This window comes from Telmatherina bonti (genome assembly GCF_933228915.1).
Source record: "Telmatherina bonti genome assembly, chromosome: 20".
Classification (NCBI taxonomy): domain Eukaryota; kingdom Metazoa; phylum Chordata; class Actinopteri; order Atheriniformes; family Telmatherinidae; genus Telmatherina; species Telmatherina bonti.
The window spans coordinates 7,443,468-7,515,556 of record NC_136618.1 but is presented as its reverse complement, the minus strand read 5'-3'; the positions used below and the strand labels follow the sequence as shown (position 1 = coordinate 7,515,556).

The following is a 72,089-nucleotide window of genomic DNA, read 5'->3' as shown; positions in this document are numbered from 1 at the left end:
AACATTCCTTCTGTAAGAGAACAGAAAAAAAATCTGCAGTCCTTCCAATGGACCTCCTCAGGCATCATGTGTCAAATCCACTGGTGCTACTGGTTAAAACCCAGAATGTAGCTGGTCCAGAAGAAGAGAAGGCCTTTCCTCAACAGTTCTGCTGATTCTGGAAAAGAAAATACAGAAGCTGACATTTTCAATTTAAGTTATTTCCAACATGTCAATAACGTAAGTGGGTCTAAAAGAAGCATTTCAGAGAAGAAGAGTCTCTCAGATGGAAAGATAAACAGCGCTTCACCGATATGAGACAAACTGGGTCTAAAAGTTATCAAAATGTTCCGCAAATAAAGCTGTCAAGACTTTAAAGATCCCACCATATGCAGCGTCTAAAATCATTAAGATTTATAGAATCAGATGGAATCTCTGTGCACACAGGACAAGGCTGAAGGTCTAAGCTAGATGGTGGTGTACAGAAGGAGCACTGCAAAGAGGCAGAGCCTCTCAGCTTCTTTGCAGTGCTCCTTTTGTACTCAAACGTGTAACAGGCCTGTTGATGGTTGGTCTTATTTAAAAATCAGCTCACATTTTTCATTAAATGGCAAAATGTCTCAGTTTAAACATCGAATATATTGTTTCAGTTCTACAGGTAATAAAATGAGATTTATACTTCATTGTATTTTGTCATTTACACTGAAAACACAGGACCAAGTCTTCAGATGATAATAGATGATAAATAAATAATTAGTGCTTTACCAAAAAAGATTTAATGATTAAGAAATGTCATTGTGGTTTAAACATCCATATATATAAAAGATCAGTCATAGTGTAGTCTCAGCATCTGACATAAACATATATTCTATATTAATGTGTGATAACCATCCAGAGAAAAGCAATATTAATCTCTTTATTGTAATAAAAACACAAAGCAAAGTAAACAAGAATCAGCACAGAACAACAGACTGAATCAATTTCTTTATTTTATTCCCTGACTTTCATCCCAGATCTGTTCATCCTGGTCGGTTTGTGCCTGAAATGGCAGCTGGCGCATGTAAATCTAAAGCAGAAGCACATCAGGTTTGCACATTTCTCTTTATCTTAAATATTCCAGATATTTTCCACATGCGAATGACGACTGCCTGGAAGTTTTTGCAGACTTGTTGCAGCCCAGTCAGGTCACAAAGACGAAATCCAGCAGGTCCCACAAGACCACGTGTGAATTCGGCAGATCATACTCGGCTGATGTGGCCTCATCAGTTTTCCATAGAACAGCATGATATACATCATTGGAAAAGGACTTCTCATCCACATGCGGATGTCTTCATGAGGCTTTCAGGGAACCACCGAGTCAGTAACGGCTTGTAGCTCATTCTCTGCTCAGTCAATCAACAGCGTAATCCAGCCTTTACACAACAGGTAGATAAACAACGTGCACTTTCCTGATACAACTTTCCTGTGTAATATGACTGCAGATGTCTGCTGGTTTGGATCCGGATCAGGGTGGATCAAAGTGAATCTCTCCATTAACACAAAGCAGCTGTTCATACTGCAGGTTCAGAGGTGAGGAGGCTTTACATCATCCCCATGTGCTGCAAGTGGCCAGCGTGCCCAAAGCACAACAAAGTCCACACCCGGCTAAAGCACACAAAATCCTGGACCAGGGCTTCAGATCTCTTTGAGCAGAGGACCACCAGAAGGAGTTCAGAGTTCATGCTGTGAGGATTTACTTTGCTGTAGAGCTGCGTTTATATGTTTAAAGGAAGAGACTTTGTCCAAAGTGCTGCAATTTAAACGAAGCGATTAGAACGATTAGAAAAACACATCAAATACCAGAAAACAATACAAATAACAACACATGAGAGGCTCTGTCTGAGTTTAGAGGTTTTAACTGAGCTCTGCGTGCAGGGCAAACCGGTTTCAGCTTGCTTTAACCTGAACCTCCCGACAGCCAGATCCTGGGAGGATGGTTTCATCATTAAAGCCCACTCGTTCTCTTAATTTTCACCCCCACACTCACTTTCAGTCCCTGCTGCCCTGCAGGTTTTATCACCAGTACCTGCATTGGGTGTTCATACTGAAGGTGCTCCTTTGTTTCCTTACACAGGCTTTAAGATTCCCTCCAAGCAGCTGATTGTCTGGGTTGTTGCTGATTTTATCGCAATTTCTGTCAACAACCTGCTGTCATTCTTCATATTTAGCTTTTTGCGCCAACTGCTGTCAGGAGGTGGACTTCAAGCAGGTGGACCAGCTGTCAGGAGGTGGACTTCAAGCAGGTGGACCAGCTGTCAGGAGGTGGACTTCAAGCAGGTGGACCAGCTGTCAGGAGGTGGACTTCAAGCAGGTGGACCAGCTGTCAGGAGGTGGACTTCAAGCAGGTGGACCAGCTGTACACCACCAGATACGTACACCACCAGACATACACCACCACAGACATACACCACTAGAGACGTACACCACCAGATGTACACCACCAGACGTACACCACCAGACGTACACCACCAGACATACACCACCAGACATACACCACCAGACATACACCACCAGCAACGTACACCACCAGAGACGTACACCACCAGAGACGTACACCACCAGAGACGTACACCACCAGATGTACACCACCAGACGTACACCACCAGACATACACCACCAGACATACACCACCAGACATACACCACCAGCAACGTACACCACCAGAGACGTACACCACAAGAGACGTACACCACCAGACGTACACCACCAGACGTTCACCACCAGACGTACACCACCAGACGTTCACCACCAGACGTACACCACCAGAGACGTACACCACCAGACATACACCACCAGACGTTCACCACCAGACGTACACCACCAGACGTACACCACCAGACGTACACCACCAGACATACACCACCAGACGTACACCACCAGACGTACACCACCAGACGTACACCACCAGACGTACACCACCAGACGTACACCACCAGACATACACCACCAGACGTACACCACCAGATGTACGTCACCAGTCGTACACCACCAGCGACGTACACCACCAGCGACGTACACCACCAGCGACGTACACCACCAGCGACGTACACCACAAGAGACGTACACCACAAGAGACGTACACCACAAGAGACGTACACCACAAGAGACGTACACCACCAGCGACGTACACCACCAGCGACGTACACCACCAGCGACGTACACCACCAGAGACGTACACCACCAGAGACGTACACCAGACGTACACCACCAGAGACGTGCACTACCAGAGACGTGCACTACCAGAGACGTACACCACAAGAGACGTACACCACAAGAGACGTACACCACAAGAGACGTACACCACCAGAGACGTACACCACCAGAGACGTACACCACCAGAGACGTACACCACCAGAGACGTGCACCACCAGAGACGTGCACTACCAGAGACGTGCACTACCAGAGACGTGCACTACCAGAGACGTGCACTACCAGAGACGTACACCACCAGAGACGTACACCACCAGAGACGTACACCACAAGAGACGTACACCACCAGAGACGTACACCACCAGAGACGTACACCACCAGAGACGTACACCACCAAAGACGTACACCACAAGAGACGTACACCACCAGACGTACACCACCAGAGAAATACACCACAAGAGACGTACACAACCAGACGTACACCACCAGACGTACACCACCAGAGATGTACACCACCAGAGATGTACACCACCAGAGATGTACACCACCAGACGCACACCACCAGACGCACACCACCAGACGCACACCACCAGTGACGCACACCACCAGTGACGCACACCACCAGTGACGTACACCACTAGAGACGTACACCACCAGACGTACACCACCAGACGTACACCACCAGCGACGTACACCACCACCAGCGACGTACACCACCAGACGTACACCACCAGCGACGTACACCACCAGCGACGTACACCACCAGACGTACACCACCAGACGTACACCACCAGACGTTCACCACCAGACGTTCACCACCAGACGTTCACCACCAGACGTACACCACCAGCGACGTACACCACCAGCGACGTACACCACCAGCGACGTACACCACCAGCGACGTTCACCACCAGCGACGTTCACCACCAGCGACGTACACCACCAGAGATGTACACCACCAGAAACGTACACCACCAGAGACGTACACCACCAGACGTACACCACCAAAGACGTACACCACAAGAGACGTACACCACCAGACGTACACCACCAGAGAAATACACCACAAGAGACGTACACCACCAGACGTACACCACCAGAGAAATACACCACCAGAGATGTACACCACCAGACGCACACCACCAGACGTACACCACCAGTGACGTACACCACCAGATACGTACACCACCAGAGACGTACACCACCAGACGTACACCACCAGATGTACACCACCAGACATACACCACCAGACGTACACCACCAGACATACACCACCAGACGTACACCACCAGACGTACGTCACCAGTCGTACACCACCAGCAACGTACACCACAAGAGACGTTCACCACAAGAGACGTACACCACCAGAGACGTACACCACCAGAGACGTACACCACCAGAGACGTACACCACCAGAGACGTACACCACCAGAAACGTACACCACCAGAGACGTACACCACCAGACGTACACCACCAAAGACGTACACCACCAGAGAAATACACCACCAGAGACGTACACCACCAGACGTACACCACCAGAGATGTACACCACCAGACGCACACCACCAGACGTACACCACCAGTGACGTACACCACCAGATACGTACACCACCAGATACGTACACCACCAGAGACGTACACCACCAGAGACGTACACCACCAGATGTACACCACCAGACATACACCACCAGACGTACACCACCAGACATACACCACCAGACATACACCACCAGACGTACACCACCAGACGTACGTCACCAGTCGTACACCACCAGCAACGTACACCACCAGCAACGTACACCACCAGCGACGTACACCACCAGCGACGTACACCACCAGAGACGTACACCACCAGAGACGTAAACCACCAGACGTACACCACCAGAGACGTGCACCACCAGAGACGTGCACCACCAGAGACGTGCACCACCAGAGACGTACACCACCAGAGACGTACACCACCAGAGACGTTCACCACCAGAGACGTTCACCACCAGAGACGTACACCACCAGAGACGTACACCACCAGAGACGTACACCACCAGAGACGTACACCACCAGAGACGTACACCACCAGAGACGTACACCACCAGAGACGTACACCACCAGACGTACACCACCAGAGACGTACACCACCAGAGACGTACACCACCAGAGACGTACACCACCAGAGACGTACACCACCAGAGACGTACACCACCAGAGATGTACACCACCAGAGATGTACACCACCAGACGCACACCACCAGACGTACACCACCAGTGACGTACACCACCAGATACGTACACCGCCAGACGTACACCACCAGAGACATACACCACAAGAGACGTACACCACCAGACGTACACCACTAGAGACGTACACCACTAGAGACGTACACCACTAGAGACGTACACCACTAGAGACGTACACCACCAGACCTACATCACCAGACGTACACCACCAGAGACGTACACCACCAGAGACGTACACCACCAGAGACGTACACCACCAGAGACGTACACCACCAGAGACGTACACCACTACAGACGTACACCACTACAGACGTACACCACCAGAGACATACACCACAAGAGACGTACACCACCAGACATACACCACAAGAGACGTACACCACCAGACGTACACCACAAGAGACGTACACCACAAGAGACGTACACCACCAGACGTACACCACCAGAGACGTACACCACCAGAGACGTACACCACCAGAGACGTACACCACCAGACGTACACCACCAGACGTACACCACCAGACGTTCACCACCAGACGTTCACCACCAGACGTACACCACCAGATGTACACCACCAGCGACGTACACCACCAGCGACGTACACCACCATAGACGTACACCACCAGACGTACACCACCAGAGACGTACACCACCAGAGACGTACACCACCAGAGACGTACACCACCAGAGACGTACACCACCAGAGACGTACACCACCAGATACGTACACCACCAGAGACGTACACCACAAGAGACGTACACCACCAGACGTACACCACTAGAGACGTACACCACTAGAGACGTACACCACCAGACCTACATCACCAGACGTACACCACCAGAGACGTACACCACCAGAGACGTACACCACCAGAGACGTACACCACCAGAGACGTACACCACCAGAGACGTACACCACAAGAGACGTACACCACAAGAGACGTACACCACCAGAGACGTACACCACCAGACGTACACCACCAGAGACGTACACCACCAGAGACGTACACCACCAGAGACGTACACCACCAGAGACGTACACCACCAGAGACGTACACCACCAGACGTACACCACCAGAGACGTGCACCACCAGAGACGTGCACCACCAGAGACGTGCACCACCAGAGACGTGCACCACAAGAGACGTTCATCACAAGAGACGTAAACCACCAGACGTACACCACCAGACATACACCACCAGAGACGTGCACCACCAGAGACGTGCACCACCAGAGACGTGCACCACCAGAGACATACACCACAAGAGACGTTCATCACAAGAGACGTACACCACCAGAAACGTACACCACCAGAAACGTACACCACCAGAGACGTACACCACCAGAGACGTACACCACCAAAGACGTACACCACCAAAGACGTACACCACCAAAGACGTACACCACCAAAGACGTACACCACAAGAGACGTACACCACAAGAGACGTACACCACCAGACGTACACCACCAGACGTACACCACCAGACGTACACAACCAAAGACGTACACCACCAAAGACGTACACCACCAAAGACGTACACCACAAGAGACGTACACCACAAGAGACGTACACCACCAGACGTACACCACCAGACGTACACCACCAGACGTACACCACCAAAGACGTACACCACCAAAGACGTACACCACAAGAGACGTACACCACCAGACGTACACCACCAGAGAAATACACCACCAGACGTACACCACCAGACGTACACCACCAGACGTACACCACCAGACGTACACCACCAGACGTACACCACCAGACATACACCGCCAGATGTCCGTACTGCCATGCATTCCCCTCTGCAAAGAGACGTCTCCTGTTTCCATCATCTTCAGAAAATTTTGCAGTGGAAGATGGAAAATCATTCAGTTTTCCAGTTCATTGCTTCTTATTGTGGTTGTTGAAAACTGATGAAGCACTTTTAAGTCTGAGAGGTTTTTAAGGAAACATGTTGCTGGCTGGATTCCTGTCTTCCTCTTCAGCCAGCTGTGGGCCCACAGCCCGGAAAACTAAGAGCTTTCCCGAGGAAGAAACTGGAAAGATAAGATAGCAGCACTCACTTTCTCTCCCTCAGCTCAGAGGGCAGTTACATCCCAGTTTGACAGATGTCCAGCGTCGGACTGCAGACGTGGACGTGAAATGCAGCCTGGTGACACCTGGCCGGCGTTATGTGAAACGCTGAACGTGTTTCTCTGCTGGTGATTCATTCCGGGGAATGCTGATGGATAAGGATTGTGTTTGTTTTACTGTGGTGCCATTGTTTGGGTGCAGGTCAGCTCCTGCGGTTTTGCCAGAGCCATTCAGAGGATGCAGTGACCACTGGAGAATCTGGCATTCCTAAAATAACCCAAATTATAGGCCTCCAGATAGATTCTGATGGGAAATGGACAATTTCTGTCCAGGACTCCCACAAATATGCAGTTATTATGGCTGAGCCAAGTTTAGCACATTCTTTCTGCTGCAGTGTCCAACTTCTAAAGCCTTTCCTTTGACGGTGAGCCATGAAGTCGATGCTATATAAGCTTTTATTTCCCATTTAGCTTGAAAGTGTCCTGCAGTTTAGTTGTGAGGAGGAGAAAGTGAAAAAGCAGAAGTTAGCGACAGCAGCCATCATGGATTTCTGGCGCTTTCCGTCGGGGTCACGCCAGCTTTTAAGAGGCTGGCTGGATTGTAGCGTTGGACATGATGATGCCAACATTTTGACCTTAAAGCCAGAGCGTTTCTACAGTTATGGACTCTGAGCTCTGCCTGCTCTTGTGTTCTTTTTCAGGATGAGATAACTTTAGTTGCTCCTCCATAAAAATACACACAGTTACACACTGTTTCAACTCAGTTCATTAGGGAATAAAGACATTTTCACATATGTTCATTAATAATCTCTGATAATTCCATGTTATTTCAGTCAGATTTTAGTTAAATCTGCAGTTTTTGTTGAAATGAGTGAAAAACGTTTTCATGTTGAAGGTAAGACTGAAAGGACGACGCCGTCCTCATCAACAGATGGCTGGTTAGCAAAGCTTAGCCTGAAGACCAGGACAGAACTAAAACCACCTTCACCCAGTCCTCTCCAACACGCTCCAAGCACTGTGAAGCAACCGACAGATGATGGAGCAGCCTATCAGACGTCCCGGTTGAGGCGGTTCGGGCATCCAGGACCATCTGGCAGAGCTTGTTGGTGTGACGGTGCAGCCGATGCTGCCTGGAGGAAGTGTTACCACGCTTAACCTGTTACCATGGCAACCTGACCTTCCTGCAGAGCCAGAAGGATGGATGGTTGGAAGGTTATGTCACAAAACTTACTGGCTAGTTCATGTTAGCTCTGATCATATCTTTATACTAAGCTGCGTTAATCATCTTCTAGATGTTTATTTTAGGTTACTGGAAACGTTTATAATCATCTAACTCACAATGAGAATAGCAGTGCAGTCAGCCATAAACGGGCTCACAGCTCTAGCAAGAAGATCTTTATTTAAAAAAAAAAAAAAAAGACATATAAAAATAAAATACAAAAAAATAAATAAAATAGAATAAAATAATAAATAAACATTTAAAAAAATAAAAATAATTAATAAAGAATAAGATAAAATAAAAAATAATCATTAAAATAAGATCAAACAACAAATATCAAATAAATTAACATAAAATTAGAAAATGACAAATTTGAAATCAAATAAAACAATAAAAATGATAAAGATAAAAAAAATGATTGAAATCAAATTAAAATAATTAAATAAAAATAAAACAAATATAAAGAAACTGAGACCAGTAACTTTGTAAAAGTTTCACTAAAAAAATCCAAAAAGGGGCTAATAATTTACATCCTAGTGCAAAACATTCATAAAGCTCATAACAGCAAATATATATATATATATATATATATATATATATATATATATATATATATATATATATATATATATATGTATGTATGTATGTATGTATGTATGTATGTATGTATGTATGTATGTATGTATGTATGTATGTATGTATGTATGTATGTATGTATGTATGTATGTATGTATGTATGTATGTATGTATGTATGTGTGTGTGTGTGTGTGTGTGTGTGTGTGTGTGTGTGTGTGTGTGTATCTATCATCTGTTTTCCATGCTGAATCTGTGGGTTTAAGTATGTTGACAGAGAATGATTCATTCCAGAACACTGAAATAAGGTAAATAACTGTCTCCACCAATCAGCAGCCTGAGATGCTGTAGCAACTGAGTAATATGGTGATAACCACGCAAGTTCTGTGTCAAAACGGAAGAGTATATGACTGCATTCCCATCAACAATTTCCTGTTTAATTCCTTGTATTGATGATGAAATTATGACTTCTTCTCATGTAAACTGTTACATGAACATCTGCAACCAAGTTTATCCTGTCGCTGTCTGGAAGATTCTTGTAAAACTTTATCTAAACAAACATTTTTCTGCTTAAATGATATAAAAAAGGAAAAGCTGTGACAAGTAGAAAAAAATGCATGACTCAAACAAAAGACAATGAAGTCAAACAGAAGGTGGGAGTTTTTCCTCATGGACACAATTTAACCTCCTACATGGAGAGAAAAAGGGCAGAAGACAAGAAACACAAGGAGGCCCGAACACCTGCTGAGAGCTGGAAGGATGACCTTCTCCAGATGATCAGAAGCAGAAACAGGCTCAGATGTTTATCTGTTTACTGACAAGAAAACGTCTCACTGCACAAATCTGGAACTTTGGGGGACTTCCACTGACAAAACCTCCCTGTCATGCATCCAGAAGCTTCACAAAAACAGACACAAGTATCAACAACTCACCAGTTTTCAGCTGCATCAGACGCTTTGGCAGAAATCTCACAGCTACATCGTATTTCAACCATTTTCACCACCATGTTGGTGCAGTCTGCAGCAACCATTCTGTAGGACAGAAACGAGACATGCAGATCACATGCAGGTATCTCACAGCTCTAAGGTGGAATATGGGCATCACTCTGCATGTGTGTTTGGAGGAAAGAAAACAGCAGCAGAGCCTGATGACTGATGCTGTTCCAGCATTTCAGAGTCCCGCAGCGTAACATGGACTTGCAACAAACATAAAGACATGAAACCGCCTGTTTGCATCGGCTGAAAGATGGAGGTTCCTATGTCAACGCATCCCTTGTACTTTTCTGCTGTGACTCTTCTTGTTAAACTCTGATTTTTTTATTCTGTTCGGCTCAAACTGCTGCAACTCAGCTCTCAGCCGGGGAAACGCAGCTCTCAGTGAGTAGATGTCAACACAGAGCAGCGGTGCTGGAAGTTCTAAAAAACAACATACACACGTAAAAGTATAAATACTTTTCCAGTTCAGGGTCACGTGTAAACTGTCGGCTATCCAGTCCATCGCAGGCTAACGCAGAGACGCAACAACTCATGCTTACTCCTACGGAGGATTTTACTGTGACTGATTAAACTGACATACATGACTTTGGAGGTTTGGAGAACATGCAAACTCTGTTAAAAAAAGCTGTTAGAATAATTATAAAGACTGCAGTGCCCGAGGTGTCCACTAGGGGGCAGAAGACAAACATCAACAGGGTTTTGAGCAAAGTTTTTACCATAAAATGATGCAAAATGTCTCAGAAACTGTGTGCATCAGATGCGTGTGGCATTAAAGGGTTAAAGTACTGGAAGTGCTTGGTCAGTGTGGTGGTCTGTTATCATTAATGGCTGACTGTATGCATGAAAACACATTAATATTATGGGCTGGACCGTTTTAATTAACGGATGATTTAATTCGTCTCCTCACTGATTACAGAAATCCATATTCAGTTATTCTTTTTCCATGACGACCATCAGACGATAACTTATTAAAACCATGATGGAAACTTCCCACATTTTGCTTTAATGGTTTTACTGTACTGAACTTTAAAGTTGCCGCTGTTGCCTAGCAACATGTTAGGATGAGAGAACAGACGACTGGAAGATGATGTGAAGGCTTATAGCAGCATCATTAGAGGAAACATGGGATCATTTGTCTGCAGCGTTCGGAGGAACCAGAAGAAGCTTTAAAATCACACAAACGAACAATAAAACCCACAATGTGACACAGAACAAAGCACTTTGTAGAGACGCGAAGAAGAAAGTCAATATTTGCTGTTACAAAGTTAAAGTCAAAGGTTTCCAAAACTAAATTCAAGAAGAGAAACCTGCAAAACTTACTTAAGTACAATAACACAGTACTTTTTTAGATTCCAACTGACACTTTGGGTCCGCTCCATTTACAGCCCAGGCGACGGAGAGGCAAGTTAGGTGGGCGGAGTTTCCATGGCTCAGATCCAACAGCTTGTTCAGCGAAAATGGCTCTAAAAGACATGGGTGGAACAAACCAATCAGAGGGTTTGCAAATAAACTTAGGAAGCTTGAAAATAATCTTCATTTAAATTCAGATTAGCTGCATGAAAATGATCGATATTTCCTTTCTAATGAATCAGCTGCTCTGAGCAAGTTTATTCCTTTACACAGAAATTGTTTTATTGGTTAGGAAACCTCCAATGGACACTCTTAGCCTGAACAACAGTTACCACTTTGTTTTTCAACTTTTTATTCTCAGCTTTATGCTGGAAGATCCATGCCTGCGTTTGGTAACCCCTCCGCCTGCTTGTCGCCATGGTCCAGCGGACGTAAAAGGAGCGATTGAAAAACACAAATCAATTCGAAAGCAGTTTATCTCCTTTTTAATTCTGTTTTAAGAAACAAAAACCTGAAAAACAAGTAATTTTTCCATTTTTTTCTAACAGCTTGAAAGCCCTGGACACAGCCAAGAGCAACCCACGTTTCAGATTACTCCATTTATTTCTGACGCTGCCCTCTAGAGGCAGCAAGGCGCTACGACATGTGGACGTCTGCTTGCATCCCAGAGGCTTTAGAAGTACATTCAAAGTATTCATTTCTCTGTGGTTGATGCTGCAAGATGACTGGGGGAGCAGGGACATATCCACATAAGCCCTCTCCCACATCTTCAGTCAAGATGTGGAGCAGAGTTCCAGGGGGATTGGGGAGTGGCCTGTGCAACCACCCACAGTGGGCATCTCTGCTCCACAAGTTCCAAAATACTCCGAGTGAAAACCGCAGCTGGCAGAAGGAGCCATGACATCAGTGGCTGTGCACCACATTTCACTGCTCTGCATACGAGCTGCTGAAACGACGGCACAATGGAAAACAGACGTAGCTGTGGTGGTGGGGCGTTGGTTGCAGCGGGGGGGGGGGAGCACTGTAAAGTCTGAGACACGAAGCGCCGTAACCAGTTTCCAAATGGAAACACATCGATGATCCAGCTTCAAATGATGGAACAGCAGCTCTGTGCTTTAGCCATGTCCAACTGTCTCCGTTGCTTCTGTCTCCTCGTGGGACTCAGACACACAACTCCCAAAACCCAAATGCTTCATTCTGCAGCTTTTATTTGTACAAAGCAAAGAAGACAAAGTGGAATCATGTAAATAGTGTGTGTTGTGTGTGTGTTGCAGATGAGAAAAGACTTGGTCACTGCTGATCTGTGTGTTATTTCTACAAACTTCTGCTTGCTCTTTATGCGGCTTTATCTATTCATACATTCATTTTACATCATGTCAGCCTCAGAATCTGACAGCTGAGGCTGAAACGTCACGTCTGCACGTGAACGTCACGTCTGCACGTAAACGTCACTTCTCCACGTAAACGTTACTTCTCCACGTAAACGTCACGACTGCACTTAAACGTCACGTCCCCACGTAAACGTCACCTCTGCACGTAAACGTCACCTCTGCACGTAAACGTCACCTCTGCACGTGAACGTCACGTCTGCACGTAAACGTCACTTCTCCACGTAAACGTCACGACTGCACGTAAACGTCACGTCTGCACGTAAACGTCACTTCTCCACGTAAACGTCACGACTGCACGTAAACGTCACGTCTGCACGTAAACGTCACGACTGCACGTAAACGTCACGTCTGCACGTAAACGTCACGACTGCACGTAAACGTCACGTCTGCACGTAAACGTCACGTCTGCACGTAAACGTCACGACTGCACGTAAACGTCACGTCCCCACGTAAACGTCACCTCCCCACGTAAACGTCACCTCTGCACGTAAACGTCACCTCTGCACGTAAACGTCACGTCTGCACGTAAACGTCACTTCTCCACGTAAACGTCACGACTGCACCTAAACGTCACGACTGCACCTAAACGTCACGTCTCCACGGAAACGTCACGACTGCACGTGAACGTCACGTCTCCACGGAAACGTCACGTCTCCACGGAAACGTCACGACTGCACGTAAACGTCACGTCTGCACGTAAACGTCACTTCTCCACGTAAACGTCACGACTGCACGTAAACGTCACCTCTGCTCGTAAACGTCACCTCTGCACGTAAACGTCACCTCTGCACGTAAACGTCACGTCTGCACGTAAACGTCACTTCTCCACGTAAACGTCACGACTGCACGTAAACGTCACGTCTGCACGGAAACGTCACTTCTCCACGTAAACGTCACGACTGCACGTAAACGTCACGTCTGCACGGAAACGTCACGACTGCACGTAAACGTCACGTCTGCACGTAAACGTCACTTCTCCACGTAAACGTCACGACTGCACGTAAATGTCACCTCTGCACGTAAACGTCATGTCTGCACGTAAACGTCACGTCTGCACGTAAACGTCACGACTGCACGTAAACGTCACCTCTGCACGTAAACGTCACGTCTGCACGTAAACGTCACGTCTGCACGTAAACGTCACGACTGCACGTAAACGTCACGTCTGCACGGAAACGTCACTTCTCCACGTAAACGTCACGACTGCACGTAAACGTCACGTCTCCACGGAAACGTCACGTCTCCACGTAAACGTCACGTCTGCACGTAAACGTCACGTCTCCACGTAAACGTCACGTCTGCACGTAAACGTCACGTCTGCACGTAAACGTCACATCTGCACGTAAACGTCACGTCTGCACCGAAACGTCACGTCTGCACGTAAACGTCACGTCTCCACGGAGACGTCACGTCTCCATGGAAACGTCACAACTGCACGTAAACGTCACGACTGCCCGTAAACGTCACGTCTCCATGGAAACGTCACGACTGCACGTGAACGTCACGTCTCCACGGAAACGTCACAACTGCACATAAATGTCACATCTGCACGTAAATGTCACATCTGCACGTAAATGTCACGTCTCCACGGAAACATCACGACTGCACGTAAACGTCACGTCTCCACGGAATCGTCACGTCTCCACGGAAACGTCACAACTGCACATAAACGTCACAACTGCACATAAACGTCACGTATGCACGTAAACGTCACGTCTGCACGTAAACGTCACGTCCGCACGTAAACGTCACGTCTGCACGTAAACGTCACATCTGCACGTAAACGTCACGTCTGCACCGAAACGTCACGTCTGCACGTAAACGTCACGTCTCCACGGAGACGTCACGTCTCCATGGAAACGTCACAACTGCACGTAAACGTCACGACTGCCCGTAAACGTCACGTCTCCATGGAAACGTCACGACTGCACGTGAACGTCACGTCTCCACGGAAACGTCACAACTGCACATAAATGTCACATCTGCACGTAAATGTCACATCTGCACGTAAATGTCACGTCTCCACGGAAACATCACGACTGCACGTAAACGTCACGTCTCCACGGAATCGTCACGTCTCCACGGAAACGTCACAACTGCACATAAACGTCACAACTGCACATAAACGTCACGTATGCACGTAAACGTCACCTCTGCACGTAAACGTCACGTCTGCACGTAAACGTCACGACTGCACGTAAACGTCACGACTGCACGTAAACGTCACGTCCCCACGTAAACGTCACCTCCCCACGTAAACGTCACCTCTGCACGTAAACGTCACCTCTGCACGTAAACGTCACGTCTGGCGGCTGACTGGGGTTGAAAGTTCTAATCTCTACATGCCGTTTTACATTGTGATCATATATTTGAATTTAATCGACCTTCAGATAACGTTTTACATAAAGCGTATATTTGTGTAGAACAGAACCCTGCAAAGGCACCACAATAATTTCATTATGTTTTTATTGACAACAAAGATGTACTGGACTGAACTTAACTCTAATTTAACCAATTCTATCAGCTTGCAACAAGCTAAACAATCACAAACAGATTCTTTTTCCAGAGGATGATGATGGAAATGTAAACAACTGTGTGCACATTTTCCTTCAGGTTTCCATCAAACTTCTGCACTTCTTCTCCCTCAGTAGAATATTTTGTTTCATAAATCTTAGATTTTATTTCACTCAGTCACAAGATTTCCCAGATGAAGTTATGAACAACAACATGAAATAATCCTCTAACCTTGTGGTGCTCAGGCTGCAGGAGACTGATGGAGTGAACTTTATGTGTCCTTCTGACAGAAACGTGAGGACTAAAGCAGGAGGCGGGATGTTCTGCAGATGAGGAGGGAAGTGACCTTATTGCTGAGCAGACTCCAGCTGCCTGTCGGCTCCAGAAGGGGGGTGTTCCCAGCGCTGTGATGCAGGAGGAGGGGCCGTTTCCTCCGCGCAGCTCAGCTCAGTCCGTCCGGAGCCACCGCCGGGATGCGCGCGGGGGACTAGGCGGCGTCGCGAGCTCTCATCTCCAGGTAAGTCTGCAGGTCTGCTGCACGTGCAGGCAACGAGCTGCGCGTGCGTGCGCGTGTTTTTCAGCTGTCACGACGCGTGATGTGGAGCATGAGGGGGGGGGGGGGGTCGCATCTGTTCCAGCGGTTCCTCAACTTACAGCCGAGCCGAGCCGAGCCAAGCCGTGCCAGCTGCGTCGGCGCTCGCGAGCCCCGGCGGTCCGTCCGCGCGAGTTGCCGGATGGCCGTGCCACTTTCTGGACTGAAGGGGGGGGGGGTCCAGGTCTTCATCCTCCTACAGCCGCTGTTTGCTGACGCGTTTCTGAAGGTTAAAGATTGCTGCTGGAGCTAGCCGGCTATCGCTAACCCACCCCCCCCCCCCCCAGCACTGACCCCCCCCGCTCGCGCTGCCGGGGGAAAGAGGCCAAACTCCTTCAGAAATTACGCAGTTTCCACATTTCTTCTGCCTCAGCAGGAGGAAGAGGAGGAGGAGTGACATGATGAAGAGCAGGCTGGATTCCGGACAAACAAACAAACAAACAAACAAACAAACAACACTTATTTATATCCAGCTTGTTTAAATGCTCCACATGTCTGTAGCTCACGTGCTCATGTGGTCAAACAGCTGATGGGGATGCCATCATACACACACATTATACACACACTGTACACACATCATAAACACATTATTTACACATTAAATACAAATAATATTTACATGTAACACATATAATATACTTCTATATATTTCTATGTGCTCCTCGCGCCAGATGTGAGCAGATGCGCGCGCCCTGCTGCCTCTCCAGAACGTAAACATGAAGATGTTGTGATGGAATTTCACGATTTCCTCCCACATCGGTGAACTGCGCAGCTCGGGAGGAGGAGGGGTGTGTGTGGGGGGGGGGGGCAGCGACATGGCAGGGAACCCAGGCGGGCTGGCGTCACGCGCGAGCACGTCAATCATCCCCGGCGACGTGACGTCACGCTCCGGTTAAGCTCGGTTCTGCTCGGATGGAGACGCGTCACTTTGTCACACCTTGCATGGCGCCCCCCCCCCCCCCCCCATCAGGAAGCCTCCCGCTCTTCTCCCAGAACCACTGGGACCACATGAGTGTCTCCATCCCTGCTGCTGCTGTCTCTGAGGGACCTCTAGAGGTGGGTCAGCAACATGTTCTGGGCATGCTCAGCCTGATTCCTGCCTCCTGACTGACTCCAGATCTGCACAGTTCGGACCGAGCTGATGGCGGTGTGTGTGTGTGTGTGTGTGTGTGTGTGTGTGTGTGTGTGTGTAAAAAGGCCTCGTGCCAGGAAGCTCCCACCAGAAGCTGTTAGTGGATGTCAACAAAGTGATATTTTAAGACAGAGAGAGAAAGATTTGCAGACATGAGCTCCAACTGGCTTAAAAAGCAGATTAACCTCAAAGCCGCTGCGTGCATCAGCACTTTTTTTTTTACAGAAATGGGTAAAAATTGTGTCCACGTGCGCTACGAGGCTGGTTTTCCCACATGCCTGAGGCCAGGGGAATGTGAGAACCCAAGGTCGTGGCAGACCCCCCCCTGCCCGGGGGAAGGAGGGGGGGGGGAGCCTGGTGGGCCGGGGAGCAGCTCATTAATTCCTCCAGCAGCGAGAAGGAAGAGTCGGTCAGCAGAAGCAGAGTCATGTTGGATCAGCTCTCAGGAGGCTCCTTACTGGTTGTTGTGGGATCCAGTTTACCTTGCTGGTTTATTCTCTGACTGTGTCACCGTGCAGCTGCAGGTGCATCAAGTGTGATGTCATGCGGTGATGTCATAGCGAAGGTGACGTAGGAGGGAGGTGGTGACATCTGCAGGGACGGAGAGCGACACGGATGGAGGCTTTGTGTGTACACATCGTTAAATCCTGCAGCTCCATATGCTTTGCAGATGGTTTAAGCTACATTGTGATTTCTGTGTGTGTGTGTGTGTGTGTGTGTGTGTGTGTGTGTGTGTGTGTGATGCTAATGCAGCGATGGAGCCCTGCAGATAACCTGACTGCTTCTTCTCATGACGGCTTTTAGATCCTGCTGGAACAGGCTGCTTAGACACGTGTCAGCTAAACTCCAGCCGCTCCAACTCGCTTGATTTGTTGCAGTGACTTTGATGAGGCGGAGCAGGGATGTGTGTGTGTGTGTTGCTGCTGGATGGTTGCAGCTTGCCCTGCCGGTGCAGAGCAGGAGGCATGCAGAGTGATCAGCAGCAAGCCGAAGCGCCGCTGCCATCTCCAGCAAGCCCAGACCCCGACAGACTCTCATCACCAGGAAGCAGCTGAAAAACAACTCGGAGCCGGGAAGCTCAGCCTAGCATGTAGCTGAGCAGATTATCACGCTTATTAAAATCTATATTTTCATCAAGAGACGGTGATTACCCGTCCGCTTAGCACCGTTATGTTCCCACCTTTTTATAAGCAGCTAATTACTGTCAGCATGTTTGTTTTGCTGTTCATGTTCATGTTAGCAGGATGGGGGGGTTGGAGTGGGACACACTAATGCACCCCAGTCTAGCTGGTGAGGGACCAGTTTAACTGGGACCCTTTACTGGGCGAATGGGGCATAAAAAGTTCCTCTGCATGCCATGAAATCATGGAAACGCTCCGCCTGATCAGGCTGCAGCTCTTTGACCGACTGTTGCAACTCGTTCTGTTCTCCAGCAGGAGCAGAACTTTTCTACGGTTTGTGTGTGTGCCGTGGACCCCCCCCCCCCCCCCCCCCCCCCACCCCGTCTCGTCCCGCTCTCCTATTCTGGAGTACCGTCCTACCACAACCTGGATGAAGACGGAGGTTTACAGGATGGACATGACCTGCTCGCTGCCCCCACCAACCCCCCCATGTGGACCCAAACTGCTGCTGGAAGTGTGTGACCTTTACACACACACTCTTTAATTCTGACCCGTGAAAAATGTTTAAACATTCTGTTGTTTAGAAGATTCAACAATCTTCGTTTAATCAGGAGGAGCTGGTGTAAAACTTTAGTACCAAACTGGTTCAAACTGGTTTCATGTGTACGAAACGCTGCGTGGATGCAGCTGAACATAACCCACCCAGGCTCAGCAGTTTGGCAGCAGCTGACGGCCAACCCCCCCTCTCCTCCGCCCCATCCCGCCTTGCCGTCGGCGCCGGGTTCTGATCAGGTCAGCAATGAGGCAGGAATGTCGTCGGATCCCAGCAGAGCAAAGGCGGTCATGAAACGTACAACAAGGTTGTTTTTATGTCTCTTCTTTGCTGAAAGCTAACGAGCTAACGAGCCCACCAGGTCCTCCGCAGGCGTGTAGGGGTTGCCATGGTGATCAGGTAGAAACGCCCTCGCTTCAGCAGCTCCTGCTGTAAATCCAGTAACCGGGGGGACTTTCAACATGTTGCCCAGTTACAATCCTACTGGAAGTGGAAAAACATGCTGGTGAAATGTGGCTTCTGATGGTTTGTTCCTCTGCCAAACAACCAGCGTCTCTCTGGGTTCCCAGGGACGCGCCGGAGCTCAGGGAAGAGCCTTAGTGGAAACACTTGCGACACCATGGGCTCTCCTCCGTCCACACAATGACCCACTTCCTGAGGAAGAGACGGTGCCGTCGCTGGACGCTGTGATGTCAGATAAACAGTCTGCAGAGCTGTTCGCTGGCGTGTCACCCCCCCCGCAGGAAGCAGGAGGCTGCGAGCGATGCTGGACTGATGTGGATTTCTTTTGGAAAAGGCTCCTCGTCTCCTTGGTGTTTGGGACTTCCAGGACCTTTTGTACAGGAACCCATTAAATCCATTTGTTTTCACCATAATTTGCAGGTTAAGTGACTCTGAACACAAGCTGCACCTTCGTGGAGCTACAACAGGTCTGTTTCCTTCAACAGCAACATCCATCGCCTCCAACCGGAAGGCTGCATCACACGCATCCCTTCAGGTGTTTTCCATGATGAAGGTGTGTGTGCATGAAGCGCAGCGTGACTCGTTAGCAGGGAAAATCCGTAAACTAGCCGCAGGATTCGGATCGCTTGTATTGGTCAGAAATGACGGTATGTCTCCGTTTTCCAACACTAATGTTGGGAGAGTAGTATAAAACGTAAATAAAAACAGAAAGCCGGTATGTTATTCCCAGGAGAAGCTAAACTCAGACACTTTAACGTGTCACGTCTGTAAACAGCTGCAACTGGAGCAACAAAAGGCTGGAAAAGCAACAGCTGGAGGAGAATTTAACAATACACTTAAAACTAATCCCACCGTTTATAGAGTGTAATATCATCAGAAGATTAAGAGAACTAAAAGGAATCTCTGTATGCTGGGACCAGGCTGGGCAGATTCTCTCAGATGGACAGAGATTCACCAGTCTGAGACAAACTGGGTCTAAAAGTTGTGGAACAATTCCAGAAAATGTTCCTCTGACTTGGAAGATCCACCATCTACAGTGTGTACTATCATTAAAAGATTAAGAGAATCAGAAGGAATCTCTGTATTCTGGGACCAGGCTGGATGCCGGTGATCTTCTGCATTAACAGCAGACATGATTCTCTACTGGAAACCAGTGCATGGACTCAGGAAGCTTCCAGAAACCAGTGTGAACCCAGTTCAGGCTGAAATCCACACCTGCAGGTTAAAGCTCCATCATATGTGAAGAGGATCCAGAAACACGCCGTCTTCTCTGGACCAAAGCTCATTTAAAATGTTCTGAGGCAAAGTGGGAACGTCTTGGAATTGCAGTGTACATTTAACTTGCCGTTACGCGTCTCGTCCTGGCTGTTGAAACGCTCCGAAGCCTTCTCACCAGCATCCGGAGTCCAACTGGAAAGATCTGACTGGTATTCAGTCCTTCGTCTACGGACCGTATTAGAAGCTCAGCTCAAAGGGAATACTGCGTTCAGGGGGAAAAACATTCCAGCTCACATGAAAGTATGAGGACACAGCAACACCTGGAGAGTTCCGACAGCAACGCAAACACACTGAGCTTCTTCTCTTCATGTTAATGAAGGAGAAAATGAATTTTCAGAGGAAATGCCTCTGGGAAGAGGAACCATAAGAGCGCTACGTTTTAGCTTTCAGAGCCCTGATGATAAACACACTGCTACGTGCAGGACAAGCTTCAACAGCTTTGTTTCTGCAGAGATGCTCGTTTTTATTTCCTTTTAACTGAAAAAGCTACTCCTGGTGAAAAGGCTAAATGGGTTCGATGTGTCCTCCCCGAGGCCTGATTTAGGCCTCTATCTTGCAGCGTCTGCATCCATGCTGACCCTCCGCCTCCCCTTTCTCTCTCCCGTCTCAACCTGGTCATGAATAAAGAGCTGACACCAAACTGTCAACCTGCAGCAAGCTTTCATCCCCCCGCAGCATGTTGCTGGCGTTACCACCGTCCTGCCTCCACTATTATCCAGTTTCTCCTCTGCCAAGAAGAAAAACGAAGTGTTCTGGTATCACACAGCCGTTAAAGTGGCGGAGCAGCGAGTGTGTGGTCTGTGTTTACAGACACAGCTCCTGAATACGCCAGGATGCCGCATAAACGTTGGCGTTTACTGAAAGAACACAGAAAACTTTAGCTTTCATGTTCTTCACACAGTGAGAACTGGAGTGGATGTTTACTCAGAGATGGTTTGTGGTTCATGCACCGGTGGGGAAGGATGCCATACTTACACATTAGCTGCCTCGCTGGATAATTAGTGAGTCATCTCACACGCTGACCGGGAGAAAAAACATATTTAGATCTCATTAGAAGTAAAATATTGCATGTGAAATTTAATAATTATATATTAATGCATGAGTCTGTAATCAGGAGGATGGAGGATGATGTCAGAGGACGTGTGATGATGTCATGGCCAAACACCTTCTGCTCTGCTGTTCAGCTTGTCCTGCTTAAATAAGCAAGATGATGCTCTAAACCTCTCAGGACTGATGCTTTTCTCTGGAACTTTTTGCAGTTTTAAACGCACTGAAGCGTCCGCCTGTCAGCAGAGACGTGGAACAAGCTGGATGGAAGAGTTCAGGTAGTTGTCCGGATCTGGAACAGAACTGACTTTATAACCATGGCAACGTGAAAGATGCATGGAAGTTTGAGGACGACAACGTCTGAATATCCCCGTTTATGTACATGAGGAAGCAGAAATGGTCCTTATCGCTAGGCAGTTGCTAGGTGATGTTGCTAGGTAATGTTGCTAGGTACGTTGCTAGGTACGTTGCTAGGTGACATTGCTAGGTACGTTGCTAGGTACATTGCTAGGTGACATTGCTAGGTACGTTGCTAGGTACGTTGCTAGGTATGTTGCTAGGTACGTTGCTAGGTGACGTTGCTAGGTACGTTGCTAGGTGACGTTGCTAGGTACGTTGCTAGGTGACATTGCTAGGTATGTTGCTAGGTGTGTTTATGGTGTCCCTGCTGCATTAAAATCTGAAAGGACGCAGTAACGTTTCTATTGACGCGTCACCTCACTTTTCCCAGGAAAAACAACGCATTGTGTTTAAAATCGCAGTGACAAGCCAAAGAAACGGTTGTCAGCAGACCCGACAACGTATCAGCCTTCGTATAACGTATCACAACATGTTTGTTTGTTTAGCCACTAACAAAACAACTAGCCAGGCAAACAACCAAGAGACAAACTCACTCCATGAGCTTTTTCATGTCGATGTTGTAACGTTTACCGGACGGCCTGAAATAAAATAATTCAAACACACTCTGCTGGAGGTGATGAAAAATACTCTGCATGCTCTGACGGTGTGTCCTGCCTCCACTAGCATGAACATAACCGCGTTGTTCCACCATCAAATGAGTTTAAAGATGCATTATCTAACTTTACGACATTAAAACTCTGCGTTCGATGACATGGTGACATTTATCATGTGCATTCCTAGAGCTGCTGCTGCTGAGAAACCAACAACTGTTACGTCCGGGACGCGACGTGACATTTCGCTTTATGGTATAATAAAGAACTGGATGTTCTGAACATGCAACGTTGCTGATTCAGTAAAGAAACAAGAAGATTAGAGGAGAGAAAGAGACGAAACAAGAGTCATGGTGAGATGGTCTTCTGCTGGAGGGAGCTGACAGGTCAGGTAGGATGCAGGATGGAGGCTGGATTAGCCGTCAATAGGGGGCGCTGACGGGAAAAGTTCTGTCTTCTTCTGTCTTTAACACTTCTGCTGAATTTCCCAGGAACCCCCTCAAATCACCACCTGTGGCCCCGGCGACTCACCACACTGAAACCCTCTCAACATGAGCGGCATCATGTTACAGAAGCTTTGGTCCTTTCCATCCGATCATTCCTGCATTCCCGCCTCCCCAGCTTCCAGATAACCGGATCCTTTTCATGAAAAAGTCGTCTCAAAGCAACGAAACGTTTCCTATGTCGCATCATAACGTAGATATTTACGAGGTCATCTTGATTTGCGCGACACATCCTCTCAACCGCTTCGGAATCGGGGCGCATTCTTAGTTTATTCAGCAGCATTCATTATGCACAAAGCACATTGTTAGTGTTTCTGTTTCGTTTGCCATGTGGCTACAGACACAGGAGAAGTGCCTTTTCCTTTTCCCAGATACAGAAAGCCGGCAGTGTCTTCACACAAGTCGGCATTGTGGAGAAACACAATGCCGTTGTGTTGTCGCGGATCAAGCTGACCATTGTTGCAGACTGATGCTGGAATCGTAGTTTTTATGTGATATAAAATGGATAATTATGTTGCATAACAGCATTAGCAGCATTTCAACAGAGCTTGTCATGGGAAGGAAGGAGAGGGGGTGGAGTGGGGGGTGAATGAGAGCAATTCACCTTAAAGAGAAGGAAATCCTCACTTTTAGTGATGATGGCAGTAGTCCTTTGTTATAAGTGAAGAAAACAAGGGTAAATACCTCAGATTAGTGATTTAGGAAGATTAAAGAGCATATGGATGTTAAGGCGCATTAATATGTAAATATTATTATGTGTTGACATATTATCATCGACCTAAGGCCTAATTAAGCCTGGTTGGAGGCGCAGGCTGCATCTGCATCAGTGTGATTACGATCATAAAGGATGATATGCTTTCCAAGGCTGCAGGCAGGCCTGCTGGTGCTTCTTCATTTAAAGTTCAAAAGAAAAAGCTTCTCATGTTTTATGAGTGAGATGGCGTGAATAATCTATGACTACTAATAGGCACTAATATTATCATTTTAGATAACATTTAAAGTATTTCCACAACATGAGCTGATTTGTTGGAACTACGGGCTAACGCCAGAGTGTAATACTGTCTGACTCTCCTGACTGGAAGCGAAGCAGGCAAACGACAAGCTTGTTTGTTTCGCACTGACTTTGTTCGTAAGAAGCTCCTTGTAAACTCAGAACCAGCCGCTTCTGGAGGATGACTCCAACTCAGCTACTCGGTATTAACTGGAGAAGCACCAAGAGTCAATCCTCCAAAGCTAACAGGTTTAAGGTTTTAAATGAAAAAGATAATCGTATTAGCGAACCAGACACACAAAGAGAGCGGCATTTCATGGTCTTGGATCCTGTTAATCACCGAGTAGGCTTTCAGAGCGTTCAGGTACCAGGGGTCGTGACGCTACCCTCTGGGACGCATCTCCTCTTCCTGATTCTTTTCCATCTGCTTGGGACTGAAGCTAAACAAATGTTCATTAGTTTCCAGCTGAATATTTTCTGTCACCTGCTTTTTAACGAGGAAAAAAGGCCTGTAGGCCCTGCTGTTTAACTAAAACAACAAAAAAAGGTCATTATTAAGCAGGTTATATGGATCATACAAATAATTTATTGTTGAAAGCACGTTGCCTCAAATTTTGTGACTTTTTGTGACTTGGTTCAGTTTAAAATAGCTCAATTTATGTTCAAAGTTCAAAGTAAAAAGATGACATATAATATACAAAAGGTGTTTAAAGACAGAGTTGCTGTGTACAATCTGAGAGATAAAGTTATGTTACAGAAACCATACGCACGCACCGCCCTAAGCAGCAGATGTGTTCCCATTTATGGAGTAACTTTATGGAATGGAATAAGTATTAAATGATGATACATTTAAAATGATGTAAAAACATTATTCAGTTTAAAAAAATGTACAAGAATTTTTTCTGGGATAAATATAAAAAAGAAGAAACTTCATGATTTATTTTGCTGCTTTATATTTTGCCATCTGGCTGATGACTTTCAGGATGTAATCTGTGTATATAGCCATATAACTGTGCAAATTCAAGACTGTAAATAAGGAGTAGGATTTAAATAAGTCTTGGGCTTCCTTCTGCTCCTTCTCAAACAAGGTATAATGTTGCACAAATGTACATCCTTGTTTTGTGTTGTATATGTGTTTGAGAAAACAAACAAACAGAGGTTGGGCTTTAAAACATCAGCAGGACATTCGATCCTGGCAGTGTGTCTGCTCTTCTATGATAGTTCATCCCGAGCACTGCCAGACTTTTTAACAGCCTCTTTCCTGCTGACAGGGCAACAAATATCAGTTCATCAGCGGTATGACGTTATGAGAAGATGCACCTTGGCTGTACTCGAGTCAGTTTAGATTCATTCCTTGGTGCAGAGATAAGAAAAAAAGAGTGTGAAATAGAGAAAGTGAGGGTATGAAGCTTGTAAACTACTGATTGCTGGAACATTCGTCTGCAGAGTGCATCCAGACTGCTCCGGCAAACCTGCAGCTCCCTGTAGTAGCGTTTTACGGCCACATGGGGGCAGTGCTCAGTGCCCCGGAGGCGGAGGTTTAGTCACAGCTCTGACGAAACGTGAGCGTCGCTGCCAAAACTCAGTCACATGATCCAGGCTGCAAAAACAAATATACAAGGTGCATGCATGGATTTCACATGATGCACCACATGTACCCCACAAGGAAACTGTCATTAGACAGATCTGTTAGGACCACATCTGCACCACAAATAGGTGCCATAATCCAGGTCCAGTCCAGCAACTGGAGCACATGTGGCCCACAGCCAGGCTGGCAACTGACATCTGGCCCACTTCTGGCCCCCGCAAGGCTTGCCAGCTCTGTAACTGAGCCCTAAGGACCAAAAGTAGCTCAGATTCAACATGTCTGCTATCTGGGAAGAGAAAAGGAGTCTGGTGAAAACTGTATGACTCAACGTTATCTCCTCATTTCTAAACAAGATCAAACCAGTCGATGAGGGAAGATTAAACATTGTAAAGCACAAACTGCATGTCCAGTAGACATTAAAAACCTCTTCGTCAGTTGCTGTCTGAGCAGCAAATAACCAAATACACCCTATTTGTAGTTTTTGTATACATCGGTGACGCATGCTCGTAGCTAGCAAAGGTCTGCAGAAGTGTTTCTTTGCATGTATTTTTCTACTTAACACAAATTAGTTTACATTTCGGCGAACTGAACATGAAAGCAGATTTGAAGAAGATGAAGAGAATAGAATTATTAGAGATCACCAAAGGTTATTCTAACCTTCCCATTAAGCCTCTTAAACATCTCAGCTTTGTCGGCCAAACCAGCCTACCCTGCTGGTCTGTGGTCTTTTAAAATGTAGTGCAAACCCGGCAATAGACTTGCTCCTTTCTCCTACTTAGGCCACTGTCTCACATCTTTTCGCTCATGTTCACAGACGGGCGACAGTTGACGTCTTTGGAGACATCAGACGTCCAACTGTAGACGACATGAGCTGCATAACCGATGGTAGGACGTAGGCTTCCAGTTTACGTTGCAGCTGCATGAATGTAGGCTGCAAAAACAGACAAGCATCATGTTGATGAGTTGGCTTACTGTATGTTTATGTGACGGCTACTGATCACGTGTTTTCAGATGCATTTTTACATTTTTGTTTGGTTTTTAGGTGTATTCGTTACTGTTGCCACCCACACCTGGCAGGTGTTCGGCATTTCCTGGGTGAAGTAGCGATCATAGTGTTTAGATTTTCTACCAAAGTTGGCCGAGGAACTTGAGCACCGCCTGCTTCCATGTTGTAGCATTTGGAAAATGTTTTTCTTGAACCAGCTGGTGGAGAAGTGACAGTCAAGTATCATATTCTTATGCTAATGATCATCTACCTTGATGCTAAATTTGAGATTAGATGATTAACCAACAATTAACTTTTACACGCAGAACATTTTCCAATCACTGTATTCAGTTTTGCTTATCTTTTTAGCAGAGGTGGCAATTCCTGGTCCAGAAAGTAAAAGCCTCCGGCAGCTGTTCTGACCAGTCACCAAACGAGCCGAATTTAATGAGCAGAGTTTATTTGCCAGGTAAACGAGCCTGTTAGTGAAAACATCTGCTCTAAATATTCAGGTAGATCCAAAAACATGGCAGGACTTCTACTTTCTGGACCAGGAATTGCCACCTCTGCTTATTAGCATAAAATCCCTAGCCTGGCACACCAGACTGGAGACTCTGTATATTCAATACAGAGCGACTCAGTCTGGAGTCCCTCCCCTTCACGGAGAATTGTGTCGGTCTGAAACAAACCAGCCACTCTGATTGGTTGATCTGAGCAGACTCTTGCCTTGCGTCACCACGTATTCTTCAAAACATTCAAGATGGTGCACAAACGTAGTGGGAGTTTTTTTCTCTTTGCCGTAGTTTATGACTTCCGATTAGGTTAAAAAAAAAAAACAACACCGAGTTGCCAATAACGCCATGTAGCATAAACATGTCATTTATGTCTTCTGTACTGCATGCCATGTTTTTTTTCCTCTGTTGCGTTGGCTTTACTGAACACTTCCGGAGATTGAAGGCTGCCGCTTCACTGACGTCACGTCCGCCATTTTCTGATTGGTTTACTCCGTCCCCAGACTCTACGCTGGTACAGCGAGAGAGTCGGGCTTGCCAGGCCATCAAATCCCACCAAGCTGAGATATTTTAGTGGTTCAGAGAATCAGCTTGGTAAAGTAGTGCCCCCTTGTGATGGCAATGACACATCACTCCCAGGCTGCCATTAAAACAAGATGTCGCCTGCACTTATTAATTTCATACAAAGAAATGAATATTTGGGCTTCACTAGTTTGACTCTCGGCCGGGGGAGGCTCTAACGGTAATTTTTCTGTGTGGAGTTTACATGTTCTACCCGTGTATGTGTGGGTTCTCTCCAGGTACTCCGGCTTCCTCCCACCGTCCAAAGACGTGCATGTTAGGTTAATTGGTTACTCTAAATCAGGGGTGTCAAACTCCAGTGCTTGAGGGCCGGTATCCAGCAGGTTTTTCTTGTCTCCATGCTCTGACACACCTGACCGAAATCCATAAATATGTTGACAAGAAGCTGATGGATCTACTCGATTTGAATCAGCTGTGTTGGTAGAAAGAAACAATAAAAACCTGCTGGATACCGGCCCTTTAGGAGTGGAGTTTGACACCACTGCTCTAAATTGCCCATAGGAGCGAGTGTGAGCGCGAGTGGTTATTTGTGTCTTCGTGTTGGCCGTGCGATGGACTGGCGACCTGTCCATGGTGTACCCAGCCTCTCGCCTGAAGACTGCTTGGATAGGCTCCAGCTCCCCCGTGACCCTTAATCTGCTCAGCGGTATGGACAATGAATAAATGAATGAAGGTATGAGTTAATACAACTACCACAGGATTTCAGTTTTTAAAGCAGGAAGAACTGATAAATGAAACACATTAATAATTAATAAGCAGTCTCTGTAATTACATTCACTATCAGAATCTTTTATTGCTGATATGTTAAGTAGATGTGCCTTTTTGGGATGTTTTTTCCCAGTATAATAGACCCGAACTGGCATCATCCTCCGAGCTGAAGGAGATCTGCCTGACGCAGAGACGAGCAGAAGCACGGTCACCCGGCTGACTTTGACATATAACACTAGCATTTGAAGGCCGAAAGCAGCTACCTCACAGCCTTCGCATGAAGGTCTGCAGGGGCTCCTCTGCCAGCACTGACATTTCGAGTCTTTGGTGCAGAACCATCAGACCTTTAGAACGCCTCCTTTTGCGAACAATGCTGCTGTTGTGGATTATGTTTGTGGGTGTTTGTTTACGTCCTGGTCCTTATCAGAACTGGAATATGGACATATTTGATGCCAGTGAAGTCCAAGTAAAAGAGAAAAAGGGATATTTTCCAGGGCTGGAGTGTAGAGGAGGGCGTCCTCCCCCCTCTTTTAGACTCAAAAATGTTGAAAAACTGGACATAATGCTTTTATTGTTATTGTCTTGTTTTTCTGTTCTGCTCATGCCACCCCCCCTCTCTGGTTTTTTCCCCAGTGATGGCCTTGGCTACACAGCTGTGCCAGTGATCCTGCTGCTGCACGTCGGCAAGAAGCAGAGACGCCTCGACAATCCACGACCTTCCTCTCTCAACAACGACATCAAGAGAGGAAGAAAAGCCACATCAGAATAAACAAATGCCACCATGTACAGTGTGGAGGACCTCCTCATCTCTCATGGTTACAAGCTGCCCAAGCACACCATCTCCTCCACCCCTACCCCAGACCTGACATCCTCAGCCCGCCAGCCCCCCTCATCCTCCCCTCCGTCATACAGCAAACACCACGAACTTCTGGAGAACCGGCCCGGCCTGAGGACAGTGAATGGCTACGAAAGAAGATCTGTGGTGCCGTTTGGGAGCAGCGGTGGAACGAGGGAGCCCCGTGAGTACGGCAGCAGCTGTTCCAACAACAACAACGAAACCAGAGACAGAAATCAGCCAAAACGGGAGGGCGAGTGCCGAGGCCTGGCTGACGCCCACTTCGTCGGAGAGTCCGATGGCGGGTAAGATTCTCCAGACCCGAACACCGTACATGGACCACTGCTCATGGTTATTTTCATTTTCAGCCTTTTACTCTCTATAATTTAAGTATAGTCAGAAAAAAGAATAAATAAAACAGAAATGAGTACTTAGAAATCCTGTTTCAGTTTACTGGTGAGAAGCGGACCAGAATGATCGACTGGTTGTTGTGTGATGGGTCATCCCTCCTCTAAACATAAGGCTGGAAAACACTCAGAAACCTCACAAATAAGGACAATGAAGTTGTGTTCAGTATATTTGGTCCTCACCTGTAACAAGGTACCTACATGACCAAAATGTTCTCTCGCCGAGGTTGATGATAGTCAAGTTTTTTTTTAATATGGCATTAGAAATAAAAATGTGTTAAATCCACACATTGTCTTTTCACAGTGGTATCTGGTTCTATGCTATTAGAATATAATACCAAATACCTTCAGATGAACAAACAATATCAAATCAAATCTACTTTCTTCATCCCTGAGGGGATATGGGTTCCAAACTGAAATAAAATCAAATGCTGATTTCCTTTCCTTCCTTTCCTTTTTTAATATTTAGAGATTTTTTGGGGGGAAAAAACTACAAAGAAATATGAAATCTTTAAAAATATTAAAACATATCAGAAATACTTATAATTTATTTATGATTAATTATCGATTAATATGTCCAAATGAGTGTAGTGCAAAACGTGTCCACCAGGGGGCAGAAGACGACAATCCGATTGGAAGCAGGGTTTTGAGCGAAGTTTAAAATGGTGTGACTGGTATGATATATGTGGCATTAAAGGGTTAAACTGGTGACACAGTTCTTCGCTGTGAAGAAGCTTCATGGTTCATGGAATGAAATAATTCATCAAGGAGTTTTATTTGGGGATTTGACATCATATCCTTAATGAAAGTGCTGGCGTTGGTCCCTCCAACCATCTCTCTTCCTCTTGCTTCTCCCTCGGTGTTTAACTTCCTCTCATTTCTTTTCTCCCCCCTTCGCTCTTCTTCTCAATCAAGTCTCAAGCGGGGGAAGGATATTTTAATATTTCCGCGTGTCTTCGTCTGCCACATGGGACCATAAGTGTTATATCATTACAGCTTTAGTTGGAGTGTGCTCCGGTTTTTCAGAGTTCCTCTCTTCTCACATAAAACCGATATGCCTGACTGGCTTCACACACATTATAGCTACTTACATAATGCATAACCTCATCAATAATACAGGAGTCATATAGGGAATATTTAAATATGTATATGAAGGGAGCTAAATTTAGCCAGTCTGGAGTTATGTAATTGTGACCCTTGTGTGATATTTCCAGTTATTTGAGGAGGCTGTTTTTCCCAGTTTGCACCAGTTCCAGGGGTTAGTGTGCTGAAAGTGAGACAGTCTTCCAGCTGAGGCTTGTCAGGATTTTCCTAAATGTGCTGTTTGGACGGTATTCTGTCTGTGTCTCTGAACGGTTACCATGGCCAACAGCCAGCATCTCAAACAGGCAAATGACCTTCAGAAGTAGCTCTGCTTGTTTTCTCGTCCCTTCTACTCTTTACTCATCCTCTGCTGCTTGCTCACTCTTCAGATGAGTAATCAGCATGTTTAAGTGTCTGCTCTGCTGCTATCAAAGCTTTGTGTTGAGGACATGTTCAGTCATTCCAGTCTGTTGTTTGTTTGTCTGTCTTTTATTCCCCTTGTCCAAATTAATTTAGCCTGTTAGCTTTGCTTCAGATAAGGACTGTGCTTATCTTGGCTCTCCCATTAGACGAGGCTTCTTGGACTCAATTAGACTAATGATGGTAGCTCGTCTTACATGGAATGCTCTCAAATCTCTGCCACGATTGTGGCTAGCCGCCCTCCTCTCCCTCTGAAAACATTCCAGGCCAGTGACGATCCTGGAAATGATAAGGACGTTCGGTAGCCGAAGCCTCCGGCTGGAGAACACGTGTGCTTGCATCTTGTCGTCTGCTCTGAGACGATGAGGCTGCTCGGAGGGATTCCCTGTGTCTCCTCGTATGCTGGTGTTGGAGCGCAGCTCATTTTTGATCAGATTAGAGGCTAAAGATCATTGCAACATGAAGGCTGTCAGTGGAGCGGCTCTGATCTGCTTTGGAGGACATTGGAGGACTAACAGCCACAGTCTGTCATTGTGTAAGGTTTTCATTATCCCCCCACAGAAACATGCTGTTACCTAACGTCCCACGCTGCTTGTAGCTATCTGTCTCCATCTAGTGGGACACTTTTTCTTTTTTATTCAGTCCACGGGGCTTTCACACACACAGTGTGATCATAGCTGTTTGCTGCTGCTGAATAAAAAAATAAAAAGAGAATTATCTGAAGAGCTGAATTTACAGGCTTCAGTTTCAGCTTCAAATGGACCAAAAGGGGCGGAGTTACTGAGCTTCCAGGTTTGGAGGGTTTTCAGGACCAATCGGATTTATCTAATCAGATTAGATTTTCAGTCATTTCTCATTCTTAAAGCTTCATGTTCTAATTTCAAAGCGGAAATATGAAAGAGGAACTTGCCAGTAATAAATTCAGCCCTCAGTGTTTGGCGTTGCAGCCTTTATCAGTGAAGACCTCTAAATGTTTTCTAGGCTTCTTCCACTCCTGAAATCTTGAACGTTTGCAAAATTCCTCTTGTCAACGACAAATTTCCTGATCAGCCAGAGATCCGGACTCATTGCTGGCCAGTAATTAAGACTCCATCTTCTCCTTTTTCAGCCGTCCTGCAGGCTTTTGGATCTTTATCTTGCTGGAGGACCCACAGTCTTCCTCTCAAATCTAGTTTTCTTCAAATCTAGTTGGTAGCATGTTGCATCCTGAATCCCTCTGCAGTCCTGTGGCTTTATGGTTCCTGCGATGCCTTCAAGGCCTCCAGCAGCAGTTGCAGCAAAGCATTGTGGGTCGTCCAGCTGTAGGGACGTCTTCATTTCAGGTGTGCTTTGCCAAAACGTTCTGTTTTTGATTGTGGGTTGTTCTAGTACTTATGTCGGTTTTTAGCATCAGTCTTCCTCAGCCTTCATCCATTAAGCTCTGCTTGGTTCAGTGTCAAGCGTATCGTACGAGTTGAAACCATAAACCTGGATCGTTCCAGGCCAGCAGGTATTTGGATGCTTTACAAGGAGATTTTTCCACAGTTTCCACTTTCCAAGATGTCTCTCATCATGTTTCCTCTTCCTGTCATGTTCTCCACGGTTTCATGCCTCCAAACTTCTTCATAACACTGAAACAGGGATACCGAGGTTTTCGGAGATGCTTTTACACCCTCTTTTGGCCTTTTGTTTGCTAATGACAGCTCTTCTGAGGTCCTCAGACAGCTTCTTGTCTGGAACATCAGGAAATAACGAAGCATTTTAAATCACTGCAGTCATCTTTCACTGGCTGATTCGCATTAATTTCACTTCAGTTCAGATTATATTTATAACGCACTTTTCATACAAGAGCAGCACAAAGTGCTTCATGCAATCATAACGTGCATGTTAGAAAGAATAAAAACAGTTTAAACTGAATGGTTTCTGTTTATACATTTTCTTACAGGTTTTGTGACGCCGCCAAAGGTCCTCAGTCACAGTCCAAGGATGTTTCCTACTGGAGGAGGAGAGGACAGGACTTCACTGTGCTGCTGGACTACGCTGACTTGAGAGAACCCCACGGAGGGGGACCGGCTTGCTTGTCACCTGCCATGAGGCAAGAGGGGCCTCAACAGGCAAGAAGCCAAGAGGTTCTTGTGGAAGACCCTCATATGGCAGCTCAGGAGAGGCAGCGCTGGGCAGCCCAGGCTCAAGCGCAGGCCCAGGCCCAGGCTCAGGCTCAGGTCCAGGCCCAGGTCCAGGCTCAGGCTCAGGCTCAGGTCCAGGCCCAGGTCCAGGCCCAGGCCCAGGTCCAGGCCCGCTGTAGAGAGAGGGAGGCGGCTCTCCATCAGTGGAGGATGGTAAACGAGAGAAAATGTCAGAGCCTGGGGACAGATGAGTGGCATCCAGCTGTAAGCTTTGCCCCTCAGCTGTCTCAAAGGGAGGTTGAGCACTGGACACAAGAGCAGCAGCGGCTTCATGCCAGAACACCAGATGGCGTGGTTGTCCATCCTAGGACTAAAATCAAATCCCAGTCCCTGCCCCGGATGCTACAGCCTGAGAGCCTGCAATATGTGAACATTGCTTTGTCCAGTCAGGAACTGCACAGGCGAATGAACGGCCACCCACTGTCACACCCCCGCCTTCACAGGGCACCCCGCTGGCCGGAGAACGGAAGGCCGGCCAGTGCCAACCAGCTCTCTATGACACCAAAGCCCCGCTTTACCCGACCTCCCAGGCCTCCGTCTTATGAAATGCACCAGCAGATCAGGGGAAGCTGTGAGGTGTTGTCTGGCAGAGAGTCAGTCATCCCCCAGGCCCGGGACAGAACGCCCCTCCCCATGTCAAGATCAACTGACCCCCAGTTGGACTGCTTTGCACAGGACTCTGGACCCCCAGTATACATCCCTCCCCCATCATATAGAAGAGCTCCTATAATGGCAGCGGGGCACCGGGGTTACGGAAAAATTGCCGTTGATTACAGGTATGTTGGTTCATATTCCTATAATTTATCTGAGTTTCTCTTTGGTTTTCACATAATCTGTAAGAACCAAACTTTGATTTTAGAAGTTTTGGCCCCCAATTCCACAAAACTTAGGATGCTGTGTAAAATAGACATAATAACAAGATTTAAATTCTCATCAAGTCATATTTTATTCTGAGTAGAACATAAACGACATATAAGATGATGAAACTGAGACATTTTATCATTTATTGGAAAACATGAGCTGATTGAGAATCTGATGCAGCAACATGTGTGTAAAAAGTAGCTCCAGGACGACGTTTAACATTGTTAGCATCTCTCTTTTTTTTTTTTTTTATATCTGTCTGTAAACATGTGTAAAGTGAGGAGACCAGCTGTTCTGCTCTGGTCTGATGCAGGATTCTAGCTGCTCTACAGTCCTGCTTCCATGATGCTCCAGATGTTTAGTACTGGTGAAAGGTCTGGACTGCTGGCAGACCAGTTCTCCTGTTGCAGCTTTTTACAGATGTGTTACTGCAACAGATTCGCAATGTTTGACCCTCTGATATGTTGTGTTTGTGCTACTAGGAATAAAATATGGGTTGATAAGATTAGTTCATCATTGTATTCTAGATTGGATTGAAATTACCAGTCAAAAGTCTGCACACACTTATTCTTTGGGTTATACATTTTACACAGCATCTAGACTTTTTAGGAATTGGGTTTGTAAATAAAACATATCTCTAATGATTGTCATTGGTTACTTGATAAGACCTTTGATCACCATCAGGATATCTGACGTAACTTTATGGTCTTTCTCCCAGTAAAGCTGAGCTATGGATAAGTGTATCATGTTTATTCACTCCCAGTCTGGCTAAACGTGAACAGGAGTAGAGTCATTGGTCCAGCATGAGTTGATTTATTATTTAAGCCATAATGAGTCCATGTTGTCTATGTGTGACCTTCTTTTACCTCTAAGGTACAGAGGGGACTTATATCAACAGATGCAAGTGACTCCAGATGGATCTCACTGGTTCATCAGATATCCAACTAGTTCCTGGCCTGATCCCCATAGAGAGAGAAGCGTGTCCAGCCAGAAGCAGCTTTACCCTGTGTATTCTACCCAAGAGCCCCCAGGAGGAGGAGGAGTACAGTGCATCCCCTTTGATGATCCCCGTATCCGTCATATTTCCTCAGCTCTGGGTGGCAACTCGCTAACAGACGCTGACAAGATTCGCCACATCCGTAACGAGCTTCCCAGTGTCACCATGTCGGAGCCTGCACCCGACAATAGTGCCTTTTTGCCCCCGCCACTGGGGCCTTTCATCACTGCCAAACTGGCAGGTGAACCTAACCAGGCATCTTCTGACTATGACAATGACAATAAGAGGTGGCAAAACAATTTGCACAAAGAGACTGTCAATAACTTGCCACCAACTGACCAAAATTGCAACAACAGACATCCCAAAATTCAACTTTCTCCTCTGTCGCCCTCCTCAGCCTTTCAGGCTCCATTGACAAGAGCCTCTTCTCATCAGGGCTCCAGCTCAGGGCAGGTCTTTGCCGAAACCATCACCCAAGTCAAGAAAATTGCACCAGATTCAAGACCAGAGAGCGTTAGGAACACCAAGAGAAGAGTTAGTGAAACCATCTTCTGCCTCGTGTCTGTTCCTGTTTGTACACCTACCAACTTTAGCAAAACCTTGTCGTCAGATCCAAACAACAACGAGGCCATAACAAACCTGAGCGTTACCAACACGTTTGCTGTCGGCCTCAGAGAGAGCCCAAACATTCGTAGCAAATCTGTAAACGAGATGCCAATCAAATCCTGCTACTCTCATTTCCACAACAGCAGCACATCTTCGATGAGCAATTACAAAAGAGCTCCTTTAAGGAAGGAGATCATAGATGCCTGGGCACTCCAAGCAAAGGAAGACAAAGAGTTATGCTATGCTGGGTCCTGGCCTGGAAACCAGTACCGTAATCAGGAAACTCAGACTGGCTCACCTCTGACCGTGGTAAAAAGTCCAGAACACCGTCACCCAACAGAGCAGGAGTCTGTTCAGTCTGCCTCAAATACAACCACAGACAGTGTTGTTGGGACTGACAGCAGCCCCCCGTATGGCTACCCTATGGCAGGTCAGAAAAACCTTCATCCATCCAGCAACAGTGCTTTTTCCCGTCTCAGCCTTAGCCCAACACAAACGCTGTCTCTTCAGGACCTCCAACAGGACCCTCCCTCTCCTTCTAAGGTGCAGAATCAGGTAGAACAACAGTCATCCTCTCCTAAGAAGAGGGTTTCCCCTGAGAGTCCAGAACAAGTGGCTTTCGGTCAGTTTCTTTTGAAGCCAGTGAACCGACGACCCTGTGATGCCATTGGTGAATTGGAGACTATCAATAAAGAGATGGAAGACACAATCAGTAAGAGACCCAACGTGGGTCGGTGTATTGATGATCTTGATGGGATAAATAAGAGACTAACATGGTTTAAATCAGGAGCACACTTGTCTGGTCCAGAACCAGGCCGGGAGGCGATAAGTCTTCCACCAATGCACATGGAAAAGGCCAGCAATATCAAAAAGAGATCCAAGTCCTTTGCCTCTGCTGCTGATATAGAATTAATGAACACAAGGAGTGTTTTCCCCAGAACACATGCCAACAACGCAACACCAAAAAATAAGATTTCCGTACTCCCTAACTCAAGTCCCAACTGCCTCCTTTCTTCTGCCCCCCTACACAATGAATCAATCCAGCTTTACAGACAGGACATCCCTGTTCCTCAAGAGTCTTTACTGAGGGATGTGGGGTTAACTGTGTACACAGAAACTCCTGGTGGTCCTGGAGAGCCGATGCAACGCTCCCTATCAGTCCCAAATACACTTGATCACTCTGGACAGCTCTCCTGTGTGACCAGGACGGTATTTGCTGAAAAGAGCTCCGAGCACAAGTCATTTAAAGAGCTTGAACATGGAGGGAAGAGGGAGCGAAAAGCGTCAGATCCAGTTTCACCATTCAGACATGAGGTGATTGCAAGACTAGGAGAGAATAAAAGGGACCCTTCAGAAACACTTCAGAAAAACAGTCCACAACATATCAAAAAGCAGACAAGTCAGATAGCTTTTGACTTGGAGGATGATGGAAGATATGCCCTTTCTGAACCTCTGACCTATAAGAATGACTCAACAATGGCAGATAAGCACTTAGAGAGCTTGCTCATTAAGGAGAAAGCTAATGCTTTACCTGCAGAGGATCTCAGTAACTTATATGAGGTCAAATATGGGAAAGGAATCCCTGAAAATGAGTCCATAGAGGAGAGGGCAGCGAGGATCCTGGGTATAGCAGTTCCAGTGGAGGCCTTAGTAGATGCTGACCAACAGCCAGGTGACAGCGAGGATGATGCGAATGCCATTTTAGCTGCAAAAGCACCAAGTCCAAATGCAGAGACAGAGCAGGTGATAGAAGAGTCTGAGGAAGTCAAAGAGGAGTCCCTGATAGTCCAGGGAGCAGATGCAAGAGAGGTCAAAGAGGGGCAATCAGGTATGGATCAAGAAAAGCAGGAAAGAGATGAACTAAAGCACATCAACACCCCCAGCGATGGTGGAGTCAACCAGCGCACAGAGACTCAGTTAGTGCTAGATCTTCCTGAGTTCCCACCGAGTAAGCTTCTTCTGTCCCTGCCCCCCACCCCCAATGAAAAGCTAGCACTGAGCATATGCAGTGAGGAGAAGAAACAGAGAGATGGAGCCGGAATTACTGAATCCCTACAAGACAAGCTGAGCTGTCCCACAAGTCCGTGTAGTTCATCTCTCAGGAAGTCCAGCCTGACAGAGCTGGACTCTGTGTCCCCAGTAAAATTCAGAAGTCCAGAGTGCAGAGAAGCCAATTCCAAAGAAGCAGAGGAGGTCAGACAGGAATGTGAAGTTCAGGAAGAGTCAAAGGAGGAAGTTGTTAATCAACAAGTAGAAAAAGAGGAGGAAAGAGTAGAGGAAAAGGGTCAAGAGGAGGTAATCCGAGACAAACATATCGAGTTGGGAGATCTTGGTGGACCAAAGAAAGAAACTGACGGGGTATGTGAGGAGGAGCAAAGACAGAAAGCAAATATAGAAGAGATGACCGACACTGAACAGAGAAAAGAGGTAAATGCTGAATTAAAACAGGAGACAGGAAAGACAGAGGAAGACAAAGAAAGTCCTTTGGAAACGGTGAAATACGAGGACACAACAGCAGCGGTGAGCAGAGTTGGGGCCACCCGGCATGCAGAAGGAGGAAAGATACCTAAAGCAAAGCAGCGCACCAGGCTCCAGAAACCTCCTCTGCTTCCCAAACCTCGTAGCGTTCCCAAGAGAGAAATAACGCTGCCCAGAAGCTTCAGCACTGGGACCTGTGGCCCCACAAACCTGGAGGATGAGGAAATGCTCTCTGCCTCAGGTGGGTACAAAATAATATACCAGATTCATGCATTGTCTTTAGATTGTGTTCCTTAACAAGTTAAAGGAGTTATGCTCTTCAGTACGATGCCTGGTATGGTTAGATGGCCAGTTAAGGCCAAACTATGGTGAGGTGGTCAGAGCTGTAGCGAGAAGGTTCCTGGTGGGGAACATCAGATGGGATCTTTCTGTGAATAATTTTGATATTGTGCTCGGATACTCCATCCTAGAAAGCAAACACACTATTCTACATCACTAATTATTATTAGAAATTTGTCTTTTCTGTTAGTACCAGAGGTGTATAATCCAGGTACCATAAAAGTCCTGTCCGTCAGGCTTAATGTTTAAATGTGCTATAGAAATAAAACTTACTTACTCACCAGCTGAATTTAACTAGCTCAGATGCACTGCAAGTTACATAAGCCTGTTAGTGAAAACACCTGTTCTAAATGCAAAGGTAGATCCAAAAACATGACAGGACTTCTACTTTATGGCACCTGGATTATACACCTCTGGTTAGTTCATGACTTTGGTCTGTAGAACAGCTTTTTGTTTTGTCCAGATGAGTACATACAAATGTAAATGTTCCATACGTCTCTGTTGTAGCTCTGTCCATTAATCTGTGGTCAGAGACGGATTTTCAGCAGTTGCTAACTGCTCAGGTGTTCAACTCACCTACAGCATAATCAGTTTCTTTAGTCTCTTTTTGCATTGATGGATTTTTTGTGATGCAACCTGACCGATGGAAACGTGTCTTCAGCTACCATCTGCCATTTGTTCTTCTTGTCTAAAATCAAATTATTCATCTGGTAGCAAAGCTAGCTATTTGCGGGACTTCACGTTGTTGTGGCAGATTTATGATATGCTATCTTTACTCAGCAGGTGTTGGATTAGACTGGATTTTTGTTTTGTTTTTGTTTCTTCTCACACAACTTTTTCTAGTTATTGTCTTTGGCTCTACACGTTTATTCTCTTTGCTCCGTTAGCATCTCCAATATTTTTTTCTTGTTTGGCAAATTACTGCCACCTTGTGATGGTAATAGCACTTCACAATCAGGGGCTGCTGAAACGGCACTTGGATGACTGGGATACCAGTTGCATCAGCTATTGATTTCTTACAATTAAATTACTATAATAATTTAGGGCAGACAGTGGTCCACACCGCAGCCATAGGGCTGCAGTGCAGGACCCCTCAGGCACCCAGACAAGGGCGATCCCTGAAGAAGAGCTCCCAGTGTGGAGGATCCCCATGAGGAAAACACTAAAAATAAAGAGAAAACAAAACTTAAATAAAGCTAAAAATGAAATAAATGCACTAGTATGAAAATATAGAGGAGTAAATAGAATCAATGTACCATAGAAAAAGAAAATTATTTTAAGCAATGAATGCAAAAGATAAAGGAAAATAGACAAATGATCTAGAGGCTTTTGCCGATGAGGCCTCGTCGTGTGTTTCAGTCCTGACTTCAGGAACAACCAGAGGACCTCATGGTCTTAAAGGGATCATGGTTTAAAAGCAGGTCAGATAAATGAGAAACACTGACACTGAAGACATTTAGAAACAACTGGAAGAACCGCAGTGTAACCGGAGTAACTGGAGTATTCCCGTCCTCTGGTCATGCAGGTTAAAAATGCCCCGTTTGGAAAAAACCAGACCAGAGAGCAGGCTGGGAAAATACTAGAAACAAAAGCATCCAGCTTAACATGTTGTGTGACTTTTCTCTTTGAGATGAAGTAATTCTTTTCTTTCCTGTCTTTTGCCATCAGACTCTTACGACCCCAGTCGAGTGGAGAGGGTGTAACCTTTGATCGCTGCCTTTCACCACTGTGGAGACCCGTCTTCTCAACAGCTTTTTCTGGCAACAAAGACTTTCATTTGATGTGGTTCAGTCAGCGTGGCATCTTCGCTGACTGTCCCGGTGCTGCACGAACGTTTTACCACCAGTAACAAGTTGCTGCTGCTGGGTGCTGGTCTTCCCCAACCTCGTCACTTCCATCCTCTCTACACCTCCTCACCGGCTCTTTTCTTCCTTCGTTTCAACTCGTCTTTTGCATTTGGAAAAAGATGCAAAAGCTTTTTCCTCCTTTGCACTTGGGCTCCTCGCTGAGCTTCTGTGCAGAAACATGAATGTTTAAGTGCTTCTGTTCAACTAACGAAAAGAAATGTAACTGAAGTCAACACAAGGCGGCATCAGTCCCGCCTTGCCGTCAGTATTAACACACACCAAATGTAACAGAAAGTTTTCAGAGTTTATTATAACCATAAAAAAGATTAATCTAATACATTAAATTGACATGTATATTTTCTTATGTAGAAAAAGGTTTTTGACTGTGTAAACTTGAGTGTATGACCAGTAGTGAAACCCCTACTCTTTATTCTTATACTTGTGTTATAGAGAATGTACTTAGAGAGTCTGGAAAGAGAAACACTGTGGTTCGTGAATAGTTTCACTTAAGAGCAATATATTAGTGATATGATATCAGTAGCACGTTGTTGTTTTTTGTTTTCTGAGGAGCTGCTCTCATCCTGTGGAGGAGACGCTGAAAGGATTAACAATCCCTCCTGCGGGATGTCTGCTGCCAGACCTCGGACGAACCGCGGAAAACGGATGGATGATGGACAGACATTCGTCTGCTCTACAGTGTTAGATTTGCACTGCTGATGTGTGGCTCTGTGTTGTTTGGGATTACCTGATAACTGTCCACACTCAGCGATAACGCTCAGAGGGATCATCAGCATACATTTTGTGGTATTAACAGAAGTCTGTACGTAACTCTGGAGGTTTTCCTTCGTTGGCATTTCGTCTCTGTGTGATTTCTGAAGTGCATTTTGTAGGAAACGCTAGATGTAGCTATGCTGATCGCAGTGTGCCTTGTACACACTGTCTCAGTGGAGAACTTCATCCGTCTGTAGTCCATCCAAGTGTTGTTGGTTTAAGATTTAAACCTGATTCAAACTGAACGTCACCAACTACGTTTTTCTTTCATGAAGACAAAATCACACGGCGTTGTCAAGGCAATAAATAATAATAATAATAATATTAATAAGCTGAAGATGCTGTATAGAAAATTGCTGTTGGAAAACTAATCCCAGTATCTGAACATGCTGAATTATGTAATGCTGACATAACCTGCAGGTATTAACTGGTAATTGGTTTCCAGGCAGTTTACTAATAGGGTAGCAATATGAGAAATTGATATACCAAACGGAACTTTATGCTATGCATCAGACATCAACTTTCTGGGTTAAATGGCTAAAATTCAAAGCTTAAACGGCGACATTCAGCTTGCTTGTTTGACCTCATCGCTCTCGGCTCCAGCTGTGTGTGTGTGTGTGTGTGTGTGTGTGGTGAACTGGTCGTAGACTTGCATTGGAAGCAGCTCTGACTCATCAGCTTGTCACCTGCAGCGTAAGGTTGTCGTTGTCCAGTTTCCAGCCCAGACCATGCCTCTGTGCTCCAGGTAAAGTGTTATCTGGTTCGTCTCGTACGTCTTTTTGTACTGCGACTTCTTTGTAACATGATCTAGACTATTGGTGCGCATCTTGCTTTGATATTCTCTATTTTCATACAGAAGTATGTACAGCATTTTTTTGTGAGCACAGCGACTTTTGTTTCCTTTCCCACCTTTTTGTGCATGCAATGCATAAAATAAATCACAGGTGTATTTGCATATAATTGCATTTGGTACAATATAGTCTATCGAATTAAACAACTGTTATATTTCATACAATGTATATTTTATTTTATGAAGTTAAGTTCCATATTTAAAACAGAACAAGATATTTTTGATTATTGTGAAAAGGAGATGAAGGCACAGCATTTGTCTGTATTTCATATGATCATTGAGAATGATCAGAAACAGAGACAAAGTGTGTGCTATTATATAGTACTGCAGACTGTTCATAAATAAAAAGTCTTTGCATGAAACTGTTTTCCTGACGTTTTATTATACATTTATGATAAATTCTGCAGCGGGGTCTTGCTGCCTGGTCCAGATCTTGGCTTTCCAACTGTTCAGACTGGACAGTCCACAGCAGTTAATCCGATGGTTCCCAGACTTATGTCTAAGGCAGCTGGGCTAAATATAATATATCATTTTTGCACAGCTAGTAAAACATAGACACAATTTGTGAAATTAGCAATGGACAAATTATGGCCAAAATCAGATATTTAACAATAATTATATTTAAAAAAAAACAAAACAATGAAATACAACTTTAATGCATAGTGGTCATCATAGTGGACATCTATTTATAAGCTTTATTCTTGCATATTCATTAATGAGGATGGTATTTCTTTAAATGAACATTATGAGAGGATGTTAGTGACCCATTCAAAACATCACAAGTCCCTGAAGAATAACAACATTTGATATCACTAAACATAAGAGCATACCTGCCAACATACATATACATAGTAGCTGCACAGTGGCATAGTGGTTAGCACTGTGGCCTCACAGAAGGAAGGTTGCTGGTTCAATCCTTGGCTGGGCAAGGTTTGGTCAGTGATGTTTACCCTGTGTATGCGGTAACTCTGGATACTCTACATTGCCCGTAGATGAGCATGAGTGGTTGTTTGTCTCTGTGTGGGCGTGAATGGACTGGCAGGTATCTGGGTGTACCCTGCCTTTCACCCAAAGACTGCTGGGATAGGCTCCAGCTTCCAGCTTGGATTGGGAAATGAATATATACATACACACACTATACAATGACATACTTTACAATAGATATTATATAAAGAGATTTTTTTGTAATTCAGTATGTCAATTTTTGACACCGTTTACTGACAGATTTTGACACATACTTTACGATGACATGTTTTTACCCATACTATACTATATAGTGGCGCATACCATACTGTATCGTGACACATACTAAACTATGACAATTTTTGACATATACTATATACTATGACATATTTTGACATACAAAACAAAAACATTTTTTGAGACAGTCATTACTATGACAGTTTTTCACCATTACAATACAATATTTATTTAAAAGACTATCCCATGACTTTTCTGTAACTTACTTTACTATAGCAATTTTTGACACATGCTAAACTATGGCGTGATCCATACTACGCTTTATTTTTTGACCCAAACTGTACTATGTCATGACACAAACTATACTATGACATTTTTTGACAGATACTATGCTGTAATGGCACATACTATAATATGACATTTTTTTTACACATGTACTATTTTGTGACACACACTATACTATGACATTCTTTTAAATATATTATACTATGCCATGACACATACCATACTATATTGCGACACATACTTTACTATGACATTTTTTGGCCCAAACTTCACCAAGACATTTTTGAGACATACATTAGTGACATTTTTTGATGCATACTATACCATGACATTTTTTACACATACTTTACGATTACATTTTTTTACACATACTATATTATGTTGTGAAACATACTATACGATAACATTTTTGACTTAAACTTTACAATGACATTTTTTGACTCAGACTGTTCTATCATGGCACATACTATTCTGACATTTTTTGACACATAGTATACTATAACATTTTTAACACAAACTTTACAATTACATTTTTTGACCAATACTGTACTATGTCATGACACTCTATAATGTGACATTATTTGACACATACTTTACAATGACATTGTTTGACACATAACGTACTGTCATGACACATACTATACAGTTTCATCGTTACTGACACAAACTTCTCTGTGACATTTTTGACATAGAGTACTATGACATGTTTTGACACATACTATACAAGGATATTTTTGACACATACTTTCTTATTACATGTTTTAAAAAAAAAAGTCATAATAAAAATGTTACTTTACTGTGACATTTTTTGACATTATCCCATGACGTTTGTCTTACTGTCCTATGACATTTTTGACATACACTTTACTGTCCGGGCACATAGTATAATATGACTTTCTTTTTTTTTAAACATATACTATACCATGACATTTTTTTGGCACATATACTATTTTGTGGCACACACTATACTATGATGTTTTAAAAAAATATACTATAGTATTCCATGGCACATACTATACTATATTGCGACACATACTTTACTGTGACATTTTTCGGCCCAAACTTTACCAAGATATTTTTGACACATACTTTACTGACATTTCTTGACACATACTATACTATGTCATTTTATATACATCCTTTACGATTTGTTTTTTTTTTACACATACTATATTATGTTGTGACAGATAACATACTATGAAATTTTTGACATAAACTTTACCATGACATTTTTTGACACATACTTTTCGGTCATGACACTTACGATTCTATAACGTTTTCTGATACATACTACATTATATCGTGACACATACTCCACTATAACATTTTTAACACATACTTTACGTTTGTATTTTTTGACCCATACTGTGACGAAAAACACTGTACTATGACATTTTGTGACACATGCTATACCATGACATTTTTTTTAACATACTTTACAGTGATATTTTTGACACATATACTATTTTGTGACGCAAACTATACTATGACATTTTTTAAATATGCTATACTATGCTGTGGCACATATCATACTATATTGCTATGATCAAAGACATTTTTGGCCCAAACTTTACCAAGATATTTTTGACACATACTTTACTGACATTTTTAGACACAAACTATACTATGACAGTTTTTACACATCTTTTACTATATTATGTTGTAACACATACTTTACAATGACATTTTTTGACCCATACTGTTCTATGTCTTGACACATATTATACTATAACGTAACATAGAGAGATAATGTGACATTTTTTGACACATACTTTACTATGACATTGCACATACCATACTATATCATGATACATACTCTGACATTTTTTGACACATACTTCATCTTCATCTAAGGTGACATATTTGTCACCTTACTATATTTTTGGACACAAACTTTACCATCACATTTAACACATACTTTACAATGACAGTTTTTGCCCATACTGCACTATGTCATGACATATACTTTACTAGGACATTTTTTTTAAACATGCTATACTATGACATTTTTGACGTACTATACTGATATTTTTTCACACATACATTATTATGACCATGACTTATTTGTCACTTACTTTACTTTGACATTTTGACACATACTTTACAATGACGTTTTTTGGCACATAAGATACTACTATATTCTTCACGTACTTTATGATGATAATTTTTGACATACTTTACTATCACAATTTTTTTTACACATTTTTAATGTATACTTTACTGATATTTTGGACACCTAACTGATATTTTTGACAAAAAAATTTACTATAACATTTTTAACATATACTTTACAAAGAAATTTTTTGAACAGTACTGTACTATCATGACACATACTATACTGTGATATTTTTGACACATACTAAACTGTGACATATTTTGACATCTTAATTATATAATGACATTTTTTTTACATACTTTACGGTGACATTTTTTGACACATACTAGATTATGTTGTGACACATTGTATATCATGACATTTTTTTTACACGTGATAGTTTTTGACACATACTTCACGATGACATTTTTGACACACAATATACAAGGTAATTTTTGACACATATTTACTGTGACATTTTTTGACACATACTTTACCGTGACATTTTTTACATATACTATACAAGGTAATTTTTACTCATACTTTACGAAGACATTTTTTGACACATACTTTACCGTGACATTTTTGACATATAGTATACAAGGTAATTTTTACACATACTTTACGAAGACATTTTTTGACACATACTTTACAGTGACACATACTAAACTATGACAATTTTGACACAATTAATACTATTACAACTTTTTACATACTTTATAATGACATTTTTTAACATACCTCACTCGGATATTTTTTAATTCAAACTATACTACGTCTTGACACATACTATCCAATGTTGTGAGACATACTATAATATGTCATTTTTGAGAGACGCGATACTACTACACTTTTTGACATACTTTACAATGACGTTTTCTGACACATACTTTACTATGACATTTTGACACATACTTTACTATGGCATATTTTAACACATACTTTAATGTGACATTTTTTCCACACATACTGTACTGTGATAGTTTTTGACACATACTTCACGATGACATTTTTGACACACAATATACAAGGTAATTTTTGACACATATTTACTGTGACATTTTTTGACACATACTTTACCGTAACATTTTTTACATATACTATACAAGGTAATTTTTACACATACTTTACGAATACATTTTTTGACACATACTTTACCGTGACATTTTTTGACACGTACTATATTATGTTGTGATACATAGTATACTACATTTTTTTCACACATATACTTTTTTGTGACACATATTATCCAATGTTGTAACACATACTAAACTATGACAATTTTGACACATACAATACTATTACAATTTTTTACATACTTTATAATGACAATTTTTGACCTACTTTACTCTTACACGTTTTTTACACATACTGATATTTTTTAATACATACTATATGTCGTGACATATACCGTGCTATGACATTTTTTGATAAATACTACACTATGTCTTGACACATACCATCCAATGTCGTGAGATATACTATAATATGCCATTTTTGACAGACAATACTCATACATTTTTTACATACCTTTTGATGACAATTTTTGACATACTTTACTATAACAATTTTTTACGCATACTGATATTTTTTAATACATGCTATTATATGTCGTGACACATACCATGCTATGACATTTTTTTACACTCTACAAGGTTGTGACACACTATACTGTGACATTATTTGACACATACTTTATGACATTTCCTGACACATTATACACTGTCATTACACATACTATACAATGACATCGTTCTGACACAAACTTATGACAATTTTTGATGCATACTTTACTGTGACATTTTTTTCACACATACTTTATTGTGATCGTTTTCACACATACTTTATTGTGACATTTTTGAATCATACTATACAAGGTCATCTTTGACACATACTTTACTGTGATATTTTTTCACACATACTTTACTGTGATATTTTTGACACATACTATACAAGGTCATTTTTGACATACTTTACTATGAAATGTTTTGACATATACTTTACTGTGACATTTTTTGACACATATTTTGCTACGACATTTTTGACACATACTTTATGATGTTTTTTTTTCTTGTCTTTTTTTTATTTCTTTATTTATTTTGTCTTATTGTAATACAGAGTTTCTGCTGCTGGATCAGACCAGAGGAGATAGGAGCGACAAAGGGAAAGAAAAAGAAAAGACCTCATAGAGAGAGAAAAGAAAAGAGAGAGATAGAGTGAGAAAGAAAGAAAAAAACATCCATTTGCATAAACATACGCATATACACCTATACGCATTCACCTACATGAACGCATGTACATACATTCATTCATATATACACAAACAGGTCAATCTTAGATTCATGTTTCACCTGCAGAGGACTAGGCTCTAAAGTGTCAGGAGCACCATAAACTATCAGGTTAAATATAAATGAGAGACAAAGAAAACTAGCTGCAGTTTGTGGATAAACCTGCACACAACTCAGTGACTGTGTCACATGCAGAACATACAGAGTGGAACGTGTTCAGAGAAGAGTGATCGTGCCAATGTGACCCCGCCCACCCAAAGGCCAGAAGCAGGCCGGGAGGACCCCGGTAGCTGGTAGCCAGTAGCCACCCCCAAGTATGATGGTATTTTTTTGACACATATTATACTCTGTCATGAAACATACGACACAGTGACATTTTTTGACACATACTATACTGTTGTGGTACATACTATCCTATGACATTTTCTTTCACTTACTTTACTAAGACATTTTTTGACATACTATATTGTTGTGGCACATACTATACTATGACATTTTTGGAAACATTCTATACTATGGCGTGACATACTCTGCTGACATTTTTGACACATACTAAACAATGATAGTTTTTTACATACTATACTGTTGTGGCACATACTATACAATGACATTGTTTTACACATTTTATAAAATAGCGTGACGTACTAGGCTGACATTTTTTGACACATACTGTACAATGTCGTGTACATACTATACTAAACATACTATTTTATGACATTTTTTGTTACTTTAGTGTGACATTTTTTGACACATAATATTCCAACTCATGAAACATATACGATTCAATGACATTTTTTGACACATACTTTAGGATGAAATTTTTTGTCACTTACTACAACATTTTTTGACACGTACTTTTTTGACAGACTATACATACATTTTATTTATACATACATTTATTCAGTCAAACATCCATCCATCCACCCTCTGGTGCTTATCCAGAGTCAGGTCGGCCAGCAGCCTAAGCAGTAAAGCCCAGACTTCCCTCTTCCCACACATATTTGCCAGTTTTGCAGGGGGGGAATCTCAAGGCGTTCCCATATGGAGAGATATAATCTGTCCAGCATGTCCTGGTGTTGAGGGGAACCAGTTTGGTGGCCTAAGGATGGAGGAAGATGTGGTTTTGCTGGCTTCATCTGGTCATGATCTCCAGCTCTCACTTGAGCGATTACATATTTGATGTACAGGATGATACAAAGCGATTTTCATGAAACATTAAAAGCATCACAGCAGGATGCAGAAAGCATTAAAGACAAACTTTAAAACGAGATCAAATAAAAAGAGAAATTTTAAAACAAGGTTGATATAATGCAGTTAATCAATGTGTATGAAGCAGACATGAGCAGAGCTTGTCTGAGTCGGGAGTTTTCCAGCTGGGTCGCTGAAAACCTGCAGGACATCAGCCCTCCAGGACCAGGATTGGTGATGCCTGGTATAAGTCTCCAGTTAGCAACTGTCCAGTCTGTCCTACACCTCCTGCCTGAAGCTCCCCATGCATTGGAATAGAAATGTATAAACAAAGAATGGATGTTTCATCATGTATGATATATTCTTGTTAAAATTGTTTAAATCTGCTGCAGTATCCCAATATGGCCACATGATGGTGCTGTCGTACTGTTTTCTGTGATGCTTGAAAGTTTTATCCTCTTCAGAAATATCCATCAGCTCTCTAAAAGTTCTGAAAGTACAAAAAAGTGAACCAAACTTAAGCGTTGAGACCAAAATACATAAAATACCTTATGGAAAAGTTACCTTATGGAAAAAGACTCAATGTCACGTTTTAGATAAAGATAAATAAGAAACAAAGATGCTGCAATGGTTGATCTGCACATCAGCTTTGAGTTAGAAATAAATAAATTAGGGCAACAAAGACTGAATTTAATGGCATTTTGCTTAAAGTCGACATTTGAAACTACTGCAGGAATCATATCTATAGCAGATAAACGTCTGATTTAAATGGATCTACATATGTGAAATGTTGTCGTTTGCAAGTTAATATTTACAAATGAGTGGTTTTCTTCTGACTCCAGCTGTTGCTTCACATTGTTCATGTGGAAATGTTCTCACTTCACCTTCTTCTACTGCTGTTTTTCTTCCATCTGGTTTCACCAACAGATCACCATCATTCAGGATGTTTCCCATCTCATTTGTTCTGGAAGACGATGCTTCCCCGCAATCCTTCCTGTTTTAATAAACTGTTCGACACTTCTGCATCTCTTTACATGTTTTCTCTGCTGGATACCGGTGATATGACCCTTCTGGAGCTTTCGATGCATCACTATTTTAATCTTAACTTTGATTTATTTCTGCACGTTGATATTATTTCCACCAGTCAATACAAGCACTCAGATAATTCTTTATATTTAATTAGAATTGCTCCAGAAATTCGCCTCAACATCCTGAATAAACAGTGACATTGTTTTGATTTGGTTTTTTTTGTTTAACTTGAGAACTTTTTTATTCCAGTGCTTGAAAATCAGGAAACATGAAGAGTAAAAATATGATTTCTTATGATTAATTATGTTTGGTTTACACACTGACCACAAGACATTTACCCTGTTCTGGTTCCATTGGTCCCAAATGGATCAATACCTGTCGGCTTTTGTTAATCTGGTTTAGAAGCAGCCTGCAGAAGCAGAAGCACTCACACGGTTTGCTAATCTCAACTCAACTTTATTTATAAAGCCCTTTAAAACAACCAAACATGTGCTGTACATCAGCCAAGAATGATGAGATAAATAGACAACTCAATAAAACAATAGATCTTACAAGGGATAACAAAAAAACAATAATAAAACAAAATGAATAAATAGTAAATCAAACCAATAAAACCAAAATTAAAACCAAAATAAAGCACACTGACCAGAAGCAGACTTACACTGGGTTAAAAGCCAAGGAATAAAATGGGTCTTAAGTTTTAAAAATGGACAATGAGGAGGCTTGTCTAATGTGGATGGGGAGCTCATTCCACAGTTTAGGACGGGCAACAGAAGAAGCTGTGGAGTCTCGCCCACTAGTTTCTGCTTTTAACTGGGAATCTCAGCATAAACCTGCAGATTACAGCAGATCAGCTGCATCAACTCCCTGAAACGGTGAGAAGCTTCACGTCACCACGCCGACGGACCACACGTCACAGCAGAACATCACAGTTTCTAGTTTATTTATTCCTGATAGAACTAAAATAAAAAGAAAAACAGGAATGAAAAGAAGCAAGAAAATCAAATAAACTGCTCATTTATTAACTATTTAATCTAAATACAAAATAAAAAACAAACCAAAAACAAAAACTATCAGCTGCTTTTGCATAATATCCCAAAGTGCCAACAAAAACATGAAAATGTTTGATCATTTCAGACGTCTTTGGGTTTGCTAAACATGTTTGTCTCTATAAAGTTTATCATAAACATGTTCAGGTTTTAACTGAGAGGTTGTAAATGTGGTCTTTTAACTTAGAATAAGTGAAATAATCTCGTTCCTCTTTGTGCAGAACATTTTTTATAGCTGTTAAAGTTTTTTTTATCTTAAAAAAAACGTCAAAATGTGACTTTTTAACGTACTTGCAGTGTTTTTATGGACATGATCTTTAATAACTCGTAGAGATGAAAATAAATGTTCACTAACAAAGCTCCTGCAGCATGTTTGAATGTTTATTTTATTAATTTAAAGCCTGTATATGTAGGATTGTACATGTTTGACTACTAGCTTTTATCTCCAGTCACATGACTGAACCCTGCAACTGACTGGCAGAGTAGCTGAAAACATGCTAATGCATGTGCAAACAGGCTGCTGTTTTATTTGGTCAAACATCCAGCCTCTCTGGGCTTGATAACATAGTTTATTTAGCTTTAATCAACTGCAGTCTCATATTAAAGCCACTAAACTTTATGACTTCCTTTGTGTCTGAATTTCAAACATCCCCAGTCTCCTTCTCCTCTTCCTCGCTCATGAAAATCTCCAGCCAACAAGCGGTTCTGCTATTAATCCCTCCTGTGTTACCCGCAGCGGGAGGCTTGTCTGGATAAATGTTCTGCAGGTGAAACGAGAAGCCTTGCGAGAAGAGTTAGACTTTTACCGTCTCATTTGGCCGACCAGACCTGGCAGGTTTCTGCAGGAAAACAAGCCCTAAATCTCACCTGACAAGAAGGAAACATATGCTGTGATTCCCGGGGAGATTTATCTTCTGAGGCGGACAGAACCGGAGGATTTCTAAGAGCCCACACACAGCAGAGAAAAGATACTCCTCACATGTGTCCTTATTTGGACATCTGACCATGTCCTGCACCTCTCCCTGAGCCGTCACCTTATCGTGGTGGAGGGGTTTGTGCGTCCCGAAGATCCTAGCAGCTATGTTGTCGGGGGCTTTATGCCCCTGGTAGGGTCACCCATGGCAAACAGGTGTCTAGGGGAGGGACCAGACCAAGCACGGCTCATAGACCCCTATGATGACGACTAACCTGGGCATGAATGTTCCCTTGCCCGGACGCGGGTTACCGGGACCCCCCTCTGGAGCCAGGCCTGGAGGCGGGGTACGAGAACGAGCGTCTGGTGGCCGGGCCTTCACCCATGGGGCCCGGTCGGGCTCAGCCTGAAAGGGTTACATGGGCCCCACCTCCCGTGGGCTCACCATCTGCGGGAGGAGCCGTAGGAGTCGGGTGCAATGTGAGCTGGGCGGCAGCAAGGGGCGGGGACCCTGGCGGTCCGATCCCCGGCTGCAGAAGCTGGCTCTAGGGACGTGGAACGTCACCTCTCTGGTGGGGAAGGAGCCTGAGCTGGTGCGCGAGGTTGAGCGGTTCCGGCTAGATATAGCTGGACTCACCTCGACGCATGGCTTGGGCTTCTTCCACTCTGGAGTTGCTCATGGTGAGAGGCGCCGAGCAGATGTGGGCATTCTCATCAGCCCCCAGCTTGGTGCCTGCACGTTGGGGTTTACCCCGGTGGATGAAAGGGTAGTTTCCCTCCGCCTCCGGGTGGGGGGACGGGTCCTGACTGTTGTCTGTGCTTATGCACCGAACAGCAGTTCAGAGTACCCACCCTTTCTGGAGTCCTTGGAGGGAGTGCTGGAGGGTGCACCTTCTGGGGACTCCATTGTTCTGCTGGGGGACTTCAATGCTCACGTGGGCAATGACAGTGAGACCTGGAGGGGAGTGATTGGGAGGCATGGTCCCCCCCCTCTGAACCCAAATGGTGTTTTGTTATTGGACTTCTGTGCTCGTCATGGATTGTCTATAACGAACACCATGTTCCAGCATAAGAGTGTCCATATGTACACCTGGCATCAGGATTCCCTGGGCCGCAGTTCAATGATCGACTTTGTAGTCGTATCGTCGGACCTGCGGCCACATGCCTTGGACACTCGGGTGAAGAGGGGGGCGGAGCTGTCAACTGATCACCACCTGGTGGTGAGTTGGCTCAGGTGGTGGGGGAGGAAGCCGGTCAGAGCTGGCAGGCCCAAACGTGTTGTGAGGGTCTGCTGGGAACGTCTGGCTGAGTCCCCTGTCAGAGCGAGCTTCAACTCCCACCTTCAGCAGAGCTTCGAACATGTCCCGGGTGAGGCGGGGGACATTGAGTCCGAATGGGCTGTGTTCTGTGCCTCTATTGCCGAGGCGGCCAGCCGGAGCTGTGGCTGTAAGGTCGTTGGTGCCTGTCGTGGCGGTAATCCCAGGACTCGTTGGTGGACACCAGCAGTGAGGGATGCCGTCAAGCTGAAGAAGGAGTCCTATCGAGCCTTCTTGGCCTGTGGGACTCTGGAGGCAGCTGATGGGTACCGACGGGCTAAGCGGCATGCGGCTTCGGCCGTTGCCGAGGCAAAAACTCGGGCATGGGAGGAGTTCGGCGAGGCCATGGAGAAAGACTTCCGGACGGCTTCGAGGAGATTCTGGTCCACCATCCGGCGGCTCAGGGGGGGGGAAGCAGTGCTCCATCAATACTGTGTACAGTGGAGATGGGGAGCTGCTGACCTCAACTCGGGACGTTGTGGGTCGGTGGAGGGAATACTTCGAAGACCTCCTCAATCCTACCAACACGTCTTCCCATGAGGGAGCAGAGCTGGTGGACTCAGGGGTGGACTCTCCTATCTCTGGGGCTGAAGTCGCTGAGGTGGTTAAAAAGCTCCTTGGCGGCAAGGCCCCGGGGGTGGATGAGATCCGCCCGGAGTTCCTTAAGGCTCTGGATGCTGTGGGGCTGTCCTGGCTGACACGCCTCTGCAGCATCGCGTGGACATCGGGGGCAGTGCCGCTGGATTGGCAGATTGGGGTGGTGGTCCCCCTTTTTAAGAAGGGGGACCGGAGGGTGTGTTCCAATTACAGGGGAATCACACTCCTCAGCCTCCCTGGTAAGGTCTATTCAGGGGTCCTGGAGAGGAGGGTCCGCTGGATAGTCGAATCCCGGATTGAGGAGGAGCAGTGTGGTTTTCGTCCTGGTCGCGGAACAGTGGACCAGCTCTATACCCTCTCTGGGGTCCTGGAGGGGGCATGGGAGTTTGCCCAACCAGTCTACATGTGCTTTGTGGACCTGGAGAAGGCATTCGACCGTGTCCCCCGGGGGCTCCTGTGGGGGGTACTCCGGGAGTATGGGGTACCGGACCCCCTTGTACGAGCTGTCCGGTCCCTGTAGGACAGGTGTCAGAGCTTGGTCCACATTGCCGGTAGTAAGTTGGATCCGTTTCCGGTGAGGGTTGGACTCCGCCAAGGCTGCCCTTTATCACCGATTCTGTTCATAACTTATATGGACAGAATTTCTAGGCGCAGCCGAGGTGTTGAGGGGATCCGACTTGGTGGCCTCAGGATTGGGTCCCTGCTTTTTGCGGATGACGTGGTCCTGTTGGCTTCACCTGGTCGTGATCTCCAGCTCTCACTTGAGCGATTCGCGGCCGAGTGTGAAGCGGCTGGGATGAGAATCAGCACCTCCAAATCTGAGACCATGGTCCTCAGCCGGAATAGGGTGGATTGCCCTCTCCAGGTCGGGGGTCAGGTCCTGCCTCAAGTGGAGGAGTTTAAGTATCTCGGGGTCTTGTTCACGAGTGAGGGAAGGATGGAGCGCGAGATCGACAGACGGATCGGTGCGGCGTCTGCAGTAATGCGGACTCTGCGCCGGTCTGTCGTGGTGAAGAAGGAGCTGAGCCAGAAGGCGAAGCTCTCCATTTACCAGTCGATCTACGTTCCTACCCTCACCTGTGGTCATGAGCTGTGGGTCGTGACCGAAAGAACGAGATCTCGTATACAGGCGGCTGAAATGAGTTTCCTCCGCAGGGTGGCCGGGCTCTCCCTTAGAGATAGGGTGAGGAGCTCGGTCATCCGGGAGGGGCTCAGAGTAGAGCCGCTGCTCCTCCGCATCGAGAGGAACCAGTTGAGGTGGCTCGGGCATCTGGTCAGGATGCCTCGTGGACCTCCCTGGTGAGGTGTTCCAGGCACGTCCCTCTGGGAGGAGACCCCGGGGAAGACCCAGGACACGCTGGAGGGATTATATCTCTCGGCTGGCCTGGGAACGCCTCGGGATCCCCCCCGCAGAGTTGGCAAATGTGGCTGGGGAGAGGGAAGTCTGGGCTTCCCTGCTTAGGCTGCTGCCCCCGCGACCCGACCCCGGATAAGCGGCAGAAGATGGATGGATGGATGGACCATGTCCTGCAGTAAAAACTCCTGTTGGTGGGGAGACGGACCGGCGACCTGTCCAGGGTGTACCCCGCCTCTCGCCCAAAGACAGCCGGGATAAGCTCCAGCTTCCCTACGACCTTTAATCAGACTGAGAGGTTAGGATAATGAATGAATGAATGAGTTACTGTGGTGGGGAGATGGAGGACTGCTGCAAAGCTGCTCTGCTGGATTTAGATCTGGTGACTGTGGAGCCGTTGGAGGACAGTGAACTCATCGTCATGGTGGAGATGATGTGAGCTTTGTGACATGGTGCATCATCCTGCTGGAAGTTTCCATCAGAAGATGCTACACTGTGCTCAGAAAGGGATGGACATGGTCAGCAGCAGGACTCAGGTAGGCTGTGGAGGTTAACTGGTGATCCTGACGGCAGGATGGATCCATGTTGTCATGATAATTCCAGCAGATTCTGATCCTACCATGTGAATGTGGAACTGAACTGGAGACTCATCAGACTCACCACTCAATCAGAAGTGAATCAGCTCCTGAAAGAGCCCGCCCATGAAAGGTTTGTGTCAGAAATAAACCAAACAATCGAGAATCAAAACTAAAGACTGTGAAGCGCAACCAAAATAGAGAAGAGAGAAAGAAGAAGAGGAAACTGCAAACAAAACTACTCAATTTAACCAAATAAAAGCCTGATAGTTTTCATGACGATTGATAAGTTTTGATTTTGAGATCATTTATTTTAATTAAGCTTTGGAAAGTTTTTGTTTTAATTGTTGTTTTTTGCTTGAATTTGAAAAAGTTTTGCTTGGAGATTCTGAAACAAATCTGATTCTGTACTCTACAAACCCTAAAGATGGCTGTGTGTGAAAATCCCAGTAAAACAACCACACTACTTACAAAGTCACAGAAATCTTCTTTCTTCCTGATCCTGATGCTCAGTTTGAACTTGAGCAAGTCGTCTTCACCACGTCGACTTGATGGTTGTGTTGCTGCCATGTGGATGGCTGGTTGGATATTTATGTTAACACATATTTAACAGCATCCTGCTTGTTAGCAAAAGGCAGAAATGTCAGCGTTTGCAGGACCTTCTGTGTTTCAGTTTCCTTCAAGATGAAATAAGAGTCAAGATTCTTTGTGTCTTTCAGACAACGTTCCACAGAGACCACAGACTGAAAACTGCAGCAGAAACATCCTGTAAAAACACCATCAGCAACTGGAATCTGAGTCAGTTCCAACAGATAAAGTTGAAAAGGACTGAATAAAATAAACATGACCATTAAATAAAAGCCATAAAATGTATTTAAACAACATAAAATGTTGCACAGACGGGAATTCGCATTTTTAATAATCATCTGAATTAAGAAGAACATTAAAATAATGACATGACTTTAATTATGTTTGAAAATAACTGAATCTAAACAAAGGACCAAAGATAAACGAATCTGAAACAAATCCTGAGTCACTCCGATGGACTGACGACCCGTCCGCAGAGTAACCCGCCTCTCGCCTGCTGGCACCAAGATGGACGGATAAATCCTCAATTAAAACCTTGTTTTTATGTAACAGGTAAAATAAATTATGTAAGAAAATGTCTTTAAATATCCCACCATCTGCAGTGTGTATCATCCAAAGCTACAGAGAATTAGGAGGAATCTCTGTATGCACAGGACATTCTGGTACCTGTCAATCAAAAGGACACGCCCCAATTATGCCAAATTTCAAGATAACTTATAAACAGATGACTTATATAAAATATCTGTTGCTGTGTGTGTGTGTGCGTGCGTGTGTGCGTGTGTGTGGGAGCAGATCTCTTCTTCATTCCAGTGTTTGAGATTTCTGTTTGTATGAAGTGATTTATTTAGTCAAGAATGAGAATATGTCTGATTAAAAAAAGGAGATAAAAGCAGAAAATCGGGTGTGATGGACACCTAAAGACCCGTCCTGCTCCTCCGTCCTGCTCCTCCGTCCTCACACGGCGCTGTTTGCGATTCCTATCGCGTCTTGCTGCTCTCGCCTGTCTGCTGTGTTTACTTTGCCCTGACATATGGTGCCGTGGCCATTTATCTGCACCTTCAGCAGACACGCAGCCCATCAGGAATGTGTGCTGCAGAGTACAGTGGTCGGTTAGCAGCCTCCCCCTCCGACCTGGCCTCTGTTTACCTGCCATTGTTCGCAGCTTCTGTGTGCAGGCCGAGAGAAAAGGATGATTTATGTGTGCAGTGACAACAACAAGTGTTTTGGCTGCCGTGGCGCCAACGCTGGCCTTTATCCTGCCGAATCGTCTGAAGCCCAGAGGCACGGACTCAGCTGCTGCCGCCGCTGGCTTCATTTCTGGAAACTTGAATTAAATGTCTGAAAGTTACAAGAAAACGAGTCATTTTCTGCTTTTTTCTCTTCTAAAAAATGTTTAGCAAGGCAGCAAATCAAAGCAAACAGAGCGGCTTTACGTCCTAATGAAGTCAGGTTGTCCGCCCCCCCCAAACCCTAACCATAACCCCCCCACATCCTAACCCTAACCCCATCCTAACCCTAACCCCCCATGTCCTAACCCCAACCCCCCACATCCTAACCCCAACCCCCCCACACCCTAACCCCGACCCCCCCACATCCTAACCCCATCCTAACCCTAACCCCCCCACGTCCTAACCCCAACCCCCCCACACCCTAACCCCAACCCCCCACATCCTAACCCTAACCCCAACCCTAACCCTAACCCCCCCACACCCTAACCCTGACCCCCCCACACCCTAACCCTAACCCCCCAACACCCTAACCCTAACCCCATCCTAACCCTAACCCCCCCACATCCTAACCCTAACCCCATCCTAACCCTAACCCCCCCACGTCCTAACCCCAACCCCCCCACGTCCTAACCCTAACCCCCCCACATCCTAACCCTGACCCCCCCACACCCTAACCCTAACCCCCCCACATCCTAACCCTAACCCCCCCACATCCTAACCCTGACCCCCCCACACCCTAACCCTAACCCCCCCACACCCTAACCCTAACCCCCCACATCCTAACCCTGACCCCCCCACACCCTAACCCTAACCCCCCCACATCCTAACCCTAACCCCCCCACACCCTAACCCTCTCCCCTCCGCCGCTGCGTCTGATATTGTTGATGTTGTTTTTCTCTCTTTCTTCCTGAAAAATGAATGGATGTTCTGTCACTTCGGGGAGCAACCACTCGGCTGTCTCCTTCCTGCTGCCCGTCTGATCTGGCGCTCAGATCCCGGCGAACCGGCTTTGGTCTTGGTCCTGAGTGGGGGTGGGTCTGCACCCACCCTGGTTTTCATATTCAGCTCAAGATTTAGAGCAAACACAGGCGGCTTCAGCTCCTTCCTGTCTGACACACACTGAGGAAAGTCTGTGTTTTTAATGGGAAGGGGCGACATGCGTGGCTGGGGGGGTCCACCAGGTAGGGAGGGACTTTGCCATGAGGTCCTCATTTGTTCCCAAAGTCGTTACTGTGACAGACGGCTTGCAATCACTGACAGATGAGGTTTACTCTGGGATTTCTGGGATTCCTTCAGCTGAACAGGCAGCAGGCTGCCGACACCCGGCTGCGACGGCTTCATGCTGACGTTCGCTTCACCAACCCAGAAAATATTTCACTCTCTGTTTACACACCAACGTTTCCAGACAAAAGACCAGAAGATTTTACAAACACACACGTGCGTCGTCTCGGGGATTGTGGCTCAACACGTTTGGGAAGAACGGATGTCGCGCACGTCTCCCTCTTCGCTCGACAGTAAATGTTGCATAAAAAAAGCAGGTTTCATTTTAAGACAGAAGTTTTGTTTCCGTTACATTTTCTTGCAAAGTAAAAGCGAAATTTGTACGTTTTGATAAAATTCTGGGTTTTCTACTTGATGCGGAGAATTTGAGACGGCTTTTTAAAGCTTTTATCCTCATTTTCTTTTCTAAAACTCTGAAATTTGGTTAATCTGAACTGGACGTGTTGAGGTAGGACGCCATGCAGGGCAGTGGGACCAGAACTGGACCAGGACTGGGACTGGGACTCCTCTGCTGAAAATCAGGAAGCCATCCAAGAGCTCTGGAGGCGTTTCAGGATGTGAAGGTGATGCTGATGCTGCAGCGTTGCTGCATCACAAGCATCAGCAGTTTTAGCGCTTCTACCAGGGAGTAAAAAACTTTTCTCACTTCATTCAGCAAGACGTGATAAGTGATGTAGCTACGAGGTTACTGGGGGAGATCTCTGTCACTTAAAGCCTCACGTCAACCAGACTCTTCAGCTTCTCAGGACTGGGAGACATCTGGGAGCCACCAGTTCGCCTCCAATCAGCCTCCAGTCTGCCTCCAGTCTGCCTCCAGTCTGCCTCCAGTCTGCCTCCAGTTTGCCTCCAGTCAGTCTCCAGTCAGCCTCCAGTCAGCCTCCAGTCTGCCTCCAGTCAGCCTCCAGTCAGCCTCCAGTCAGCCTCCAGTCTGCCTCCAGTCTGCCTCCAGTTTGCCTCCAGTCTGCCTCCAGTTCGCCTCCAATCAGCCTCCAATCAGCCTCCAGTCTGCCTCCAGTTTGCCTCCATTCAACCTCCAGTCTGCCTCCAGTCTGCCTCCAGTTTGCCTCCAGTCTGCCTCCAGTCAACCTCCAGTCTGCCTCCAGTTTGCCTCCATTCAACCTCCAGTCTGCCTCCAGTCTGCCTCCAGTTTGCCTCCAATCAGCCTCCAATCAGCCTCCAGTCTGCCTCCAGTTTGCCTCCAGTTTGCCTCCAGTTTGCCTCCAGTCAGCCTCCAGTCAGCCTCCAGTCTGCCTCCAGTCTGCCTCCAATCACCCTCCAGTCTGCCTCCAGTCTGCCTCCAGTCTGCCTCCAATCACCCTCCAGTCTGCCTCCAGTCTGCCTCCAGTCTGCCTCCAATCACCCTCCAGTCTGCCTCCAGTCTGCCTCCAGTCTGCCTCCAGTCTGCCTCCAATCACCCTCCAGTCTGCCTCCAGTCTGCCTCCAGTCTGCCTCCAGTTTGCCTCCAGTCTGCCTCCAGTCTGCCTCCAATCAGCCTCCAGTCTGCCTCCAGTTTGCCTCCAGTCTGCCTCCAGTCTGCCTCCAATCAGCCTCCAATCAGCCTCCAATCAGCCTCCAGTCTGCCTCCAGTCTGCCTCCAATCAGCCTCCAGTTTGCCTCCAGTCTGCCTCCAGTCTGCCTCCAATCAGCCTCCAGTTTGCCTCCAGTCAGCCTCCAGTCTGCCTCCAGTCTGCCTCCAATCAGCCTCCAATCAGCCTCCAATCAGCCTCCAGTCAGCCTCCAGTCTGCCTCCAGTCTGCCTCCAATCAGCCTCCAGTTTGCCTCCAGTCTGCCTCCAGTCTGCCTCCAGTTTGCCTCCAGTCCGCCTCCAGTCCGCCTCCAGTCCGCCTCCAGTTTACCTCCAGTCTGCCTCCAGTCTGCCTCCAGTCTGCCTCCAGTCTGCCTCCAATCACCCTCCAGTCTGCCTCCAGTCTGCCTCCAGTCTGCCTCCAATCACCCTCCAATCACCCTCCAGTCTGCCTCCAGTCTGCCTCCAGTCTGCCTCCAGTCAACCTCCAGTCAACCTCCAGTCAACCTCCAGTCTGCCTCCAGTCTGCCTCCAATCAGCCTCCAGTCTGCCTCCAGTCTGCCTCCAGTCCGCCTCCAGTCCGCCTCCAGTCAGCCTCCAGTCAGCCTCCAGTCAGCCTCCAGTCCGCCTCCAGTCCGCCTCCAGTCAGCCTCCAGTCAGCCTCCAGTCAGCCTCCAGTCAGTCTCCAGTCAGTCTCCAGTCAGTCTCCAGTCAGTCTCCAGTCTGCCTCCAATCACCCTCCAGTCTGCCTCCAGTCTGCCTCCAGTCCGCCTCCAGTCCGCCTCCAGTCAGCCTCCAGTCAGCCTCCAGTCAGCCTCCAGTCAGTCTCCAGTCAGTCTCCAGTCAGTCTCCAGTCAGCCTCCAGTCAGTCTCCAGTCTGCCTCCAGTCAGTCTCCAGTCAGCCTCCAGTCAGTCTCCAGTCAGTCTCCAGTCAGCCTCCAGTCCGCCTCCAGTCTGCCTCCAGTCTGCCTCCAGTCTGCCTCCAGTCTGCCTCCAGTCTGCCTCCAGTCCGCCTCCAGTCTGCCTCCAGTCTGCCTCCAGTCCGCCTCCAGTCCGCCTCCAGTCCGCCTCCAGTCAGCCTCCAGTCAGCCTCCAGTCCGCCTCCAGTCTGCCTCCAGTCCGCCTCCAGTCTGCCTCCAGTCAGCCTCCAGTTTGCCTCCAGTCAACCTCCAATAGGCCTCCAGTCAGCTTCCAGTCAGCCTCCATTTTGCCTCCAGTCCGCCTCCAGTCAGTCTCCAGTCTGCCTCCAGTCAGTCTCCAGTCTGCCTCCAGTCAGTCTCCAGTCAGTCTCCAGTCAGCCTCCAGTCAGTCTCCAGTCAGCCTCCATTTTGCCTCCAGTCAGCCTCCAGTCAGTCTCCAGTCAGTCTCCAGTCAGCCTCCAGTCAGTCTCCAGTCAGTCTCCAGTCTGCCTCCAGTCAGTCTCCAGTCAGTCTCCAGTCTGCCTCCAGTCAGTCTCCAGTCAGTCTCCAGTCTGCCTCCAGTCTGCCTCCAGTCTGCCTCCAGTCTGCCTCCAGTCTGCCTCCAGTCAGCCTCCAGTCAGTCTCCAGTCAGTCTCCAGTCTGCCTCCAGTCTGCCTCCAGTCAGTCTCCAGTCAGTCTCCAGTCAGCCTCCATTTTGCCTCCAGTCAGCCTCCAGTCCGCCTCCAGTCCGCCTCCAGTCCGCCTCCAGTCTGCCTCCAGTCTGCCTCCAGTCTGCCTCCAGTCAGCCTCCAGTTTGCCTCCAGTGAACCTCCAATAGGCCTCCAGTCAGCTTCCAGTCAGCCTCCATTTTGCCTCCAGTCCGCCTCCAGTCTGCCTCCAGTCAGTCTCCAGTCTGCCTCCAGTCAGTCTCCAGTCAGTCTCCAGTCAGCCTCCAGTCAGTCTCCAGTCAGCCTCCATTTTGCCTCCAGTCAGCCTCCAGTCAGTCTCCAGTCAGTCTCCAGTCAGCCTCCAGTCAGTCTCCAGTCAGTCTCCAGTCTGCCTCCAGTCAGTCTCCAGTCTGCCTCCAGTCTGCCTCCAGTCAGTCTCCAGTCCGTCTCCAGTCAGTCTCCAGTCAGTCTCCAGTCAGTCTCCAGTCTGCCTCCAGTCAGTCTCCAGTCTGCCTCCAGTCAGTCTCCAGTCAGCCTCCAGTCTGCCTCCAGTCTGCCTCCAATCAGCCTCCAATCAGCCTCCAATCAGCCTCCAGTCTGCCTCCAGTCAGCCTCCAATCAGCCTCCAGTCTGCCTCCAGTTTGCCTCCAGTCTGCCTCCAGTCTGCCTCCAATCAGCCTCCAGTTTGCCTCCAGTCTGCCTCCAGTCTGCCTCCAGTCTGCCTCCAATCAGCCTCCAGTCTGCCTCCAGTCTGCCTCCAGTCTGCCTCCAGTCTGCCTCCAATCAGCCTCCAGTTTGCCTCCAGTCTGCCTCCAGTTTGCCTCCAGTCCGCCTCCAGTCCGCCTCCAGTTTACCTCCAGTCTGCCTCCAGTCTGCCTCCAGTCTGCCTCCAGTCTGCCTCCAGTCTGCCTCCAGTCTGCCTCCAGTCTGCCTCCAATCAGCCTCCAGTTTGCCTCCAGTCAACCTCCAGTCAACCTCCAGTCTGCCTCCAGTCTGCCTCCAATCAGCCTCCAGTCAGCCTCCAGTCAGCCTCCAATCACCCTCCAGTCTGCCTCCAGTCTGCCTCCAGTCAACCTCCAGTCTGCCTCCAGTCTGCCTCCAATCACCCTCCAGTCTGCCTCCAATCACCCTCCAGTCTGCCTCCAATCAGCCTCCAATCAGCCTCCAGTCTGCCTCCAGTCTGCCTCCAGTCTGCCTCCAATCAGCCTCCAATCATCCTCCAGTCAGCCTCCAGTCAGCCTCCAGTTTGCCTCCAGTCAACCTCCAGTTTGCCTCCAGTCAACCTCCAGTCTGCCTCCAGTCTGCCTCCAATCAGCCTCCAGTTTGCCTCCAGTTTGCCTCCAGTCAACCTCCAGTTTGCCTCCAGTCAACCTCCAGTCTGCCTCCAGTCTGCCTCCAATCACCCTCCAGTCTGCCTCCAGTCTGCCTCCAGTCTGCCTCCAATCACCCTCCAGTCCGCCTCCAGTCCGCCACCAGTCCGCCTCCAGTCCGCCACCAGTCAGCCTCCAGTCAGCCTCCAGTCAGTCTCCAGTCAGCCTCCAGTCAGCCTCCAGTCAGTCTCCAGTCAGTCTCCAGTCAGTCTCCAGTCAGCCTCCAGTCAGCCTCCAGTCAGTCTCCAGTCTGCCTCCAGTCAGTCTCCAGTCAGCCTCCAGTCAGCCTCCAGTCAGTCTCCAGTCAGTCTCCAGTCAGTCTCCAGTCAGCCTCCAGTCCGCCTCCAGTCTGACTCCAGTCTGCCTCCAGTCTGACTCCAGTCCGCCACCAGTCCGCCTCCAGTCCGCCTCCAGTCTGCCTCCAGTCTGCCTCCAGTCCGCCTCCAGTCCACCTCCAGTCCGCCTCCAGTCAGCCTCCAGTCAGCCTCCAGTCCGCCTCCAGTCTGCCTCCAGTCTGACTCCAGTCTGCCTCCAGTCTGCCTCCAGTCAGCCTCCAGTTTGCCTCCAGTCTGCCTCCAGTCAGCCTCCAGTTTGCCTCCAGTCAACCTCCAATAGGCCTCCAGTCAGTCTCCAGTCAGCCTCCAGTCAGCCTCCAGTCAGTCTCCAGTCTGCCTCCAGTCAGTCTCCAGTCTGCCTCCAGTCAGTCTCCAGTCAGTCTCCAGTCAGCCTCCAGTCAGTCTCCAGTCAGCCTCCATTTTGCCTCCAGTCAGCCTCCAGTCAGTCTCCAGTCAGTCTCCAGTCAGCCTCCAGTCAGTCTCCAGTCAGCCTCCAGTCAGTCTCCAGTCAGTCTCCAGTCAGTCTCCAGTCAGCCTCCAGTCAGTCTCCAGTCAGCCTCCAGTCAGTCTCCAGTCAGCCTCCATTTTGCCTCCAGTCAGCCTCCAGTCAGTCTCCAGTCTGCCTCCAGTCAGTCTCCAGTCAGTCTCCAGTCAGCCTCCAGTCAGTCTCCAGTCAGTCTCCAGTCAGTCTCCAGTCTGCCTCCAGTCAGTCTCCAGTCAGTCTCCAGTCTGCCTCCAGTCAGTCTCCAGTCCGTCTCCAGTCAGTCTCCAGTCAGTCTCCAGTCTGCCTCCAGTCAGTCTCCAGTCAGTCTCCAGTCTGCCTCCAGTCAGTCTCCAGTCTGCCTCCAGTCTGCCTCCAGTCTGCTTCCAGTCAGCCTCCAGTCAGCCTCCAGTTTGCCTCCAGTCCTCCACCAGTCAGCCTCCAGTCTGCCTCCAGTCAGCCTCCAGTCTGCTTCCAGTCCGCCTCCAGTCAGTCTCCAGTTTGCCTCCAGTCCTCCACCAGTCAGCCTCCAGTCTGCCTCCAGTCAGCCTCCAGTCTGCTTCCAGTCTGCCTCCAGTCAGCCTCCAGTTTGCCTCCAGTCCTCCACCAGTCAGCCTCCAGTCAGCCTCCAGTCAGCCTCCAGTCTGCTTCCAGTCCGCCTCCAGTCAGCCTCCAGTTTGCCTCCAGTCCGGTTTTCCAGCGTTGAATCTTTGCCAGAGATCATTCCCATGGAACCGTTCCTGCATATAAAGGTTCTTCTACATGCTGGAGGAAAACTGGAATCTATCCAGTTTCAACGGGACGATGCAAACATCCACAAGCATCGTGCATGTTGTGTATCATGACCTTTCCGTGTCATGAGAAGGAAGATTGTGGTAAAACATGTGAGAAAGAAGTTTACTGATGAACTTTACAGAACCAGCAGGACATCGTCTCCGTAAGCTGTAACATGTTTTTCTGCCATCTCTGCGTGTGCAGTCCCAGTCCGGTGGCTTCGACCCGGTGTCTAACGGCCCGGTGTCTAACGGCCCGTCTGAGCAGAGAGCTGCTGAACCATTTCATTTAATTCATTTTATTTCACTCAGTCTTTTATTTATTCATTTATTTATTTATAAGTAGTTTATCTACAGCTGCAGCTAAACCACACGGAGGCCTGAACTCATTAGGAAGCTGCTACTTATTCATGTTTTCCAAATGAGAACGAAACCTGGCAGACCCGCCTGCATGTGGAAGTTTTAATTAATACATCCTGTCTTCTGTTGGTTCTTTTACTCTGGTCAGAAAGGGAGAGCGAGGGAGACAGAGAGAGAGAGAAGAGAGAGAGAAGAGAGGGAGAGAGAGAGGGAGGGAGCAGTGGAGAGAGAGAGAGAGAGAGGGAGAGAGAGAGAGAGCAGAAATCCAGCAACCTGGGTGGGTTGGAAGAGTTGGGTTTGGCATGCAGCTCACGGAGACCACAGATATTCCCGGTCTTCCGCCTCCTCTTTTTTTCTCTCATCCTCAGCGTATCCCTCCTCCTCCTCTCCCCCTCCTTCTCCTCCTCCGGCGCCACACACACTCTTACTCAGACTTCTGCTCACAGTGAGACACATTCACTCCGTTTGCTTCTGTGTTGGGCCCTGACCTTCGCTAACATGCTGAAGCTAACGAGGAAAGTTTCAGGCTTCAGGTTTTGGACTCTGGGCTTCGGGGTCCAGGTTTCAGGCTTCAGGTTTTGGACTCTGGGCTTCGGGGTCCAGGTTTCAGGCTTCAGGTTTCGTTCCTTCCATTGAAACACCGTGGACATATTTACATTCACACACGTCACTGAGAAGATAAAGTGGAAACTTAATAAACTTGATAAACTGAAACTTATCATGTAGTTTTTCATGTTACACCCACCTCCTGTCCAATCAGAACCCTTCCCAACATGCTGGTCTGAAGCAGAATTAAGTCAGGATGTGTTTCCATGGAAACTCATAGGATGATACTGTTATCTGGAATTCCAAATTAAACATCATGGAAGTGAACTGAATGTGAATAATTAGTCAGATTTCATTAAAAATATTCAACTCATGGGTTCTGCCAAGGTGGAAGTTATGTTTTCAGCCATGTCTGTCTGTCTGTCTGTCTGCAGGTCTGTCTGTCTGTCTGTCTGTCTGCAGGTCTGTCTGTCTGTCTGTCTGCTTGCAGGTCTGTCTGTCTGTCTGTCTGTCTGTCTGTCTGTCTGTCTGTCTGCAGGTCTGTCTGTCTGTCTGTCTGTAGGTCTGTCTGTCTGTCTGTCTGTCTGCTTGCAGGTCTGTCTGTCTGTCTGTCTGTCTGTCTGTAGGTCTGTCTGTCTGCTTGCAGGTCTGTCTGTCTGTCTGTCTGCAGGTCTGTCTGTCTGTCTGTAGGTCTGTCTGTCTGTCTGTAGGTCTGTCTGTCTGTCTGTCTGTCTGTAGGTCTGTCTGTCTGTCTGTCTGTCTGTCTGCAGGTCTGTCTGTCTGTCTGTCTGTCTGTCTGTCTGTCTGCAGGTCTGTCTGTCTGTCTGTCTGTCTGTCTGTCTGTCTGCAGGTCTGTCTGTCTGTCTGTCTGTCTGCTGGTCTGTCTGTCTGTCTGTCTGTCTGTCTGCAGGTCTGTCTGTCTGTCTGTCTGTCTGTCTGCAGGTCTGTCTGTCTGTCTGTCTGTCTGTCTGCTGGTCTGTCTGTCTGTCTGTCTGTCTGTCTGCAGGTCTGTCTGTCTGTCTGTCTGTCTGTCTGCAGGTCTGTCTGTCTGTCTGTCTGTCTGTCTGTCTGTCTGCAGGTCTGTCTGTCTGTCTGTCTGTCTGTCTGTCTGTCTGCAGGTCTGTCTGTCTGTCTGTCTGTCTGCAGGTCTGTCTGCAGGTCTGTCTGTCTGTCTGTCTGCAGGTCTGTCTGTCTGTTGGTCTGTCTGTCTCTCTGTCTGTCTGTCTGTCTGTCTGCTTGCTGGTCTGTCTGTCTGTATGTCTGTCTGCAGGTCTGTCTGTCTGTCTGTCTGTCTGTCTGTCTGTCTGCAGGTCTGTCTGTCTGTCTGTCTGTCTGTCTGTCTGTCTGCAGGTCTGTCTGTCTGTTGGTCTGTCTGTCTCTCTGTCTGTCTGTATGTCTGTCTGCAGGTCTGTCTGTCTGTCTGTCTGTCTGTCTGCTGGTCTGTCTGTCTGTCTGTCTGTCTGTCTGCAGGTCTGTCTGTCTGTCTGTCTGTCTGTCTGTCTGCAGGTCTGTCTGTCTGTCTGCTGGTCTGTCTGTCTGTATGTCTGTCTGCAGGTCTGTCTGTCTGTCTGTCTGTCTGCTGGTCTGTCTGTCTGTCTGTCTGTCTGTCTGCAGGTCTGTCTGTCTGTCTGTCTGTCTGTCTGCAGGTCTGTCTGTCTGTCTGCTGGTCTGTCTGTCTGTCTGTCTGCTTGCAGGTCTGTCTGTCTGTATGTCTGCAACACATCTCAAAAAGTTATTGACGGATTTGATGAACTGGGAGAACTGGAACAAGGAGGAAGTGATTACATTTGCTGGTGATCCGGATCACCTTCTGGATCCAGGAATGTTTTTAAAGGATTCTTTACTTTTGGGATAAATGGATTATTCTGCCATCACAGCTTCTGCCTCAAAATGTAACGCTTAGCATTACTTACAAAAAAGAAGAAATAAGATTACAAGATGACATCATGGTAGATGATAATTATTCTAACAGCTATAACAGACTGCAGTCAGAAACAAAAGAGTTTCTTTCATAACTTCAGGACTATCGCATCCATTTCACATCATGTTGGTGTTTCTGCCATCAAGGATTCGTAACATGATGTAGCATCTGTCCTGATGATATGAGCTTGATATTATCCATGAATCACATTAGATTTTATGAGATAAAACTCTTACAGGTCTTCATTGTTTTATTTCTAATCTTTTTAGCTATACTGGACTTATCCTCAGCAACAGGTCCAACACTGAGCGCCATGATATGCAGAACCCCCCCCGACAGTTGGACGGGATGTGGCCAGAGGCTAGACAGGGATTGTGACTCTCACTATTAACTCTCAGAATTAATGTTGTGTTTAACATGCCCTCATCGTTCAGCTGTAAATTTCAATTGCTCAGAAGAGCTTTCCTACCTAAAAGCTGGCTTATGCATCTCTTGGAGGAAGCAGAAAGTAGCTGGGGACAAAAATAAAAAGACTGAATTCATGATGCTGCGTCAAGCTGAGTGGAGACAAAGGAAGGCAATGTCCAAAAAGACACGGTAGTCACGAACCCGGCCAACGCGCTATCGTCCCAAGGGCTGGTTCATCGAGCTGAATCCTTTTTTTAATTTTCTGTGGAGGAAAGAAGTTAAGATCTATATTAGAACAGTCAGGAATAAACACAAGTCCAACCAAAACATGGTCTGAAGAGATGGAAAGCATCCCATCCCAGCCCTCGTCCCCTCACTTCCTGTATCTTTCATCCGAGGGGCACTAAAGCTCCAGACTGTGTGCAGCTTGGGTGTGTGCGAATGATTTGTGGAGGATATTTGGCAGAGAAACGGACTTTATTAACACGGAGGAAGAGTTGTGTTCAGGCTCTTGAGAAACATGTTTGAAAGCAACATGTGAATAGATGCAGTATTCAAAGATAAAGTCTTTTTGTTTGCAAGTCATCATGGACACTGCTGACTCAGCAACGAGGAGGCCGGGATGTTTACAGAGCTGAGGTTAAGATGTTGCACAAGGACCGAGGCTAGAAAGGTTGGAATAAGTACAGGATGGAGCTAAATAGCTTGTCACTTTCTAAAAACACATACAGAAACATTTAAGGTGGTTCACCCTTGAAATCCTGAACAAGGAATGTTTTTGTAGCTTGTTGCAGCAGCAGATGTTGGCGAGGGGCCTGTTATTACCTGGTATATAGAGTAAAGGAGGTTTGTAAAAACCACTTGGAAAAGCTAAATGCAGCTTGTGATGAACTACAGGCTGAACAGAAAGAGATGTTGGCTTGCTATTAGACATTTTCATTGCTTTGTTAGCTTTGACAGATGCTGAGTCTGGACAGTTAAAGACAGATGTCCTAATCAAGACATTTTATGGTTTTGTCCAGATCTCAGTCAGTTAGACTGAATATCTGCCAGTTTGAACAGTCAGGTAGCTGTAGACCCTCAGCAGGGTCTTGGGCGGGGCATGGAAGTTCACCCATGTCTGCATGTGCTCTGTGGAAGTCCCAGTGGGAGTCCTGTCGACAGTGCATTGGTAGCATAGAATACCAGACCCTGTGATAAGGGGGTAGAACTGGTGGGAAAGTTAGAACTAGCATAAACTATCATCAAATTAGATCAGTTTCTAATGAAGGTCAAACACCATCTAAGCTGTTGGTTCTGTTCAGAACTTGTATGGACAGAATTTGTCGGTGCAGCTGAGGTTTCAAGGGGATCCGGTTTGGTGGAACCAGGATTGGGTCTCTGCTTTATGTAGATGATGTGATCCTATTTACTTCATCAGAGTGTGATCGTCAACCCTCACTGGAGAAATTCACAGTCAGGTGTAAAGCAGCAGGGTTAAGATCAAGCTGCAACCTCCAGTGGTTAAAACTGAAGCCTAAGCAGAAGTGCATAAAACTGCAGTTCCCCCTTCATCCACTAGGGGCACAAAACAGCAAATCCCCATAGACTCCCATGTTAAAAAAACCAACTTCACAGCAGAAATAAACATGTTTACAGCCTGGTTCAAAAATCCATTTTAGGTTTAAAAGGTCAGGTTTACCTTCATGACAACTGTGGGGGGAGTGAATTCTTTTCTAACTCGCCCGTTTAAAAGTAATTTAATCTTGAAATTCGGCATATTTAGGGGCGTGTCCTTTTGATTGACAGGTACCTGATCTTCTGCTTCAAGTCAGAAGAACGTAGAACAACCATGGTTTTTAGCCGGTTAACAATGTCATTTAGCATTAACCCGCTTACCTCCGTTAGCTGGTTAGCCCCTGTTTTCTCCGGGTTAGCTCAGTTAGCTCTTAGCTACAAGCAGCTTGGAGTTCACTCGATGTCAATCATCCACCGTGACGCTCAGACCCCCCTCTCAGCTCCACATATTTGCCCATATTTGTATTTTCCAGATGAGACAACACGCATGCCCCTGCCAAGATGGTGATGGTAGGAACCGCCCACCGAGCTTCAATTCAGCTCTTCAGAAACCTACGGGTGACGTCACGGAGGCTCCGCCCATCTTTTATATACAGTCTATGGTTAAGATCAGCTGGTCGTCAGCTGGAACGGGGGGAAGTATCTTAGTTTTTTGTTTTTGAGTGAAGGAAGAATGCAGCGGACGATTCGTGCAAAATCAGCAGTGATGTGGACTCTGTCATGGATCTGTCACGGTGAAGAAGGAGCTGAGCTGACAAGAGAAGTCACCTATGGCCACTGAAAGAACAAAATGTTGAAATCAGCTTCCTCCACAGGGGGTCTGAGCTCTTTCTGAGGGGTTGAATGAGAAGCTGGTCAGGATTCCTGCTGGACACCTTCCCAGTGGCCAGAGGGAAGATTCAGGACTGGCTACAAGGACCACACCTCTATGACTGGGAATACTATGGAAGTGAAAAGAGAAGTCTGTTCTTTTCTTTAGTTACGGCCCCTGTAACCCGACCTCAGATGAGCTGCGGAAGAATGATGGATGGATGGATGCATGAATGTTTTTGTCTCTTTGGCATTCTAAAAGTCAGCCCAGGGTGTGATATCCATGTCATCCTTGTTTCTAAACTTTCTTTCTACTTCCTTTAACTTGGAGGCCCGAAGCTGAGCTCCAGCTCTCCACCCCCAACACCTCCTCTCTGCTCTGGAACGTTTGGACTTTGATGAGCATCCTGCTGTGTGTGTCTGCCCTCTACCTGCAGAGGGGGGGTCCAAGCTTCAATATTGGCTTGTCCTGAGCTTTAACTCTCCACCCCCACTGCCTTCTGTCTGCCTTGCGGCTTTGATGAGTGTCCTCCTGAGTATGTCTGCCTCCTACCTGCAGAGGGGGGTCCAAGCTTCAACGTGGGCTTGTTCAGCTCACTCTCCACGTCTCTTGAAGCACCTCTCACACACACCTCTCTCTGAAAGTTATGCCCCTGGCTGATAAGGTCACTTGGGCTTGTCTCAAAGTGAAAAAGTACCTTCCCAGGCTTGCTAGTGGGGTGGGCACTCCCCCAGTTCTCTCTCACCCTCTGAGTCCTTTAATAAGGCCATTCTCTGTTTCTGTGTCAAGCAGAGGTGGGCGAGGGGCCCCCGAGGAGAGGTCAGGGTCACAAACAAAAGAAAGTTTAAGGAAGATTTGGACAGTTTGACTCCTAAACTGATACTTTTGGGTTTAACGTCCACCAGTCAACCATTTGTAGCCAAAGCTGACCTGATACTCTTTATTTATGTTAGAATAACAGAAATACAACCACTGCACTACGCTTTGCTTTTACATGCACACTTAGACACTCTTCCCTCAGGCCACCAGCTCCTAAAGGTTACTGAACTTGCTTTTTTTTTTTTTTATTAGTTATAAGGTATCTCTCACATATGGCGAGCAGTGACCTTTGAAATTCCTGCGTGTGATTAAACAGCAGTAACACGGTTAAAGGTGTGAGCTGTCGCGGCAAAAAGGTCGAGTTATTAACATCCAGAAGAAAATAGATGACAGCCTGTGACTGTCTGAAGTAAGTGCCGACGTGTTACGATGGCGCTGC

The 72,089-nt window shown here is 46.2% G+C and overlaps 1 protein-coding gene across 1 annotated transcript; it reads left to right on the top strand.

Annotated features, from left to right (window-relative positions):
• The first annotated feature begins 15,994 nt into the window (after positions 1 to 15,994).
• jcada (junctional cadherin 5 associated a) lies at positions 15,995 to 42,510 on the top strand. The gene is made up of 5 exons (XM_079259867.1): positions 15,995 to 16,044; positions 29,165 to 29,671; positions 33,201 to 34,217; positions 35,176 to 38,624; positions 40,391 to 42,510. The coding sequence occupies exons 2-5, from the start codon at positions 29,313 to 29,315 to the stop codon at positions 40,423 to 40,425; spliced, it is 4,860 nt and encodes a 1,619-aa protein (XP_079115993.1). The 5' UTR covers positions 15,995 to 16,044; positions 29,165 to 29,312; the 3' UTR covers positions 40,426 to 42,510.
• Positions 42,511 to 72,089: the final 29,579 nt, after the last annotated feature.

What these genes read in the sequence shown, in the direction of transcription:
- jcada (XM_079259867.1), top strand. Translation starts at nt 29,313, where the DNA reads ATGTACAGTGTGGAGGACCTCCTCATCTCTCATGGTTACAAGCTGCCC. An exon ending in AAAATTGCCGTTGATTACAG is followed by an intron (nt 34,218 to 35,175) that starts GTATGTTGGTTC and finishes TTTACCTCTAAG; the next exon opens with GTACAGAGGGGACTTATATC. An exon ending in GGAAATGCTCTCTGCCTCAG is followed by an intron (nt 38,625 to 40,390) that starts GTGGGTACAAAA and finishes TTTTGCCATCAG; the next exon opens with ACTCTTACGACCCCAGTCGA.